The sequence below is a fragment of the Tauraco erythrolophus genome, chromosome 10 (genome assembly GCF_009769465.1).
Source record: "Tauraco erythrolophus isolate bTauEry1 chromosome 10, bTauEry1.pri, whole genome shotgun sequence".
Lineage (NCBI taxonomy): Eukaryota > Metazoa > Chordata > Aves > Musophagiformes > Musophagidae > Tauraco > Tauraco erythrolophus.
In genome coordinates this window covers 25,884,634-25,950,891 of record NC_141474.1, presented here as the reverse complement: position 1 = coordinate 25,950,891, position 66,258 = coordinate 25,884,634, and the positions used below count along the sequence as shown (strand labels likewise).

At 44.0% G+C, this 66,258-nt stretch overlaps 2 protein-coding genes across 7 annotated transcripts in view; both read left to right on the top strand.

The window, feature by feature from the left end:
* Positions 1-9,523: 9,523 nt before the first annotated feature.
* On the top strand, positions 9,524-33,956 carry MKNK1 (MAPK interacting serine/threonine kinase 1). Of its 6 annotated transcripts, none has more exons than XM_086617181.1 (14): positions 9,524-9,564; positions 10,561-10,652; positions 14,119-14,216; positions 17,662-17,760; positions 18,407-18,504; positions 19,977-20,056; positions 21,482-21,555; positions 24,963-25,067; positions 28,133-28,188; positions 28,772-28,867; positions 29,793-29,987; positions 30,397-30,561; positions 31,154-31,197; positions 32,128-33,956. In XM_086617181.1, exons 4-14 carry the CDS (start codon positions 17,664-17,666, stop codon positions 32,354-32,356), a joined length of 1,239 nt encoding a protein of 412 aa, XP_086473307.1. In that variant the 5' UTR covers positions 9,524-9,564; positions 10,561-10,652; positions 14,119-14,216; positions 17,662-17,663; the 3' UTR covers positions 32,357-33,956. The 6 variants fall into 6 exon arrangements, with proteins under 6 accessions (XP_086473307.1, XP_086473306.1, XP_086473304.1 ...); XM_086617180.1 differs by having other exon boundaries at positions 17,500-17,760; positions 31,157-31,197; XM_086617178.1 differs by having other exon boundaries at positions 17,500-17,760.
* A 24,599-nt stretch (positions 33,957-58,555) lies between these two features.
* The window catches only part of TMEM275 (transmembrane protein 275), a 12,519-nt gene continuing 4,816 nt past the window's right edge, over positions 58,556-66,258 (top strand). Inside the window, 1 exon segment of the mRNA XM_086617758.1 lies at positions 58,556-58,627. Within this exon segment, the coding sequence (XP_086473884.1) occupies positions 58,556-58,627 (72 nt within the window).

Genomic DNA, 66,258 nt, shown 5'->3' with positions numbered 1-66,258 from the left:
TTATGATCTGGGGTTTGTCCATTTTTGGGGTAGGGCGGGGATGTGGCTAGAAAATGTAAATATTTAGGCCAACATTAAAGCGCACAAGTGAATTTTTAGTGCTCAAAACACTTATTTTGTTGTAAAAATCTATTTTTGTTAGTCTTGTGTATCAGATGTATATTTTTACACAAAAATAAAACAGAGCAAACTGGACACAAAACCACCTGATACAGCATTCCAATATTTTCTTTGTAAAATAATCAGTAAAAGTCCAAACATTTTTGTTCTGTTACTAATTGAAGAAACATTAATAAGCCTGGTGTACTTCATTCTTCCCTGAATTATCTCTAGTAAGACAGGCATCATGAAAAAGCACCCAGGATAACTTGAAGAGTGTATTTCCCCTGAGAGCTGCAGCACTGCTGGATCTCAATGCCATGTTGAGACCTCAGCTTGCATGTCGGGAATTGGCTCGACATAGGCTAATGCAGCTGCTCTGCATCCTCCCCTTGCCCCTTGAAGACTTTTCACCAGCATCCCACCTGAAGGTGTTTTTCCAGCGATACATTGTGGTGAGTTTTACACACTACTTTTTGCAAAGGTATTTGGTTCCTGGGTCCTGGAATCCATGTTCCAGCCTCTTCATATAAATCGGAACTGCAGGCACAAATTGCTGTGTGGTGCAGAGGCAGGAGATGACAACAGCTCTATTGGGAACCTTCTGCCTTCCTGAGGAGTGAGGCCTGGTTGGACTCAATGCACAGGACCCTCTGGAAGCTGGTAAGGTTGGGACTTATGGAGAAGCTGTCTCAACAGTGGGGTCTAAGGGATGAACTGATAGCAGCCTACAGCTACTTCAAGTGAGGTACAAAGATGACAGAGTCAACCCCTTCTCAACAGTGCAAGACAGTGAGACAGTGGACAACAGCCACAATTTGTGGCTTGGAAGGTTCAAATTAAACAACAGAAAAAAAATATCCCAAGAGGGTGGTGCAGCCAGTGAACAGACACCTAGAGAGGAAACACTAACCATCCTCAGTTTAACAAGACTTGGTGTAAATAATGCCTTTGCACAGAAGCCTGCTTATATATTTGTCCTCCACATTGCCCTGCAGCAATGAGCTCCACCAGGTAACTATGCACTACGCAATTCAAAAGGGGAGGGTACTTTGTTTATTTTTTAAACCCATGCCTGAGGATTTCAACCCTCCTGCTTTAGTTTCCTGTTTACCTCCTCACCATGGAGCTCCTCTAGATTCCTGTGGAACAGAAAGAACTATTTCTGAAAGATCAATGAGCAATTTAAAAAAGAATTTCAAAGGTAGGCTTTTTCTTTTTCCTTTCCTTTCCTTTCCCTTTCCCTTTCTTTTTCTGGTTTGCTCAAGGAAACAAAGCTCGTGATTGTGCTGTGAAGACTGCACCTTTAGTAACTCTGGAAGCAATATAGGAAGGGGAGATGGGGAGATCATTCACTGCCAGAAAGGTCTTTTTGTTTCTCTCTGAGACACTGAGCTACTCCCCTGGTCCTCATCCAAGTGCCTCCCAACCTGATGTGTTTAATACCTGAGCACAGCAAAGATGTTTATGGAGCAGAAAGCACTAAGACAATTATCTAAGTCAAACTTCTCCCTTCAGGAGGCTGAAGTGTGCCTATGAGGCTCCAACATCCTCAGAGCCTCAACAAACATCCCTGTGCAATTTGAAAGCCGGCAGGAACCCTGAAATGCATTAAATATGCACATAGCTCTTGTTAGCCCCAGCTCCCCAAATGAGTCATCTGCTCAGCTGGCTGCCAGGTGCCTGGGACTCATTTGTCTCTTTGCAAAATCCCTGGATTCTCCTGATGAAGGCAAGATTTGCTACTGCTGGGATTTTATTTTCCTTCTCTGCAGCCACCCTGTCCTTCAGGACTGAAAAAAAGGCTGTGGTGCCGGTCATCAGCTCACACAGAGGCTGTGCTATGCAATGTGAATGTGTCCTGCCCTCTGCAGGAATTTGGAAATAGCCTTGGATATGGGGAAAGAGAGCTTTGTGGAGCCTAATGGCTCTTGTTGCAGTCCCATAGGGATGGGACATGGAAAAGGTTTGGGCTTGGCCAGTGAAGCATGCTGCCTTCAGCTGTGCAGAGGCAAAGGTCAAGGCTGACCTACCCTGGCAGCAGCCCCACTGGGGGTTTGCTGGTCTGAGTGGCACTCCTGGGTTTAAGCCTGCCCATGCTAAGGCTGGACAGTCCTGGGTAAATGGTCACAATAATCATGACACGATCTGGTCTGAGATATTCCTTCTCTCTTGGTGAAAGCTCCTAAGATGTAAGAGAAAACTTGGAAAGAGAGAAAAAGAAGTCAAAGTGAAACTGTTGGTTCCAAGGATTAAAAATCTGTCCATCCTGGGAGATGATCATGAAGACACTTGGGATCAGAAAGGGATGAGATGGGTTAATAACAGTAAATCCATTCCTTGATCACTTTTCTGGAGGTGGGGAAGATGCTGATTGCAGCAGAGAGTTCCACAACTAAAGGAAAGAGTGTCTCTCTCGTATGTGTGCAGCTTTTACTTTCTGGAGGCTGATGGCTTTGCTAGTGCAGCCTGGTCAACCAGACTCTCTCACACAGGTCAGGGAAGGACAAATGACTCAAGTGTCAAGAAAACCTCAAAGCAAGAGTGTAGCATTCAGCTCCCTGCTGAAAAGAGACCTTGAGTCAGAGCTGAAATACCAGCGGTGTGAGGGACTACTGCATGTCTGCATGGATGAAGAGCATAGCAACAGCAAATGAGGTCTCTTACACAAGAGTGTCTGTTTCTGTAGAGGTGGCTGTGGGGGAAAACAAAAGCACAGTCTACCTGCAAATATCTTGAAGATCTCAGTGCAACAAATGTCATTCAGCTCCAAGGAGGCACTTTACTTTGAGATACTGGGTAATGGCATCTGCTACGGACATCCATAGGGCAGGACTCACTGCCTGTGTAGTCACTCAATGCTGGCCACACTTTGACTGCCTCAGGCTCTCCGGTCTCTTCCAATGTCTGAGCTCACCCAATCTTTCCCCCATCCACACTGGTTCACCACCAGGGCTGGCCCACAGGTTCCTCAGCAGCAACAAGGATAAACTGGGATAGCAGTGTTCAGATGATACCCATTGGATCTGAAGTGAGTCCAGTAGCTTCACAACTGCTGCTTCTTAAAAGTATCTGGCACTTTTCTCCCAAATTGTGTGTTTTGGTCAAAAACTGAAGGAAGTCTGGGACTTTGCAGGAATCCTGCATCGTAGGGCTTCTTTTGCAGAACAGTTTGGTCCAGGTGCTGGCTGTTGGGGTACAGGATTGCTCCACACTCAGCAAGTGGTGGTATGCATTTAACATCTTCCTGCCAGGAACAATAATCATAAGCTGGAGGAAGAGGATCCATATTGTCAAGATTCTTCAACTTGTATGACTCTTCAGCCTGCACTAGAAGGAGAAGCTGGGAGCTGCCATACTGGAACAGACCTCTCCTTTGTCATTTAATTTTATATCCACTGGGCCAGCTACCAATTGTTTTGGGCTATGCCCCAGTGACAGACTGAGGTAAGCATTTTGCCATCTGTTCACGTGACTGTCAGGTGAGCATAGGTAAGAGCTGGCAATCTTGGGGCAACCTGCAGTAGGCATCCTGGGCTGGAGGCCAGGACCTGCACTGCACTTATGGTCTCCCTCTCTTGAGTCTTACTCATCTTGCAGTTTCCCCTTAGTGCCAGGGTTCTCCACGTTTATGTGTGCTGGAGGCAGTAAGATCTGAGATGCACACAAGGTCTCAGGCCCAGTCTACACTAGCAGGGTGGATGTGCTGGTTTTGGTAGCTACATACAGGTGGAGATAACGTTATGGAAGGCCTCGATTTCTAATGCTGTGGCAAATGTTCTGCTTCTTTTGGTGACGGTGCTTATTTCTGATTACTTGTTTTTGTTCAGTCCTTGGATTGCTTCTGTAACCCGCAACTGGCCTTGTTAGGAACTCAGCTAATTTCTCCTCTGTGCTGGAAGCAGCAGTCTCAGCATCTTAAGTTCTTCTTGCTTGACTTTGCAATCTGCTCGATATTAATGCTCTCCGATACAAAAATAAATACCTAAGCAGAACAGAAATGCAGTGAAATGAAACCGGGATGCTGCATTTGAAAATGTCGCTACTCAGAAGGAAAATCATCTTCCTACTTCTGTTCCTAGCAGTTACAACAAATTCCTCCCCAAGACACCCTTTTTGTGCTATGACTTCCAAATTCATTAAAACTCACAGATGTTCTTAAACGATACTGTCTTGTAACCAGACCATAGCAATAACAGGATTAAAAAAAGCCCTTCTGCACAAGCACGTACAGGAGACTCTGAGAGTCGCCCTCTTTGGTGTAGATCACTCGTACATTTCTCATGTCTAAGGAACCCAGTTGTGCAGGATGAGGATATCAACCCTCGCTTGTCAAATGGACTTCCTGAGAGCTTTGCTCATCCCTAGCCCCAAGACTTTTGTTTTATTCATATATAAATACTGTCTAAACCTCTAGACAACACAGATAGATGTAGCATGCACAGTGTCACAATACGAAACTGGGGTGTCTTGAATTTTGGCCAAAGAGGCTGTTACTCATCTGGGTAATATCCTGAGGAACCCAAGGGCATGAGACAACTCAGCCCTGTTCATTTTAATGAGAATATACCATCAAAACACGAAGTGTAACATCACCAGATCTCACTCCTCTTGTCCATGTTGTGTTGACAATGATGGCATAGGCACCACCTAAATAATCAATACCAAGTTGTAACACTTAAGGCAGATTACTTGGACACAGCCCCACGTGTCTCCAGTGGCTGTCCTGGGGCCTCGCATTCCGGATAGCACACGATGTGCATTTCCTCTTGCTCTCCATGTTACTTGGGCTTTCCATTAAATAGAAACAGTTCAGGATCTCTGTCCCAGTGGCCAGTGGGGTGGCACTGTGTGAAGATGTGGGTACTCCTCATGGGTCTGGCTACAGGAAAACCAGGTTTCACCCTGGCATTCACATTCATACAGGCACATTTCATGTCCATTTGGAGAACTTGTCCTTGTCCCTTGTTGTGAACTTTGCCAGATGCGACACTGAAACATGGTCTCTAGGGGTAGAGATATCTCACACTACCCATAACACTACACATGAATCATAAGTTGAATCATAAGGTTTCCTGAAAGAAACAGAAGAAACAGCACTTTCTCTTTCTTTTTTTAAATTGCCTTTTTTTTTTTTTTTTGGTGGAGGCAGAGAAGGGACATTCACAACAAAAGAATGACACAGAAGCTTGATCCTGGCAAATGTGATTGCATAAGCCTGTCTCTGGATTTAATCACCTAATTGAGAAGTATAATTTTCAGAGAAAGTGAGCCTGTACAGATTCCTTGAAGAGCAGAGGGAACAGTACATGCTCTGTGTCCTGCAAATCAGACTAGACTAGATTGCAGGTGCTTAAATACAGATTTAGGTGCTTGGCTGTGGGCAGATAAGAGTGGAATAATTCTAGTCGAGGCTTGAAATCATTTTAGTAGTGAGACACAGGCCAAAGTACTATGATCCAATTCTAACACTGCTAAATTAAAACTAGCTTTGGTAATTACTTCTTATTTGCCTAACAGCCGGCATAGATGGCTCCTTATCTTTGCTGTGTGCTGCATGGGTGAAAAGCAGACATGTACTTGAAAAGCTATTAAAAATAAAAGGAAAAGTCATGTGAAAGAACTACTTTTTTTTACTGTGGTTAATAAACCAATTACACTGTTTGAGAAGGTGTTTTCTTCTTCCCTTTTCATGAGACTCAGCCCTGAAATATTAGCATAACCATTTCCTAGAAATGCCAAGCCTATTCTATTCAAAACAATAAAATGAAAAACAAAATACTTTTCTTTTTCTCCTCTTTTGTAACAGACTAGATCGAAACTTCAGACTTGCTCTCTGGTGAAGTGTGTTGTGCAGCTGGGTTATCTTGCAAGTAACGAAAGGGACAGAAAACCAAGAAAGATTCAAGTATATACACCTTGCTTTGAGAACAGACGCCTACTTTCACAGACAGAAGATGCAGTGTTTTTTAAGAGCCCTTTAACCCAGTAGTGAAAGGTGTAACAAGAAGCAATGGATGGGAATTAAAAACCATGATGAATTCAACTTGAAAACAGGCTACAAGAGTTTGAGATTATCTCCCCTGAGCTGGCACAGTCCTAGATATTGAGAGTCTGAATGTGCTTGTGTGGATTTGAGCTACCCTCCCAAGCTGCCCTTTACTTCTGTTCAAGCAGAGGTATACATGGGAAGACACTCAGACATAAGTTCTGAACGCTTCAAGGATAAAAGGTTTTGAAGTGTCGTGGAAGTAGAAGGGCAGCTAATGGAAGGTGAAAACTACTAATGCTCTCCCTGAGGGGAGAGGGAAACAGGAGCATCCTCGACCTGGATGGGCGTCATGGTGGAGCGCTGGAACTGGTTGCCCAGAGAGGTGGGCAGATGCCTCATCCCTGGAAACACTGAAGGTCAGGTTGGACAGGGCTCTGAGCAATCTGATCAAGTTGAAGATGTTCCTGCTTATTGCAGGAGGTATGAACTAGATGACCTTTAAAGGTCCCTTCCAACCCAAACTATTGTATTCTATGTTGGGAAGAGCAGCCGGGAGTGGCTTCACTGTGAAGAAATCTTTGTGTGGGCTTGCACCTTGTTAGACATCAAAGCACCACACCAACACGTGCACAAGAGAGCATCTCTACGAAATCAGGTTTCAATGCTTCTGCTGTTTGTAGGACATGTTATTCCATGTCAGCTCAGTGGAAAGAACAAAGCATCCTTTCATCCTGGGAGAGAATACCACAAAGTTACCATTGATGTTCAGTGCCCCCATCCTGTCCTGGGACCTGCAGGCTTCAGCTGTCTCAGGCTGTGCTCTGCTTCTGGGCTGTTTCCTTTGAACCCAGGTGAGGAATTGGCAGCTCCCACAAACTGTGGCGCATCTTCCTGGCCCCTTTACAGAGAAGGCAGCAAGAACAGGTAGCATATGTCTTAACTTGCCTTAGATTCATTGACCTTGTGGCTTTGAGAGTTGCAGGTACCAAGTTTCATGTCCAGACCAAAACCATACAGTGCTGGGATGCTTATGGGTTAAAGCTGTAATTCACTAAGCTGAATTTGGTGCTTTTCTCGAGCTATTTTAACAATAGCCAATGCTAGTGGAATTGAACAGCTTTGACTGAAAAATGCTGTTATCAACAACAAGTTATCGACCCTATATGCAGCAGCAGAGCTGAAAGTTTTGGGCCAGTATAACTAAAAGAAGTTTCTCTCTCTTCATGGCAACTTGGAGATGGTTTCTGGTGCTCTGGGAGGTGGGAAAGGCTATATATCTTTGCCATCCACAGTCCTATAGGTTCTTTGCCATGCAGCAGTTACCATCTCCCAGTTGAAATGCGGTAACAGACTGTGTGCAAATTCCCAGATATTGGCAAATGCAAAATAAAATGCATTAGAACATCTATACAGAGACTGTTAGAGTCCTGCTAACTTGTTAACTTGCCACTTGCTCTGATTTTTTCAGGCACATTCAGGTTCCACTTCAAAGGTTCCCATTATCTATCCGTAGCCACACAGTGCAGCAAAGCTTGCAGTCTCTAGGCGTGAACATCTCCCACTTCTCAGCAAAGCTAGTATCTCACGGAGAAGACACTACATCACAAATGAGGTAGGGAGCAGTATCTCATAGAAGTTCTTGTTGGACTTGATTTCAAACTATTTTTTTTTAATATGGACTATAAATTTACCAAGTTTACATCTTTTTTTGTTTAAGTTACTACAATGAGTGGCAGACTGAGATGTCACCCAAGCTGAGATTGACCTTACAAAATGTCAATCTGAGTCAATATGGAAGAGCTATTTCTTGCCTGATTCATTTACATGATTTCTGCAAATGAATCCACCTCCCTGCCCGGCCTTATGGTGGGACATAGAGCTGATAACTATCTCTTCCCGAGCCTTTTTAACACCTGAGAAGTAAATCAGAGCTTCTCTTTGTGAAAGTAAAAGAAGGGACTCATCTGCATACTCCGAAGCAAGATTTCTGCTATTAGTGAGCCTTTTTTCTCTTGGAGCTTTTGGGCAGAGCTGGTGCCTCTACTGAGAAGAAAACCTGATTGTTTTTCCAGTCAAACGTATTTGCAGGCAATATAACCAATCTAAAAAGGGATAAAACTGGCAAAACTAAAAGCCTCATTCAACAGTAATTATTTAAAAAGACTAAAAAAAAAATTTAAGTGGCATGTTTCTCTTTGCCTTACTACTCTTACACTGCTGCCCCTCTGCTGTAGCTATCGGCCGCAAAGAAGGAGATTTACCTTTCACTGCTAGACAAAAAGGGGCAGCAGTACTGCGGAGGTAAGGGAGTAGCTGCTGGAAATAAGGCTGCTGGGTAAATTATTTAAGAGAGCATGGAAAAAATGAGAAAAGGCATCCTAATGTAGAAGGATTGAGATTTATCCCAAAGGGGGTGAGAGCAAGTGAGGCTGGGATACAGAGCCACTGCTGAAGAGAAGCAGCAAGTGTACAGCACTGCCTTCTCAGAGTCCTTTGGGCATGCCGTGCCTCCACAGGTTTATCCCTAGCTCTTGGTTATTACTGCTTCGCTTTTTCCTTCTGTTCTTAGTCTGGGCTGCTCGAAGGCATACCTGGCTTACTGAACATCCCCCCGGTCCCTCTGCTGTAGCCACACGGCTCCAAAGGCAAAGGCATGGGACGTGTTCCCTGGCCACCTGAGTGACTGCTGAGACACATCAGCACTCAGCTGATCCAGAGGCCAAACAGGAAACCTGTGAAAACCACTGGCTGATGCAAAACACTTGTGGGGAGCACAGGAACCAGAAATGAACTTCCAAAATAGCTATTATACTGCTGGCATTACCCAGACAGTACAGTTATCGACTTGTAAAGCTGAGACAAAACGAAATTTTCCTGAATAAAGAGTCTTCTAGAAAGTTATCCTTACCACCCTTGCTGTGCCCTAACACTCCTGTGAGAGACAGTGCTTGGTGCAGGTAGACGTGAAAGTCCTACTGGCTTTTTTTTGAACTCACTAGGGTCTTTTCTGCAAAGGTATCATCTTAACAGCCTTTGCTGAATTTCGTTTGTTAATTACTGTGGGTTTTCCACAAGAACTTCTTGGAAACGCTGCAGACAGATGGGGGGCAGCAACACAAGGCGGCAGCCACCTGGCTCGCTGCCTCAGGCTACAACAGAAGGTCCGCCCGCATGCACCCTGCTGCCACTGGGAAGAAGACTGCGAGCTGCCAGCCTAGCCTGGCGAGCAGCACCCCAGCGCGCACGCCGCCCGTAACACCCATTGCACAGTCACGGCAATGGGGCAACAGCAGAACTGCGCCTGCGCGCCCCCCGGACCGCCCCCGCGGAGCGGGTTGCGCCTCGCGCGCATGCGCAAGGCGTGGGCACTCGCGTGGTGCCGTGCGCGTTCCGCCCTCCCCGCGCCGACAGAAGCGGGGGGCGGGCGGGCAGCGCGCTGCGCCCGCTGCGGGACGCCGGCGGCTGCGATGGAGGTGAGGGCGGGGGGCTGCGCCGGGTCCTGAGGGCTGCGCGGTGGTGGCGGGGAGGGGGAAGATGCGGCTCGCCCGCCTTCTCGCCTCGGTCAGCTGAGGGGGAGTGGCCCGTGCCTGCAAGAGCCGCTGGGCTCCCCGGCTCCGAGCGCGAGTGTCCTCCCCGGGGCTTGTCCGGCCTCCTCGGGGGCACGGAGCGTGTGGAGCAATACGCGCTTGAACCTGGGGAGCGGTGGCAGCCCTGGCTCCCGGGGGTGGTGCCGGTGGCCAGGGGCAGCTGGAAGGCGGTAGATGCCTCCAGCCCGCCGGCCAACGGCTTGGGGTCCCGGGGCCCTCTCCGAAGGATGTGGGAGTTTCCTATGGCTTGGAGATAGTTATTCTCCGAAGCCTTAAACTACCATGTTTCATATATAGTGTGTTCTTTAATAAAGAGTAGTAAGTCTATGAACTTGCTAAGGCGACTGCTTTCTGTTAAGAATATTGCTGGAGTGGAAGAAGAGTGGGCAAAGGCGAATGAACCTGTTCCTAAATTTGATCACAAAATATCTTTTAGCTCTTATTTTATTTTTAATCTGGCATAAAATGATGAGACCTGTAACGCCTGGGAGCACTGAAAATCTTCTAGATTTTGTCTGTACTTTACCTCTGCAGTATCTGATAGCCTGACCAGGGTGACCTTCTGAGGCGGCTCAGAGGGAAGAGAAGCAAACATGAGGCAGCACCAGTAGAGCCCTGGTGACAGCTCGGCTGCTGGCTTCAGCTGTGTGTGTGATAGCCAAAAAATTAGCCTGTTCCCCTGATGCCATTGGCATTTGTTTGTGAAATGTCAGATTTGTTTAGAAATAAACCACTCTTCAGATTTTTTTTTTTCCTTTTATGAGCTTAATACTTCTAAAAACCTATCATACAAATTTATACCCTACAATTAGGTTGGAAAGATTGTCATATATTCTCATGACTTTGAAGAACTATAGCTGGCTTTTTTTTTTTTTTTTTCAGAACAGAGCTCCTCTTCATGCCTTCCAGGTGCTGGATAGAAACAAGGCAAAATACACTTGCAGAGCTGAACCTCTTCCCCTGCAGTTGTAAAGGTAATTGGTTTTGGCAGCCTTCCAGTTGAAGTGGATTTGGTTGCTGCGGACACTTGAAAGTTTCTTGACACTGAGTATTGTGTGAATTCATAGTGTGAATGCTGTATCAGTACTCTCGATGCTTTCAAAAAAGGTGTTCACAAATTTGGTAACATGTTAAAACACTGATTCAAATTTTATGGGACATCAAATGTGAAAATGCAGTGGAGTTTAATGACCGTTAATTTTAGAGCTGGAAGTACAGAGGAGGGGAAAAGGAAGAAAAATAAGTCTTGCTTCAGACTTTAAAAACACATTTTGTTAGATTAACCTCTTCAAACAAGGCTGCTTGCTAATATGGGAGTATGTTGTGTAGCTTTTTTCCCGGTGACAAATGTAATTATCTGATCATTTGTGGGGTGTGGAGTAAAAGCAGGAAATGCATATCTTGTATCTGTATGAAACTAAAAGTTGTCTTCAAAGAAGTTTTTCTTTAGTTTAGACTTGAAAACTAGCAAGGGAGTCGAGTGGGGTTAGAGGACCTAATTGGCGATGCAGAGACAGTCTCCTGAGAGTTCTTGATGCCATCAGATGCAAAAGAGAGTAAGCAGGTTACTGTTTTGTAAGCAGCCCTCAGAACTTACCCTGTATATCTCCTTAATTTAAAAGTGCTCTAGGGGTTAGAGAAGCTTTGAGTAGCTATGTCAAAGTGCTATTGGAAGGGCTTTTCTCATTTGGAATGTATGTGAGATCTGGACTTTAAAATAATTTTGCACCTAAGTTCCTATTGCACTGTGATGGAAACTCTTAAATATGAATTGTGTGCCAGTGGTCAGTAGCATTAAATATCTTGCTTGGCTGTGCTTCTGTATGTGGATGCAGGGAACATGGTCTTTAGTGCAATAACCAGTGTGTACGCTGTGGTGTACCTGGTAAGGCTTACTGTTCACATTTATTTGTTAGCCTCGTGAAATACACCCCATTATGTCCTCTCATTCATGTGGCTGCCTCAGAGGCATGTTGTCCTAGAACAAGAAGTTAAAAAGATTACTGTGTGTTTTTTAAGCTACCTTCGATCTCGTTTGTTATCTTTACTTACTAACTCATAGCAGGGTCAGCACACTTGTCTTGTTTGCCTTTGTCTTTCCAATGGGGATGATAACAATTCTTTTGCTGTCATTCTGAATGATAACGAATGCTTTTAAAGAAATACACGCGTGTCTCTAAATATAAGCAGACCTCAGCAGAAGATCTCATGTCTACAACGTGCGCTAAAATGTGTTTTCTCCCAACAGGAGAAGAAAAGAAACGTTGTGTACTCTCCTCTCCATTAAGGTTCTCCCTGCTTGCCCAGTAGTAATTATGGTGAAGTAATAAATTGGGATGGGAGAAATCTATTTGAAATAACTTTATGTGCTATCCCGCAAAGTGAGATCCACCCATTGCTGGAGGGTTTGACTCAGAACCTCAGAAACCCCATGCTTAGTTTGCAAGGGAAGTGGCAAGCTGAGAGTACAGAAAGTTAGACTCTGCAACCTGCATACACAAAAGATAAGGTGACTCTGGTCTACTAAAAGTGTGACAGAAGGGAATCACAGAGAGAAGTCTAGAGGTAAAGAAAAAGGTTGGTGTAACCTTTTCTAGAGAGTGAAGGATTTTAGAAGGATGATGTCAGCTGTTAACACTGTGTAGGTTACAGTAATGCTTGTGATAAGGCAGAACTGATAATTTTTCTCAGACTTACTCTTTCATGAAATCAAATTGCTTGGGCTTCATGTGGACTTTTGGCTGTTTTAAAATGTTAATGCTCCTGTATGTTACTGGGAAGATGCTGGAGTGTTTTTAGGTTTCTCTTCTTTCATGGATAATTCAGATTAGTGATGTAGATGATACTAAAAGTTTTCTTGTAGATGGGATGAGAAGGTAGCTCTGACAGCTAAGAGTGAATAATGGCAAACTACTGTAAAGATGAATGACCTGTAAGAATACTTACTTCTTACAGTTTGAAATTGATAGTCTTGCTTAATGCAATACAGAATGAATATGAAAATAATTTGCCTCTGGATTTGACCCACAACTGTCCTTAAGAATTGGCATCCTTCCTCTTCAAATTGTTTCTCCTGATCTGTAACATTACAAACACAATTAATCACTATGTAGTCACTTTATAAAGATAGCTTTGATTATTCTGAGCTTCCTGCAACTAGCAGGTTTTGGCAGAATCAGCAAATTCTGAGTGAGTCCTGTTTCATTATGAGCCACATCTACAGGAATTAAAGTGTTGCTAAAGAAGGGAGGGTCCAAGAATGATGTGAGCAACTGAGAGTACGAAATGTCTGTTTCCATTTTGTTTCTTTGTCCAAAACTTTGGATGTCTGAAACTTAAAAATGGCTTTTTTTTTTTTTAATTTTGAGCACACTTTTACATTTGAAGTCTGAAAGTCACAGGTATGTCATGCTTGCGGAATCAAGGTACTTACTCATGTCTAACTGTTTTATTGAATCTGTTGGTAGTTGTTTGAACAAGTAAACAATGGCTTTGAAAATAAGTAAATCAACAGAGAAGGTGAATGCTGTTCAGAAGGTGCAGACTGGTCTGCCTGTTGTTCAGTTAGTCAAAATAGTGATTTTAAATCTCAATTAGAGAAGTCTCAGCGATCTTGGTGGGCTTTTATTTGGTCTGAATAATAAGCTTTGCTCTTGTAGTATCTGTGTGGTAGTAATATTTTTGTGATTGCAGCTGTTTAGGTACCACTTCAGTGGTCTGAAAACATCCTATGCCAGCACATCAACTTTGAGTGTGTTTCATCTATTAAATTCCGGGTTGTGGCTGTCCTCTGTGAATCCGCAGAAGGCTTTATTGAGGCTCCTGATTCTTCTTTTCTTCAGAGGGTATTACCTCAACATGACTGCCTTGTTTGCCACTTGCTAGAAAAGAATTTGTTACTAGTGGTACCTGTTCTCAGGAGACTTTTGGCTGTGGAAAATGCTTTCTCATATTCCTGGTCTGCTGGAGCCTGTTTGGCTGCCTTGGAGACCAATTTGAAGAGATGTTTTAACTTGGTGCTGTTATGGTTGTAGTTGTGGTGCTCTGTCTTGGCAGAATGTTGATCTAGGTTAGGAGTGTGATAGTTCTTGTCCTTTAAGAGTAATTCTGGATCTTATATCTCAACTTGTTTAGTTCTCCAGTGGTATAACAGGAAGAACTAATGAACAGCAGAAATCCCTCCATTGTTTTTGCAAGACTGTAATGAGAGGGTCTCCTCTTCGGTTGAAATGGCTGGAGCACTGCAAGTAACACTGCATTTTACGTTCTGTACTTAGAAATTATAAAGTCTTTAATGCAGGGGTGTTCTCTTGCTGTGTGCTCACATGAAGCCTGGCACAACAGGTTCTTGCAGTCTCTTGGGACTCTAGGCACTACCTGAATGTGTGTAAGAACATTTGTGTGATTTCTGAGTGTAAATGTGGTTGTGTTCCTTTTCAGCTGCAGAACAACCTGGCTCAAGCAAGACCCAGTTTTGAAGCAGGTGGTAGTACCCAGACTCTCTGCTTTCTTCTGTTGAATTCAAACGCACAAACAAGGTATCTCCTTAATAGAAAAAGGCATCTGTACTGTGTTCTCCAAGTGCTTCCTGTACATGTTTATGCTTGTTTTCTAAATATACCCTTCCTTCCTGTGGGAAGCAGATTAGAACGAGAGGGGAGTTACATCTGGGTAGTGGATTTGGCATGTTTGTATATGGAGTTTTACATGATGAAAGGTGATTTAAGATCTGGATGAAGTGAAACTTGTGGGAATTGTTCCTTTTCTTCTTCACTTGGCATTGTTTGCAAGTCTTCTTTATGATGAGTGCTTTTGTTCATCCTTTTGAAGATAGTTGTAGAGGTCACAGTAGCAGAAGGGAAAGGCTCTGACTATGCCTTCCCACACATGCTCTGAATAATGTATGTGTGTTAGATATTACCTCAACACTGGATTACAATGAAGATAATAAAATTCAAGACTTCAACAAAACTGCAGCTAAGACAGAAATTTGCTCTCTTTTTTGCGTGCAGTATAGATTTTGCTGGGTTACGTTATCCTGTGAGCAATAATCCTAATTTGACTGGAGAAGGACAAGATGAGAATTTGAACTGCTGCTATTTCTTCATCCTTTGTCAGACTGCTAGTCAGACAGTAGTCTGTTGGAGAACAGTCTGACTCTGTTGTAGACCAGAGAGATGTAAGAAATGCTCTTTATCAAAGGTTTGGCTAGTCTGCTCTGAATACCAAGTAATGTTCTACTTCTAGCTCCTTGCACTCAGACAGAATAACTTATAAAGTAGGTGGACAAGTTGGCTTGGTGGAAGCAGGGGTTCAGCACTTCAGGCCACGTCATAAAATGACAACAGTTAAATTGTTCATCTTGGACCTGTTTTGTCCATGGACCCTTTCCCTCCGGGGCAGTTCATCCAGTCTCTGAGCTTTTGGTCTGGCAGGATAAGCTTCCACAGTGTCCTTGTCACCAGAGGTAGTCCTGGAGTATGCAAAACACCTCAGCATTGCTTGGATGGCTGAGGCACACTGACTTTCAGTATCATCAGAAGCTCTTTGGTATACGGTCACAGAAACAGAAGCATTTCTTTGAAAGCTTGAAAAACCTCTAAAGCATTTGGCTGAGCTAAAGGCATTTTCTTGTCGTATCGGCTGTTACTTAAGTACTGGTTCATTATAACGAAGTGAATAATGAGAATGAAGCTGTGATACCTTTAAAGGAAAAGCTGTGTTGACAGAAGTGGGCTACGCAATGATATGAAGTAGCAGACCAGAAGGGTAATAAGAATCTAATATAGCAAATGTTTCATGCCTGTCTGATGGCAAATCTGGTTGAGACTATAGGTTGAAAACATCAGCTTTTCAGTAATTTGGTTTATGTATACATGACTAGTGATCTTCCTGGTTTCAAGGAAGCAGTTCTCTGTAATTTAGAAATTGAATCGAACTAAAGGGAACTGAAGTAATGTAGTGAGTTTTAAACACCAGACTGTAAATATAGCCAGCTGGTGGAGTGCAGGAGAGGGTTGTGAAGGACTATGTCAGCTGTGCTAAGATGCAGGATTCATCTCCTGTCTTTTTGCTTAATTTTTAGTCTCTGTTACAAGCTCTGAAATCATGTGGTATTTCAAGCGGAATAAAACCTGTCTAGGTATGACTTGTTGACTTGCAGAAGGTCAGGTCACTAAAATGACTTGTTTGACACCTTCTGGAAATTAAGCACCTCCTTCAAGCAGACGAGCTCTGTCTCTGAGCAGCTTCCTGTGTGTCGTTTCCATCCCAGTTCTCAATAACTTCTAATGCAGGCTGGGGAAGAGCCTAATTGGGGAAAGCTGGAACTTGCTGTCAAAGGCTACCCTTCTCTTTATGTTAAAATTCAAAACTATATGAGCGTCAGTTTGAGTTAGAAAGAAGCTGTTGCTTTAGAAGTTGGTAAAATATATGCTTTTATATTATTGTATTTAAGAACTCGCATATTATCATCCATTGTGATGATTTCTTAATGCATTCTGCTTAAGACTTGAAAATGAGGATTTACTATTGTCTTGAGGCTGAGTGATACATTTTTAAGTGTTTCAGTAAGTTGTTAAAGAGAAAGGGCTCTCAAAATAGCACTTGTCAAATTTTCAGACAACTTGGGAGTTCTAAGTGATACTCATAATAGCTTTTACTGACAAGTATTGACAAGAAAAATACAGTGAAGCAAAGAAAGTATTTAATGTATTGGTAGATTGTTGTGTAATATTTTTCTGCCTTAAAGCTTCTCCTGTGTTTTAAAAGAACTATAGAAACAGTGAAAGGCAGAAAAACTGCTGTTCACAAAGAGTCTCTGTTAAAGGAGAATTGCCAGCAAACTCTTTTATCGTTGTTGTTTTTAGGGCTTCCTCTTCCTTCATTACCAGTGTTCTCATAATTATGCTATTTCTGGGGATTTAGTTTTTTCTGTAGTACAAGATCTTTATTTGTATATTTACTTAGAAATCCTCCTGGCTGTAAAATGTCTTAGCAGTGCTTTGCTACTGCCTTAAAGACTTTGAGCCGTGATTTTTTTTTCTTTAACTATTAGAGCCAACTTGGCAGGATATGACTGATGTTATGGAGAAGTGCTCGTGTGAGTAGAACGTGGAATCCTTTAACCTTTGTGGAGTTAGGTTGGCGGTATGGAATAGCCTCTGGCAGAGAAAGTGCATGGCAATGTTTTTATTTAGGCCTTCCATAAGAATATGCAGGTGTTTTTTCTTTTTCTGCCATATTATCTTTCATCAGTGAGTTATCTTTGACTAAGCTCTTGTAATATCTGCAGCTGCCAATGCAAGAAAAAAAATTCTAAATGCCATAATTGATGCTGCTTTTGGAGCCTAAGTTATCCACTGATCTGTGGTTTAGAAAGGCATATCATGGTTCTGTGAGAAATGCTGGGGTTTTTTTTGTTGCGTTTTTTTTTTCTGTCCTTTTGACAGCATAAACTGAGCTAGATTGCTCCTTTGACCTGTTAATTCCTGTGGTTGCTTTGTTTCACGGGTTGTTTGAAACTTCCCTGCACCTTCCTCCTGTTTTGGAAGGTTATTTTCTTAAGATGACTTGAAAAAATCTACTTGTAAAACAGTAGAATAGCTCAAAGAATCGCTCCCTTCTGAGGTCTGTAAATCCTGTCTTGCGTTATGTTGTGGGTAGCTCATGGTGGTTGTTGACAGGGTTATTCACATGCTTTGCCTTACTGTGTTGTGAGAGGAGGATTCAGTACAGATGCATAGTTATTTACTTCTGGTTTTACACTTATCAAGCCTCCCCAAATCTGTTAATTAGCACTCAAATTGTCTGTCTTTTTAGGTTTCCTCTGATATTTGAGGGAGAGGTGGCAGCCTGTGATGAAGACAAGCAGAGAAACTTTTGGATAGCTTAAGAACATAAACACACAAGAGCATGTTCATTTTCTCCTGAAGTAAAGTAATTGATTGTGTGTTAAAGGCACCTTTATGTTCTGCCACACAGAGATGGTCAGCAGTCAGCCTCTCCCCATAGCAGACAGTGGGAAAAGGAAAAAGAAAAAAAGAACCAGAGCCACAGATCATGTCCCTGGGAAGTTTGAAGGTTGGTGGCAACTTCTAAGCTTTTAGTTGTAATGATGTGTTTTCCCTCTGCTGTTCTCAGTTTTCTTAGCTAAACATTGCTTTTTGGCAAACATTACAAGATAACGTTTTTGTTTTCCTTTTTCCTCCATGTTTTGGTCTTCAGTCTTTTTTTCTTAAAGCCTTCTAGGTTGAAACCTTAAAGCCTTCTAGGTTGAAACCTTCAAATTTCAAGTATACTTAAAACACTATCTCTGCAATTAGATTTTGTATGGTAGGCATTTTCTAATTAAGGAGTGAAATGTTTTTCACTTGGAAAAAAAATGGTTCTGAGTTTTACCTGAAGACAGGAAAGGTGGATGTAGTCCCAGCAATTGTTCATACAAGAAATATTTTGTATCTCAGCAAACTTGTAATTTTGATGCTGGTATGAAGTGTACTTTAAATTTTCCTGGAACTTGAAGTGGGGGAGGAAATGAAAAATGAGACATAATTAAGACTGGACATCTACTACAGTACTGCATAAATCTATTTTCTGTCTTCATTAACAAGGAAATTTTTTCAGTTGCTGTCATCTGAGGGATGCTCATCAGATAAATAGCTTGTCTTGATGTTATTCACTGAAATGCTTTGGCTAATGTGTCCTATTGGCTGGATGTCTTTGGCAGACTTGTACAAGCTGACTGCTGAGCTTCTTGGTGAGGGAGCATATGCCAAAGTTCAGGGTGCTGTCAGCCTCCAAACTGGGAAAGAATATGCAGTAAAAGTAAGTACAGAATAAAAGCAGAATTGCTTCTGCCTGTAACATGTCTTCTCCCTCCTAGTATCTCAGTGAAAACCTGTAATAAAGTGGGTAATAGCTAAAGCTTTTACGATATTTTTGATACTTGGAATGAGCCTGCTTTAGAACCATTGAGATATCTGTCGTCTTAAGTACTATGCCTCCGTAGTGGACTGGTATATCCGCTGCAGACAGAATTCACAAACAGTAAATGACTGTGTGATGGTTAGATCTCAGGGCAAGCTTTCCTCTCATGCCCTGATTTGGTTGTAGTCCTACCAGTTTTTACCTCTTCTTCCAGAAGAAGAGGCTGAGTCATTATCTAGCATGGCCTACCAAATAATGCGAGCTTTTGAAAGTGCTGCTCTGAGTTCAGAGAGCATCAGTTGCTGCCATTAGTTCATGTAAAGGTGTCTCTTATTTTTTGATAGAGGTGAATCTTCTGTAATACTGTTACAGGAAGTGTTAGGGCCCATTTACAGATTTGTGGTTATCCTGAGTCCCTCATTTAATTACAAGCACAAATAATAGTAATAAGAAAGCTTTATGCTTGATTCCTTTGAAAAAACCATAGGCACAAAATTTTAAGCCCCTTTAAAAATCTAGTCCTACAGATGCTATAATTTTGTCCATACTTTGTAGAAGTGTTAAAGTTGAAAGTCTGGAATGAACAAACTGCTACATTATGAATTAGACGTGATCAGATACCAAGTCCCATATAGTACTGGTGAATGGTTGCCTGTTCTGTACTGGAGGACTCTGGCTGTAAAAATGAGAAAACAATACTGGATACAGGTGGTGGTAGCATTTGCAGTAACGTCACGAGCTGTCGGTTCACGTAGCAATCATTCAGTCTCAGCCTCTGTGGAAAGCCCTTGTCCTCCTTCTCTTTCAGTCTGAGGAGTGTGTGTGAAGGAAAGTGACTTCTGATGGTAGCACAGAAAGGCTCTGAAATTGAATGTATGTTTTCTTTAATACATTAGGTTCTATTATTGCTTCTTCATGAAGTTTGCACTATGTACCAAACTCATTTTGTGGTGAATTTAGTACTTTTTACTTAAATGCCTATAAAGACAAATCCCTTCTTTTTGACCGTACAGTGTCTGATGTGACTCAAATCTATTTTTGTTGGAATTCAAAAGGATATCCTTTTCTGCACGTAGCGGAGTTAAAATGATGCAAGAAAAAGCTTGTGGTAACTGTTCAGTGACTGTGTAACATGTGGATTTAGTTGCCTTCTCTTCCGTCCTCATTTCTCTTGTCCTTTGAATGCCTTAGAGAGCTTTGCTAACACTGTAAATAAATGACAGATGAGAAATTAAACAAAGATAGATGGAGTGTTTCTCTCTGGCAGGCATGCCTGAGATTCAAGCTTTGGATCAATTATCTAATTCCAGAGCCACATGCGCAATTCCTGCCAGTAATTTTTCAAATATGAGCTCTAACTCTTTCCACAGATCATTGAAAAAAATACTGGGCATAGTCGGAGTCGGGTTTTTCGTGAAGTAGAAACGTTGTACCAGTGTCAGGGTAACAAGTAAGTATAGTGTCTTGTGTGTGTTTGTTTATTTATTAAAAGTATCTTTAATATTTTTTTCAAATTTTAAGCCTCTTACGTGTGACTAGGTTAGGAGTTTTGCAGTAGTCTCCTTAAAACCAGTTGAAATTTGGACTTGACCTATTCAAAGTAAGAATTTCCCTTTCTCTTACCTGTGAAATCTAGGGAAATATTTACAAGTTAAAAGTCGCATAACTCAATTAGCAACCAGGTCGGTGTAGCCTGATCTTGCTTCAGTGATGCATGGTTTTTGTCTGAATGAGGAATTAACATCTTGACACTCTCCTCCGTGATTTCACCATCAGCAAAAGCTGACCTGATACCAGCTGCTGTTGAGAGGAACAGTCTTGCTGTTCCTTAATGTGTGGTTTGTCTCCCTCTGTGTCAGCCTTCCTGCTTTTGCACTGGAACTCTTAGATAAACCAAAGCTAATTTAGTTTTCATTTGGATGTGTGCTGATTTCACATAGCCACAGGATGAAGTAACTTTAAAGCTGCTATTCCTGTCTGAAAAGGAGGAAAAGCCTACACAGCCAGTGGCAGCAAGCTCTAGGATGAGTTTAAGCTGATTCTGAAAGTACTCCTTTAGATGTCTCCGTTAATCTAGAACGTATACAGCAGCTGTTACCTATACTACAGTTGTGGAGCTCATGTCAAGCCTTTTTTTACAAAATTTTAAAGGTAATTTAAAAACAAACTTGTTTATCAAACTCATGAACTTAAGTTGTGCTATAGATAAGCAGATTATATCTTTGTTCTGTATGTGGTTAAGAGCATATTGTCATGCAGTACATATCTGATGAAAAGTTCAAGCTCTCATGGCCATGTGCAGAATTTGGATTTTGTGTGTACTATAAGTATAGCAAAATCTGACCTACAGGTTCGATGTTCTCAAGGCATCATGGGGTGCTTGTGTTGCGCTGCAAAGGCTGTACGCTAGCGGAACAGGATGGTAACGAATGCACTGGATTTAATGTCATGTTGACAGATTCCTGTCTCCTCAGAGTCCTGTGTGTTCCGCCTTGTGATTTCCAGAGAGAAAGAATGCCAATTTAATTACCTTTTTTTTTTGTTCTTGCCTTCAGCACAAATGCAATGTTCTAAATTATTAAATACAACCTATTACGAGTTATCTTCCTGTCGATTGAGCAGTAGCAGAATTCTTTCACAATCCTGTCCGGTTTTGATGCTTGGCCTGTTTCCCCTGCTTAAATTTCAGTGTGAGTTGGAATCATGTTTTTAATGCCATAAACAATCAAAGCAGCTTGCTAATTTAGCACTTTTATTTTTGGTTACTTCAGGCACTTCCTAATTATCCATGTTGAAACTCTTTGTTGTTCTGTTTATACTTTATGCCTGTTTCTTCTATTTCCCCTCTTTTTTTTCTTTGTTTTTTTTTTTTAAGGAACATTTTGGAGTTAATAGAATTTTTTGAAGATGACACAAGATACTACCTTGTCTTTGAGAAGCTGCGGGGAGGTACTGTGCAATAACTTGGTCTTGTTTTTCTCAGTGTTTTAAAGTAGAAAATGACGAGCTTATTGTAAGTGCTTGAGAATTTTAAGACAAAGAAGTAGAGGAAATAATATAAAAAGCTTGAAGTATGATTATTCTTGAATATAGATGAGTCTGTTCATGCATTTGTAATCCCTTCCTGTAGTTAAGTGATGGAAATGTCAGCTCTATTAAAGTGGAAGCTTTGGAATATAGTTAGTAGGTCACAGTACCTTCAGGCAAGGGGAGACACACAGTATGTCAGGTGTAATGCATGATCTTAGTACAGCATCTATATACTCTGATAGCATCTTCCCTTGATGTAGGATTTACTTTGTTTCCTGAGCTCACAAAGCGCTGTTGGAAAAAACATCTTGCTACTGCCTCGGGTTGCTGTAATTGTGAAGCAGTCTGCTTGTGGCTGTCTGAAGGCCAATCAAGTGAGCACGTGGGATCACTTATCTCTAGGATTTAACACTCACTTGGGGAGTGAGAAGGCTACATCCAGCGCTTTGTGGACTTTCTAATGTTTGTCTGCCTTGAGCATAATTACAGTATTCATTAATTGCATGGCTGTGCAAAAACATAAGTTAAGTGTGGCCCACCCTTCAAAGGAAAACAGAGTTTCTGAAGGCGTATGCTACCATCTATAGAACATCATCTATTGTCACTGGTCAAGAAGGTTTTCAGTAGCAAGCCATACATGCAACAAATGCATATTCTTTCAGTGTAGATGCAGAACTTTTTAAAAAGAGAAGGACGTGGGTTTTTTCCTTGAGTAAAAGCTTTTGTTTACTTTCCCTTAAAATTACTGCGTCATTTCATTGTTGTTTCCTCTAATACTGTTCTTAATGCACAGACTTCTCTGACAAATTAGGTGTAATAGGACTCAATTGGGATGAATCTGCATTTGTCTATTTTCCCATCTCCACATTCTTCCATTAGTTAACCCTCTATCTTTGTGAGACTATGGTTGTCAGTGTGCCTGCGCAGCTGCTGGGAGGATAATAATGCTGCATCTTTTTCTCTCTCTTAGCTACTGTTTTTACAGTGGTCAACTAGGGCTAAGGCTAGTTTGGTCTTTGAAAAGCTTCAGTGTTTGAAGTGTTAAGTATGTGGGTTTGAAGAAAGAAATAATGGGAATTAGAGGTCAGACCAGGTTCTGATGCGTTACAGATTCTGATATAAACAGTGTGGCTGGAAGGAATGAAAATATTAATCTTCAATGCAAGCCTTGCTTTAGTAACTCCAGTCTCAGACACCAATGTTACCTACGATGTTGGGGCATAACTTGGGCTTCCTATTTGCAGCTTTGCCTTCCTGTAGCTGTGGTAACTGAAGGAGATCTGCTCCCATTCTAGCTGTGTTCAGTTCACTGTGATATGCAGAAGCCATTTAATATCCTTACCTGACATAATTTTATAATTGAAAGTGTTAAAATCCAGTTTATTATACTGAACTTGCATGATTTAAGAGTCCTTTCCTCCCTCTCTTCCTCCCCCCCGCCCCCCACCCCGGAATGCATTTTGGGACGTGCTATATGATGCCTTCTCTCTGAATAATGAAGAGGTGGTAACAACCGTGGCAGGAGTGCCCTGCTATTCTTTCTGATTGTGGGATTCCTCTATGTGGGCTGAATATACAGTCTGTAGAGTATGTTTTTGTTGATATTGATATAATTCTTATCTGAGAGAGTTCAGAACATCAGCTCTATTCAGAAGGGTAATCTGAAATAAACCTGCTGAGTGAAATGAGCACTTCAGGTGGCTCAGTATTGTTTCCTGCAAAGTCTGGGCTCTTTTCAACAGGGATGGAAACATTCAAGAGCTGTTATTACTTTCTAAAGGTGTAAAGAACAACTACCAGGAAAACCCTTTGAACTCTGTGCCCTTAAGAAATCTGTAGCAAGCTAGAAAGTGGTGTTTTCGACAAGAGAAGCCTTCTGTATTTGAAATCTGATAACTTGATGCAACGTGGCCTTCCTCCACCCATCTGACATAGCATATCTGAAGAGTCTTTTGTCGTATCAAAGTGTATCTGAAGATCTTTAGTCCATCCTTCTTTTTGAGTGTTTTCCTCTTGCCTTTCTGAATCCTCACTGTGGAGGAGTAGCAGCAACATTGATGGTATAAGACAAGGAATTACCGCAGTAGAGAATGGGAGGTTTCCTTCCACCTCTAGAACTGAAGAAGAAAAACAAAATCACCCGAGATATAAAATGTTTACTGTATTGGGGGCTAATAACAAATGGCAGTTACTTCTTGAATTTCTCTGCCCGATTGCTTTTATAAATATACCCCTTTGAGTAAGAAAATGTAAGACAGTAGAAAGGCTGTTTAGTGGGCTTGGACCTCTGTGGACTACATTTAATTGTTGGGTCTTTTAAAGACATTTTTCATCTTTTGAGAAGATTGATGGAATTCACTTAAAGGAGATATGGAATCAGACCTCCCTTTATCCTTTATTAAAGGGATACCAGTGGAGCTCTGCCTGCAAGCTACCAGTCCTTCAGTGTGTTCAAATTTGAGAGATCTTTTGTCAGATTTCATGTGCCTGGGCAAATTTTGCCCTAAGTCAGTGTATGAGCCTTAATTTGATGTCAGTGGGAATTTTAATGTATATTTAAAGGTAGACTATCTTTTTATTTTGATGATGTTGAGACAAAAACCTCTGTATGCTTGATTTTTCAGTGCAGGATTTCAATGGTGACATTACACAAAATGAGGATAGTTAGTTCAAGCATGGCCACTTGTGATCTGGGGAAGGTGGATTTTGCTGAAGCGCTATGTGTGTCCTTAGCTGATGTTTGAGTTTTACTGATACTATTAGCAAGTCTCTACTGTTCACAGTGTGTGAAAAATGGACCAGTCATGTGCTGAGGCAGTAAAAAGCAATTGCCTCTCATGCTGTGCTTAAACTAGAGGGATGCAGTGTTTGAAAATTATGTTCTATTGTGCTTAAGTATTGAAGCTGCTCAGTTGTACCTTTTTTTTTATAGTCATTCCCCTGTTCAGTCCACAGAAGTTGCCTGCTGTGAAAGGCTGTTACAAAATATGAGAAATGAGTTTATGAATTCATGATACTTGGTACTAGTTCATCATTATTTTCTTGAGGCTCTTTTCATATTTAAACATGGGATTGTGACACTTCAGTTTCTGCCATATAGAATCATAGAATGGTTTTAGAATAGAATATAAACATAAAAGGACAGAGTGTTAGTTGTGAATAACTTTTCTAAATTAGTTCTGGTCCTGTTCACACTGAGATTGGTTCTCCCTTTATGGCAGACTGGTAGTGGCTGTTTCGTTTTTATCCCTGTATTGACAAAGCCTTTTCTCTGCTCAGACGGCATTCATGCTAAGGTTTTTCCCTTTCACTTGTTGCTCTTACAGGTTCAATCCTGGCCCATATACAAAAGCGAAAGAACTTCAATGAACGAGAAGCTAGCAAAGTGGTGAGAGATATTGCCTCTGCTCTGGATTTCCTTCATACGAAAGGTAAGAGAAGGCAGTGTCCGCTTTCACCTAAGTGCACAATATGAGCTAGTAATGGAGCACATTTTATCTGTAAGTAGTCAGCCTTAACTTTGCTAACATCTCCATTTCCAGCAATGCCAGATGACTTACACTGTTTTCCTCTATAGAACTATTTTCGTAATGTGCTGGTTTAAGTACAAAGCTGTGTGAAGATGGTGTAGCCTTTTGAAGAAGGAAAGTTGAATTGGCATCTAGAGAGAATTAACTTCAAGGTTGAATCTGTTTGCATGTTTCTTGTTACCTAAACCACCACATAAAGGTTACTCAAAAGGAAGCTAATACTCTTTGATTTCCTCCTCTTCTGGGTCTACAGAGATGCTTTTGTATATTTGTCCAGAACTTCTGCTGGTTACAAGACCTCTTTGTTTGTAGTAGTGTCTCTGCATTTAGGCCCCTACTGTTGAGCTGGGAGACCTACAAGTGAACCATAGTCCTTGTTTGAAGGTGCCCTCATTTCATTAGGGATTTGCTCAGATCTAAAAGCAGTTCTGTTTGTAGAGAGTTCTTTTATGGTAAAATGTTTTCCTGCTGCTTTTTCTACTTGGGAGTACTTTTCTTCCATTTCAAAATATCTGTGTGTTATGGTCATCTCAGATTATACGTTTCTGTTGAATGTGATAGGAAAGATTTTCAAGCTATCTGTGTCATGATTATCTGGTCTTGCATAGATGAGGCAGCTTCAGTTAATGTTTGCTTTCATTTGATTACTGTGACTATCTCTGAATAGAACAGCATGTAATTGGAGACTCTGTTTATTGGGTATTTACTCAGTTTAACTTTCATCTCCATTCATTTTGCCATTATGATTAGCCAGGTTTTACAAACGCTCAGCAGATCTGTGTTTGCTGTCTAACTTGTTTACTACTGGCCCTAGTCCAATAAATGCTTAATTATAGGCTTCACATCTAAGTCACAGGACTGCTTATGTGCCTGAGTTGGAATTACAACATTGGTACCGCGATAGGTTGATCGCATTAAAAAAGAGAGGTGGAACAATGCATAAGGAATAAAGAAAGTGGTAAACCTGAGGAATATGGATCTTGTCCCATGTTATGACTATGTTACTGGAAGTTAATTTGAATGTTGAAACAAACTTAGTTTGTATTGAGAATTTTGGTAATCCTCATAGCTTCTCTATGCGACAACTCAACTTTACACCTGCAGAGAATGTTCTCTTGGAATACCTGTGTTTAGAAGATTTTTGACTTTGAGATATGGGGCAAATAAGGAACAGGAGATTTAGGCTGAACACGTGGAGAAATACTTATGCGATATATTAGGTCTATAGTAGGTTGCTTAACAGCTGAAAGTCTAGGAACACTGTTCAAGGAAGTTTAACATCGACTCAGCTAAATCTTTCTGTAGTTCTCTCAACTTTTAGTTTCAATTCCCCTTTCTCCAAACAAGATGGGAGTGATTCATTAAAATGGCTTTAGAGCAGCAACCCACTTATCATTTGCTGTGAATTGGTACAGTGGGGACATGACTTGCAGAATTGGCTACACCACCATCCCCTTTCATTTTATTGTTCTCTTTATGATTCTTCTGTGTGACATTAAAATAATTAGTAAGTAGCATACAGAACACTAAAGTAAACAGGAAATTAAAGCAGTTTTATTGCACAACTTAAAAGTGCCATAGCTAGATGCTGTAAAAAAAAAAAAAAAAATTTGAATGAGGACAACTAATTCTTTTGCCAGGAGTAGTTTAAAACTCAGCTGGATGATAATACTGCCTTACACCCACTTGAGATATGTGTGCTTTATTGCTAATAATGCACTGGAGGAGTGTTTAAAGGTAGTTGTTTTCTCAGCACTGTGTGCAACTGCAAAATAAAATGTTATATAATCAGACTTTCGAATTCAAACTATAATACCAAAAAGTGCTGTTGGGTTTCACTTTGCAAGCCAAGCCAACTGTGGGGAGTTTTGTCAGCCTTGCCATCAGTGTCAGCACGGACCATCTTCGTTTGGCATGTTTCCCATCTTCCATATATAAGCAATGTGAACTGCATCATTATGAAAGCTCTGATTCCTTTAGATCAGTGCTCTGCTGTCCTATTAATGTTATATTTAAAGTCATATCTTGTGGAGTGTGCTGAAGAAAAGACATTAGAAACTCCCTTACCTAGAATTCGGTGGGATATTTTTTTCTCATACTCTGAAGTATCAGGTGTGCTTGGAGTGTAATTTTTTTAAACAAAGCTAAACTACAGTTAAATTTCCTCATTTGATTTGATTTTTGGTTCTTATTTTCTGCCTTCCCATTAAGTTTAATCATACTAAATGGAGAACTTCCAGAAATTCTGTGTTTAGGCATTTGAAGAACTGCTTTGACAACATACAACTACCTTTGCATGTGAATTCAACAGGTAGATAACTTTGCATTTCCCTGTTGGAGTTGCCTTTTCTGATAGTACTTGAATTAATGTAGAAGCCCTTTGGTTGTTCTCCTCTAGCCTTTCATTCTACATCTCCAACCATACTCTTTAACTTTTATCTTACTTCAGGATTGAGTACGTACCTCACTTAAAGGGATGATATTTTCACCTGGGAACTCAGAGGGGTTTTTTTAGGGGAGAGTGTCTCAGGTATTGTCTGTGCTGGTAGGAGTTCAGCAAACCAACTGATCCCTCTAGAAAGAAGGACCTTACTGTAGAAGGCACAAAAATCTTTTGACTAAACCATGTACACAAGTAAACTTTCCTACAGGTCAGTCATCTTAATAAGCTAGTTTTAAGTAATGTAATTAATTTGGGCTAAACCAGAAAGTTCCTGTGTTACCAGGTTCTTATTTGCTTGACTGACTCTCATGTACATTTAAGGATGATAAAGGCATAGCAGAATGCAACAGTGACTTTTAACAAACACGCTTTGAAATTCAGTTATTTGCAGTATCATTAAGGGGGGGGGTTGTGTAGCAAACTCAGGCCTAGAATATTTCCTAGGCTACCTTCTAATAAAGAGAGGTAATGAGAAATAAACAGAAGAGTATCTTCTCTAATGAACATTTGTACTCTTGTTTAGGTATTGCTCACAGGGACCTGAAGCCTGAAAACATCTTGTGCGAATCTCCAGAAAAGGTACCTCTTGGGTCTCTTGACCTTCTGAAGTGTATTTTTTTAACTTGGTTTCCAAAGGCAGCCCTCACGTTCTGTCTTTCTCTTCTTGAAGACTTTTGAACCCACTAGTGATTATCAACTAAATTTAATAGAACTGAAGCCCAAAAGAGATTAAATTCTTCTGTGAGCTGTAAAAATGTGAGCATCTGGCTAGGAGGTAAAATGCCAGCTGTTCTTAGAGAGGACATGGCAGTTGCAACTTAGCACCTGATCTGTTCTGAGGCAGTTCCCAGATGGACAGGCAACATTTACAGGCCAGCTGGTCATGTTACTCAGTTCCCAAATTGCCCCAATATGTACTGGCGCTTGCCTAGCCAAATGAAAAATTAATGTAGTAGGGTTAGATACTGGGAATATGGGAGCAACTAGGACAGAGGAGGCAAATGCAAGGAGTGAAATATACCTGTAAGAGCCTGGGTTTCACTAGTCGTCCTGTTAGAACAACTTGTTTTTTGTCTTAGGGTTTTCCACGTGGTGCTGTGTTCATATGTATTGTGTTAGTCCCAGTCTTATGGACCTCTGGCTGTTTTGTCCTTGTTTTTAGGTATCACCAGTAAAAATATGTGATTTTGATCTTGGTAGTGGGGTGAAGCTGAACAGTGCGTGTACTCCAATAACTACTCCTGAATTGACAACACCGGTAAGAGACCTGCTGTGGCTTTGTACTTTTTCTCTTCTCCCCAGAGGAGAGAAGGGCTTGCTGCAACTACACTCGGTGGTGGATAGTTCGTTTAAAGCAGGTGTATGTGGGGTAAATACTGTGTTGGTAAACTTGCCTGGATTTCGGGTCCAAAAGCTCAGGAACTCATCGTGTTAATTCTCCTGTTGACTAGAAAGTAACACATTGATCCTATTTGTCTCTTATCCTACCAAACAAAGAAGCTTTTGTGGAGGTTTATGGACTGAATTTGAATCTTAGTTTTGTGTTCATTTTCCCCATATTTGGGTTCTGTAGCTAAACCGAGGAGCGAAGGGCAATGCGAGCTCTGTAATCGGCGTGTGGCTTTGTAATACACATTAGTTTGAAAGGCTACAGTGCTATGCTCTTGGCATTACTGTGAAAGAAAAATCTGACAGTTTTGCAGGAGTCTGTTAAAGAAATCATCTCTCGTGATACACTTGTTTACTTTCTGAATGGCCTGGTAACTAATGGATTAGATTTGAAAACCTGAAATACGTGAATTAGTATTTTGACCCTGTATAGAGGGTCATAGATTCGTATGGAACTGCTTATGATTCTGCTAGAGAGCAGTAGGAACTCTTTTGCCTTCTGTTAGGTCTCTGTAGTCCTTACACCTGAAATGTGTTAATTTTTTCCTATGCAGTACTCTCACAAAATGTTTCAAAGCTCTTGGCAATTCTATTTAACCTTTGCGGGACGCAGCAGTTGTGGTTCAGCGTAACAAAATGAGACCTGCAGTGAAAGTCAGCACTAAACTTCAGTAGTCTCTGATGCCCGATTTTTGCTTTTAGATCAAGCTGCCCACTACAGAGAGGAGAATGATAAATCTGAGTCTTTTGATTTGACCTTCCCTTTGAAAACATGCTTGAATTTGGTTTCCTAGTGTGGCTCTGCAGAATACATGGCACCCGAAGTGGTTGAAGTCTTCACGGAGGAGGCCACGTTTTATGATAAGCGGTGTGATCTTTGGAGCCTGGGAGTCATTCTGTACATCATGCTCAGTGGTTACCCCCCTTTCGTGGGCAACTGTGGCACGGACTGTGGCTGGGACAGAGGAGAAGTCTGCAGAGTTTGCCAGGTGAATGCACATGTCCTGGGCATATGTGGGAGAGCATAGTTTGCCCCATCAACTTAGGGTGCAAGATGTGCTGTAACACCAGCAGTGATAAAAGTTGAGGCCCAGGAGAGTGTCCATGCAGGGCCTGAATTTATCCTTTCTAAAAACTGAGCACATTGACTGCACTGTCACAGGGAGGGTGGGAGGGAGGGTGTTTTCAGCAGACAATATATCCTGTCCATCTTAGGATGCACTCAATTGCTCTGTGGAGCTGTCTGTCATGCTCTGCTGACTCCGTAAGGAGGCTGGATGGTATCAGTTGTCACTCACCACATTAGGTGGATAAAGTTGAGTGAGAAGAATGCCACCTGAGAAGTCTTCTGATTGCAGTCTAGTTGCTATTTAAATTAAAGAAATTTTCCTTTACTAGAACAAGCTTTTTGAGAGTATTCAGGAAGGCAAGTATGAGTTTCCTGACAAGGACTGGTCACATATATCCTCTGAGGCCAAAGATCTCATCTCAAAGCTGCTGGTTCGCGATGCCAAAGAACGACTTAGTGCTGCTCAAGTTTTGCAACATTCATGGGTTCAAGGAGTATGTATCCCCCTTTGTATTTTTTTTTTAAAGGCTTATTCTTCTTGATTATTCTTCTTCCAAAGTGACAAACAAACTGTTCCCTGTCTCTGAACTTTTAATAGAGTCATTGTGTGGTTTAGTGCTCTTATCTTGATTAATTAAACGATACACAGTGGCTTTATTCTTTCTGGAGCTCTGTGTGGTAAATATTTGGATGAATCTGTCAAGCTTTAAGTGTTTTTTTTTTCATTATTGCTTTGTGCATTTTAAATGACTTTTTTGTGAATATCAAGCACTGCAGTACACAAATTATTATGTTACTCATTAATACAGTAATGCAGAATGCTGGTAGATATGGCTATAAAAGAACAGCAGTGTCCTCTTTAGTTTTTTACTTACAAACTGTGGTATCGTCTTGTGAAGGGAGACAAATCTGAAACCTGATTTGTGAACCAACAGTGATTCGTAAACCCACTGTGAATTAGTTGATATGCAATAGCCATTAGTTGTAAAGATTTGAGGGAGTTCCCTGTTTTTTATCAAGATTTCTTGGGAGAGCTTGATTCCCAGCTGCTAATACATAACTAACTTTTCTTAAATGTTTCTCCAGCAGGCTCCTGAAAGAGGATTACCTACCCCTCAAGTTCTTCAAAGGTATTTTTTTTTAAATGTCTGTAAACTTGGCCAAGAATCATTACTGAAAGAGTGGGGAGAGATAAGAGGTGACAAATGACAGGGTAAGATCCCTGGTTGAGAGTGGAGCTTCATAAATGTGCAGCACAGATTTTGTTAAGAACGTCAGAAATATTAAAGCTCTGTTTTTCCTTTGCGATCTAATCTTGCTTGTTTGTGGGAAAGGCATTGGAGAGGATTCCTGCAGTGCAGTGCTAATCTTTAACAGGAAATAATGATGGTTTTGGCAGCTTACTGCCCAGGAGGGGGAAAAAAAAGCCATAAAGACATGCGTTATCCAAAGAGACTACGTTCTAATGGGTGAATAATCATCATATACACAGACTCAGATCTGACCTCCATTGTAGTTGGTGATAATCGCAGTATCAATTTAACTGTGAGCAGGGCAAGCCTCATTTAAAGTGGCTTGATGGCAGATTCTGTGTTCCAGAGACCCTGAGTCACACATCTCTCTTTATTTCCATGTTTGCCGCTGGCAATTCCAGGTGGTTCTTCCCATCAGAAATGCACTTCCTTAAGCCGGGTGTGCAATTATAGTGGGATTGCAGTTCTCCGAAGACAGACAACAGTATTGCCCCATGCACCTATCCTTTTTTAACATCTAGAAATTAAGCATGGCATTTTGGGTGGGTTCCTGGGTTTCCATCGGAAGACCTTGGCATAACGAGGACCAGAACTGCGGCTGTTTCCAAAATCCCAGAGTGTTTTTGATAAGCATTGCTGGTCCTTGTGGTGAGGAGAGATGCAAATACGAACTGGTCATTTTGCCTGCTGCGTCGATGTTTTGAAAAGAGAAATGAAACTGCCTGGAAATAGTTATTCTGCTGTGAGGGTAACCAGATGAAGTGACTCCGTGCGTGTTGTAACTGCTTTCTCCTTTTCTCTTGAAAGGAACAGTAGCACAAAAGACCTGACACTTTTTGCTGCTGAGGCTATAGCCCTTAACCGCCAGTTGTCTCAGCACGAGAATGAACTCAGTGCGGAGCAGGAGAACGTTGCCCATGCTGTGTGCTCCATGAAGCTTTCTCCTCCGTCCAAGTCCCGCCTCGCCAAGCGCAGAGCAATGACGCACGCCACCAAAAACAGTGACTTCCAGCCAGTTACCCAAAAAGCCTTTTAAACTTCTTTCCTGCTATGGATTGGCAAGATCAGTCTGTGTTCTTATTTGGATTTTCAGTGCTGATAAAAGCTTCTCTGCTTCTGACTCTTTGATTAGAAGCTTGCTCTTGTGATGTGACTTTGTAACTTCAAGGGGACAGCTTTTATAGGAATGTTTTTTGCCTGTCAGATTTGGTGCATTAAGATAATTTAACTGATCTTTTTAAATGGAGAAGATGGGTTTGCTACTGCATTATCTGAGGTGATAAATCACTAAGCTTTCCTTATTCTCTTCTTAGAAGAGCATACTTTTAAATGCAAACTTGAAAACATCAGGAAAAAAAAACCAAACGCTTCCTTACTTTTCCCAGCAGAACATCACATCTCTCCCTGCCTATGGCTGCTCTCCTTGATGGCACATCTTGCAAGGTACTGCTGCTAGTGTCAGCAGCAGGGACTGTTTTCAACCAAGAGTGCCCTTCCCTCTTTCTGTAGACTCAGGAAATGAAGATGGTGACTGGGTGGATCTCTGTCTCCATTACCTTCATTTGGCTTAAATTGTAGGAGGATGGTGGTGTAAAGGTGCAAGGATTGCTCAGGCTTGTAGAGATGAAGAGGATGGGGTTGCTTTTTTATCCTCTTGATAGTTTGTGTGTCAGTGTGTGAGATGAAAGCTGGGAGAATGTTATTTCTTTATCTGACATCTTTTTGTTAACTAAAATGTACTCCATATCATCTAATTTTAATTTTTTTTTTTGTTCAGAGTGTCCCTTTCTGTAGCAGATACATTCTTAAGTCTGATAATCATGGTATAACAGACTGTTTATATAACAGTTTATATTTAGTATCTGTTTTTTTCTATATTAATGCTATCCTCAGTTATACCTTCCTTTCTGTAAACTCACGTTTCGCCAAGTCCTTTTGTGTGTGTTACCTGGAGTTCTTAATGTGAATGGACAGGCTTCAGTGAATATTGGTCTGTGAATAATTTAGGATTATCAAATGCAGAGGTACGTCTGTGCAAAAACGGTGCTGCAGCTGTTGCATTCTGCCTCCTGCAGTGATCTCAGGCTGGATGTCTATAGTACTGTGGTGCACCATGGGTCAGGAGTGAATTCGAAGGGTACTGGCTGAAAAGCTGAAGATTTTGAGTGACCAAGGTGAGGTGTCCATGGAGAAGGACATGGATGTTGAGCACTTTCTGAAACGTAAGCTGTGAAAATTGCGCCACTGAGATGCCTGACATGATGCACCTTAAGCTTGCCAGCCGTTTCTGAAACCCTTTGCTCCAGGCATTGCGTGCAGGGTGGAGAGGGGGAGGAGGAGGCCCCCAGGTGCCAGCACAAACCCCTCTCAGGCAGAATGAGAAGGAATAAAGTAGCAGATCCAACAAGTGCTTGGAAATTGAAAGGTCAAAGCTGAATGTCTTTGCATGGCCTATTTGGAGTGGGTTTACATTATCTTTTAGCAGTGTGCATACAGCTATTTTTATACAACATGCAGTATTTTGTGACTAATATTAAAAGTTGTTATTTAAAAGATTTTATACATTGTGCCAGTGGACAGATGATAAAATGTATTTTGCTTTGTTTTTATTAAAATGCTTTAAGTTATGGATTTAACACATTTGGCAGTTGTGGGTTTTTTCCTCTTGATTTTTGGTGACATACAAAACCAGAGAATTACTTGCTTCCTCACTTCTCTGTGCGACATTGGATTTAAGACAATTTAAGTCTCTGAAGACTAAGCATACCTCCCTTTTCTATGGCTATATTGCTGTATCAATCTCTGGAGGCTTTTCTGTAATCTCAGCTTTCTTGAGGATATGACTGCACAGAGAGGACTGGAAGGGATCCTGTGATCCTTTTGACCTTCATAAGAGATCAGATGCCTGAGGGCCCGTGAGATCAGGACCTCACCTGCGCTATTAACATTTCACGTTCTTCCCTTTGATTTATGCATGAAGCAAAAATCCTGAAGTTTGGCCAGGAGTGGGTGGTATGATGCAAAATACTCCTCTTGGATGGAGCCCTCTCTCTCTCTTCCCAAAACCCAGCATGGAAAGTGAATCCAATGTGTGCTTCTGCTGCACGGTGAGGAAGAAGCTGGCTTGCTGCCAGGTTTGCTTTCCCTTTACAAAAGAGACCTTGGGAGGAAGGAGTGAAATGTTAAAATAAAATCTTAGTTCAGGTGTATTCATGCTGTATTGGAATTGCAGTTCAGGTGAGCAAGTACTCTGAGCTTGAAGCTTCTTCTGGTGCAAGGAGAACGCTTCAGCTGTTGGACGTGTGCAGTGCAAAGGATTTTAAGCCCTGGTGTGTGAAACATTGGGAGTGCCCAGCAGGACTGGGCTAAATGGTTAAACTTTGCCTGAAGATTATGACAAGCCCTTCAGCTGACGGCTCGGGGCCTGTCTGGCTCTTGCAGTGCTCTGGGCTGCCTTGCAGATGCTGCCAGCAGCTGCCTCCACGTGTGACCTGTGTTAGAGCATCCTTGCTCCCCACTGGTACCTACTTGCAAACTCATCTGTTCAGTTTGAAGCTACGATGTCGGGCTTCTCACTGAAGAGCTGGAATCTGGACATGCTTCTCCTGCAAGGCAGTAACTGCTGGCCAAGGGGAAGGCGAGCAGTGGGTAGTGGTAAATGCCAGAGCTGTGTAGTGCGGGGAACTGAGTAAACCTCCCCAAACGGGGAGGAGGTGTTAAGCTAATTGTTCTGCACTCCGGTGTAGTCTAGTTTTGATGGCCTCTTGCAGAGTGATTTTTAAGTTTCTTTGGAGAACTATGACTAAGAGTTTATAGTGGAGTTTGAGTGGGAAAGGTTGTTTGGCAGGGTAGGTGGGATGCAGCACTCCTCGGTGCCCTGTGACATAATCACATCAGTCCATCTCTGACAAACAACGGTGAGTTTTAGTTCCTTTTCCAGTGAAGTCTGAAGAGAGCAGGGATCCCAAACCGGGTGGCAGGTCCTTTATTTGTACTTGCCTTCCTTTCAGAGGAAATCCTCCTGCCATATTCTGATTGAGTGCTTTTGTTTGAACTGTGCGTTAAAACCACCTGCTTCTCCTTCCCCCTTCCTCCAGGGCAAGAGAGTGGCAGAGAGCACAGGAGACCTTGTAGTGGTGGTATGAGAGTGATGTTGCAGTGATACAGGTGTTAGGTCTTTCTTTGCCTCAGTGTGAGAAGTCAGATTCAGCTGATGGTCCAACAGTCTCTCATCACAGTTGTCTCTTTCTCTCTGATTTTTAGCTTTCAGTGAGAGTTCAGCTTTCTTTAAGTGTTTTATCCCCAGAAGACCTAATTTTGTAGACCTTCGTAATGCTTCATGGCTGTGAGGAAGAGGCACTTGTTTCTAGGTGGGAAGTCGCAAACCCAGAGACTCGATGATCTGTCCTTTTGAAGTAGTGCTGGGTTTGCTCTTGTCACCTGGACATCTCGTGTGCAGGCAGCCTGTAGAACACAACTCCACCTCGTCACTGAGTCCCACCCTTTGGGAAAGTCCACCCCTTTGGAAAGGACTCAATCTCTGTACCACACTTTTTCAGTTACTGTTGATAAAATAGACCAGGCAGTTTCTGTGGGCTCCCTGGCTTGTGAAAAATGAAAGGGGCTGCAGAAAACATCTTTTGGTGGGGAAATGGGTTGGGGAAGGCAAAAAATGACTTTCAAGAATTCAAAAATATGTTCTGACCAACAAGGAGAGCGGCTAAGCTGATCTTTCCTGCTGACAAAGGTGGCCTCCAGGAAAATTCTCCTTCCCCTTCCCAAGCTTTTCCTGGGAGCAAACCAAGGAAGAGGCATCGACATGATTAAGGGAGGGGGGATAATTTCAAACAAATGGCAACCAAACAGCACTAGTTTCGAAGCACTCTCCTCCTCTCCCCTTGAGCTGGTGGCACAGGATGCTCCGTAGGATTTTGCTGACCTTTATGTGCAATGTTTCATAAATTGTGTTCAGTCTTGTTCTTATCGGTGCAGTTTCTGCATTGTTGGTTGCATAAAAGGAAGCTCCTGTTTTCCATTGTGTGGTATTTTCTTCTGCTCTCTCTTCCTTCCCCACATGTTTATTGAATCCTTTATCAGCGATGGAAAGATGCCGTTGGGTTTTCTGAGGGCTGTGGGTGGGCTGGCTTTCAAGGTAGAGAGCAGCTTGGCTAATTTTCAAAACTAATAATTTTTGTTGGGCCACTCCTGTGGCAGCAACAGGCTTCAAATTTGGCTTCCATGGAAACATACTGCCATGGAAACTGAAAGGCCTGACGATCCTGAGGAAATAGTTGCTTGTACCCTTCCTTCCCTCCATCGTTCTGTTTCGCATGCGATGTGTGTGTGTTTGGCCACCTCTGCCAGATTCAATCAGTGCATTTAAACAGCTCCAAGCACGGAAATGCGCTTCTCTGGGAAGAAAGCAAAAAAACATAATTTGTGGAATCAATGGTGGTGTTTCACTGATGTTGTTTGCAGAAAATCTGTTGCAAGTCTGGAAGTAGATGTCACTGAGCCACAAATTGCCCTTCCAATGGGAAAAGAACCCTAAAAGAAATGCTTCATCTTTAGATTATTTTGTGGGGGCTGGCTGGCATGGGCTGGCTCAGGGAATCAGACCCTGCACCCAGTCCAACATCTGTAGTGTTGAGGATGGTGAGAATTGACTCATCCAGTGGTTCTGAGACAGTGCCAGTGTTTCACTGGGTCCCATCCAGCTCATTAATTTGATACTAGGTTTTCCACCGCTGCCTGCCACAGCTGCTTTCACATCAAGATTGGTTAGCGAAGCTTGGCAAGGTGACAAACAGCCCCAGTTCAGCAACTTCGCTCTGATTCAGTCTGGAGTGGGAGGGGAGAGGAACAGGGCCTCCCAAGACGTTTTGCTAAGCGAGAAGCAGGGCGAGGACAAGGACTCTGCATGGCAGAGGGTGCAGTGGAGCTTGGAGCCTGATGCTTTCTGTTTATGCTTTCTGTTTGGTACAGAACAAAGCTCATGCCCTCACCTGGCACTACACCAGGTTGGCATCCTATGGCCAGTTATTAGACAACACCGTGTGTGTGGAGGGGGCAGTGGATCTCACTTCCCTTGCTGTTTCCTAAATCATCACTCTCTGGACTTCACAGACTTTTTCTGCTTAGCTGTCTTGAGACTCATAGTGCACGTGCCCAGCTCCAGGCTGCTTGTGGGGAAAGCAGAGTTGCCTCATTTATTTCCTGCTCCTTTTTTTATTTCACCCAGTTTCACCCTGTTTTTCCTCCAGGTGTTCCCCTTGGAGCAGCTCCAGACGCCCTTTAGTTGGGGAGTGCTCCCACAGACTGCCATGGCCACTACAGACTGTCCTGGAACCAAACGGAGACACAACTCGCCGAGCTACAGTGTGACACAGGTTGATGAATTTGGGACACGAGAAGGATCGCGTCCTGTCCTGTTTAGTCAGAGAGCTGGGTTAGGGGAAAAATCCCAATATAAACTGTTCCAGCTTTGCAAGTGTTGCTGGGGGCAATTAAAGGGATACCTGTGTCACTCTGCAGTAATGTTTTGCGTGGCTCAATTGCAGCTGGCTTTACCAGTACACTAGGTGGTTCTGTGGTTGCTATGCCTGTCATTTTCTATTAGATATTAGAATTGCCTTTGGGGTACTACCTGCCAGCTTTGGGAATGCAAGAGCTGCCACATCCTTACATGAGAAGAGTTGCCATGTTCTCATATGAGAAGAAAGAGCTGTTTGCTGGAGGCCTATGTGGGTGGTCCTGCTTGTCACCAAGCTTTGCTGTGGGCTTTTGTTGGCGACACCAACAATCCAGTTGCTTCTGGTGGTGGTTCATGAAGGAGGTTGGCTTTTCTCCTCTAGCAGAGGGAAGCTGAATGAAAGTGAGAGGTTGCATCGGGCTGAGACAAGAAGCAATGCTGGAGAGGGACAGAAAGAAACGGCCGCGTTCAGCGCTGTCAGGCTGTGAGGAGGCCCCATGGGATTATCCAGGAATTGGTCTCCTTTTGATAAGTCGCAAGTGAGTATTGTGTGGCCGACAGGTCAAGGGAGGTGATTCCACCCCTCTACTCAGCTTTGCTGAGAGTCCCCCTGCAGTACTGCATCCAGCTCTGGAGCCCTCAGCATGAGAAAGACATGGACCTGTTGGAGCAGGTCCAGAGGAGGGCTACAAAAATCAGAGGGATGGAACACCTCTTCTATGAGAAAACACTGAGAGTTGGGGTTGTTCAGCCTGGAGAAGAGAAGGCTCCAGGGAGACCTTATAGTGGCCTTTCAATACTTAAAGAGGGCTTATAAGAAAGATGAGGACAAACTTTTTAGCAGGGCCTGTTGCAATAGAACAGGATATAATGGTTTTAAACTAAGAGAGGATAGATTCAGACTAGATCTAAGGAAGAAATTTTTTACCATGAGGGTGGTGAAACACTGGAACAGGTTGCCCAGTGAGGTGTTAGATGCCCCATCTCTGGAAACATTCAAGGTCAGGTTGGACGGGGCTCTGAGCAACCTGATCAAGTTGAAGAGGTCCCTGCTCATTGCAGGGAGGTTGGACTAGATGACCTTTAAGGGTCCCTTCCAATCTAAATGATTCTATGATTTTATTGATTGTGTTTTATTTCTGTGTGACATTATCCATGGGGACATGTTGTTTTCAGATAAAAATGTATATTCCTTCCATGAAAACCTTTTGTGGAGCTAATGCCTTCCATGCTCATCATAAGCACTGAGCTCTGGTGCAAAGCTTCTAGCTGACTTCAGCCAGTGTTGGTCCCACACTGGCTGTTTTCCTCTTATATCAAGCTGTGTCGTGTCCTTGCTGCTCTATGGAGTAATCCTACTCTAGTTTGGGTACTTTCAGGCTGTGTTTACAGCAGACTGCCAATGCTCTCCGAGCTAAGTGGGAAATGCCATCCAGAACATGCTGTTTGCTGTGTTTTGTGAAAGGATGGTGTCACCCCTGGCTAGGGAAAAATCCCCTTTATCCGCCATGTGTACTCCCAGCAGCAGCTGGATGCAGCTTTCCTCATGTCCTGCCTCAAACTGTCTCACAGTGCTATCATGCCCTGCAAAGCCACATTCCTGGTGTTCCATCAGCGCAGCGTGCCTTCTCTCCCATCTCTACACCTGCTCTCAGCTTCGTTGCAATGCTGGAAGGGGCAACGGTAAACCTTCCTGCTGTTCTGAACAATTTACTTCAGTTTTACTTGAAATTGGAACAGGTTCCATCTCCTGCAGAAAATACCATGAGGGCCCTCCGAGGTTTGGCCATACGACTTCTTTTCGGTTTAGGTCTAAACGCCTTGGGCAGCTTTTCAAGGCTTCATCCCACTATTCATGCTGAATGTGCTGTTGGAGCATCCAATTTCCCCGTGTTTCCCTTGCAGATAAACCAGGAGTGAGGTCTGTACTTGAAGCCGGCCCTAGGGCTTGGGATGGAAACGCAGAACGGTCCATCTGATCCTAAACCCACCACACAGTCCCAGCTTTCCCTGCCAGCCCCTGCAGCCAGCAGTAAGCGGTCTGTGTTTCCTCTCCCTCTCCCTGGAAACTCAGGCATATTCCTGTTACTGTCTGTCTCTGAATTTCAGGGCTGGCAATTGCTATGGCATCGTAAAATTAATTATTCGTTAGTGTAACAGCCTGCAACTTTTTTTCGGGGAAAAAAGATGGCATAACAAAGGAACCCTTCAGAGTGGGAGAAAAAGAGAGGAAAAGGATATGAAGTTGTTTGCAAGCATCCCGTGTCCAGAATGGGGACAGATGTCATGGAAATTCCCTTTTCTTTTTTTTTCCTTTTTTTTTCCCCTCTGTTTTTAATCACTACTGTTTTCCTCTTGCTGCTGTTGGCAGGTGTAATTTCTTAGTGTTTCCCTCCTCTCCTGCGCTGTTTTTCTTTCTCTCCTCCTGCCTCTTGCAGAACTGAGTGTTTGGGGGAGGGAAGGAGGCAGCTTTGCCAAGTGCTTTATTTTATAACCAGCTTCGCTTCTGTCCTGCTCTGTCCCGCTCTGTCCCAGACACCTGTGAGTCTTTCAGAGCTGGAAACCTCTCTGGCATATAAATGAGGTCTGCTGCAGTCACAGGCTGCGATTACGAATTTATAAAGGAAGCGATCGGATTAATTGAGCATCAGTGGGAGTGTTCAATTACATTGGCTTCTGATTAATTACCCTTTGTTGGACCATGTCAGCACGCTTCCAAAAGCATTGCCTGGGGTCTATGGAGCAGCAAGGCCTTTGCTTTAATCGATGGCAAAACTAAACGTGCCTTCGGACTCCTAGTTTCTCCCCTGCTGCCTTGATTTCGTGGAGAAATTTGCTAAAGTCTCAAACAAGTGTTTGAAGCCATTTTGGCCAATTTGCTTTTGATTCTAAAAAACTGGGGTGATGGGGGGAAGGGGGATTTTTAGGAAATCAGATGGCAACTTGGACTGGTCCTCTCAATACAGATGTATCAGCTGTCCTCAGTGTAGCACTGCAAACATGCACCCAGCACTGTCATCTGAAAGTGGTCCTGTTAGCATGTTGGTTTTGTGCTTTCCCTCCACACGCATTATCCCAAAGGATGATGAATCTAGGGGGTCTCTGGAGAAGACGCTGAGCTGGCACTGGAGCTGCTCCATCTGTTCACCCAGTCTCTCGTGGCTTCCCTGGAGCTCTTTGCAGGGCTGGAAGTGATGTAAGCCCTCTAGCTCAATTTGCCTGCTGTAAATCAGGGCTGCTTGCCTTTCTCACCTTCAAAGCCATGTACAGGTGCCATGAGAGGTCTGGGCTGTTGTGAAGGCTGGAGGAGAGCCTGAACATCTAAACAGATCTGTAGGCACTCTCTACCCCTTAGTTCATGCAATGACCTCATCTTCCAATGTAAATATCTCTACCTTTCTAAATATTATTCCCTATAATCGCATTGCTTCTCAGCCTTTGCATGTCCAGGTAAATACACTGAGCCCTTTGGATGGGAAGAGCCCCCATTCTGACTCCAGCTGCATGCACTGAGGTGTGTCATTGTCTCACACTGACACTGACACTTCCTTGCTCCCCAGAAATTTCTCACCCGATTATGTTGAGATTTCTCTAATGCCTTGGTATTTGCAGCCACTAACTTGCTTCTGCATACCCAGTCCTGTCTTCTCCTCTGGGAACAATAGACCAGAGGTCGAGTCTTCACTCTCACAGCAAAAATTCTGATTGCTCCCTAATGGCATTGCTATTGTCTGCTTTTGAATTTCAGCCCTGTTACATTATGGAGATGCTCAGCATCATGCTTGTGATATTCTGGTCGTCTTCTTAGTGGTAACTCAGTGTCATCAGCAGATCTCACTGCCTGACTTCTCTTTCTGTCTGGGTCAACTAAAATGATTTAATTGTTTGATGAATTCCATTGCTGCTGTTTTCTCCTCGTTTGTTAGATCCTGTCCCGTCTGCACAATCATGGCATAAAAATTCTGGCTTCTATGTGGATTCCTCTCATGGTCTACCATCACTGAAGTTACTTTTACACACAAGATATATGTATGATCAATCTCTTCACAAAAAAAATAGACAAAATCTACTTGTACAATGTTTCTGAGAGAAAGAAAGAACCTGCCTGGGAATGAAGGAGTGGGTGGTAGCCTGCTGCATAAGCAGCACGGCTCTTTCAAGCCCTGCAGTGGCTGAAGGACATGCTTCCCACACCTCCAGATTCAGGTTTTGTCCTCCTAACATGACATGCCAGTTAAAATAAGCAGATCCCTATTGCTTATGGAGTTTCGTAAAACTCATCACCTTTTGCTTTAGAATGTGAAATATAAAGCTGGAAGAAAAAGTAGAGATCTCATGTGCGGTATTTTTCTGTTTTCTTCCCCATTTCTGAGTATTTTTGGCATAGCCAAATAGTCCAAATTTCTTCTACTTTTGATTACCAGTTAATATTGAAATCACAGAGTCCTAGTTTCTGAACCCTTTAAATAACACCCTTCTCTCCTGTCCACACTGCTTCTGGAGTATGGACAGTTGTCCATGTTCTCCTCTGCAGTCCAGTCTGCGTACTGACTTCTCCAATGGAGGGCTTTGCTCCAGAATCTTGAGACATCTCCAAGATACCAGCTCTGTTTTACCTCTGGGGTGGATGAAATCTCTCACCAGAGGTTGTGTCCTTAGTCGCCTCCCTCAGGAGTTAAGATTGAGATCCTGGTTTTGCCCACTTGCATGCAATTCCCCAGCAATATGAGGATCCTCAAGGTCTTGACCACCCTGCTTAATTCTGTGGCTGAATCAAGCATTTTTTCTTTTCAGGTTACATGAGAACAGAAGCTGGATGATCCCGGCTTGCCCATCAGATTTTTTTGGTCCAGTTCACAGCTTTGTCAGGGCAGAAGCTGCCACACATCAGCTTCTCTTGCCATTGGTACACACAAGGCAACACACTCCTCTCTCATGGGTGGTTAAGCTCTTCTGAATTGCACTGTATTTATTACACAATAAGAACACATGCACAAACTGCTACTGTGGATCGTCATGGTGAGTTGTCTCAATGCTTAAAGCCTGTGGCTGGATATGGAAGATTTCCAACACCACCAGTTACTCACAAACTGCTCATAAACAGATCCCTTACATTATGATTGTGGAAATATTCCCCCCTTGGGCTTCTTCATTGTCAGTTCAAGACAGCAACAATACAGTCCAATATCTGAATAATGAATGTTAGCTTCTGTCTGCTTCTGTGCAGCCATTCAGCCTCACCTGAGTTCTTTAGATGGATTTAATCCCAACTGAGTTGCGAGGAATGGTGCCAAACTTTTCCAACACCACCAAAGTCAGTCAGCTCCCTTACCCTCCCGACTCTTCTTGTAGCTGTTTTGTCGTTGTTGGTTTTTTTTTATTTGTTTTGTTTTAATTCGTCATGTATTTTTTCTTCTGTTGAATAATTCAGCTAATAGGCTGGCACTTGAGCGCTTGAGAGCTGTGTTCCCTAATGAGAGAAGCAGCTTGCCAACTTTTTATCTTTCCGGTCGTTTGATTGCAAACCCAACATCGTTAACAAATCACCATGGACTAGCTGTGGAAATAAAGAACAAAATGTTGTTGTCTTAAGTGGGCAAGGAAGAAAAAAATAAATGGAATGAAAGAAACCTAAGCTCTGCATGGGAAAACAAAGTATGAAAGTGAAGTGTGCATGGAAGGGAATGATGATAATAGAAATATCTTTGCAACCTCATTTTGTCTCAATATCTGCAAGCAGGAAAGCTGTATGGGAGAAAGGATGTTAGCTCACCGAAGAGTCGTAGTTGCGCTAATTCAGACGATGGGTGTAGGTGTATCTGTTGGCAGCTTTGCTTCTTTCCATGTTTGTGTTAATAAAGGTTTGTATAAAGTGGGGTTTTTTCTTTACCAACTTTATTTTGTTTTTTTAAAGCTGAATGTTTTATGGTTGATGTGATGCAGATGGGATTTAAAAAAAAAAATATGTGATGCCTTTTTGCACATTGCTTAATCCCCTTTAAAATAGCATCAAGATCATATTGGCTCAAGTTTGTTCAGATCCAAGATTCACACTAATATGTTTCAGATGAATGTTTAGTCCTTGGTCCTCCCTGCATTTGTTCTTTCCTGGATCTCCACCTCTGCTTACCAGAGCAGGGTTCAGCAGCTCTGGGTGCCTGAGAGTCCCACTTGGCCTCCAAGCAAGTGAGAACATTTGCAAGGTCCTTTGCAGGACAATAACTGCTATAACTTGGGAATTGGGCAGAAATGCAAGCTGATGTAGCTCAGACGAGTTCTCCCGCAAGCCAGCAGCTTGCCTGAGACCAGAACTCTCATTTTGAATCTCTGCCCAGTGAAATTCTGCAGCTGAACTGAAATGACATCAAGTGCTGCATCCAAGTTCAACATCGTTATCTTAACTGTGTGATGTTTTCTGCAGTGTGGGGAAGATACTCGTCTTAGGTCTTGGGGCTAAATTCTCAGCAGTGGATGCGGGATGGGATGCTTAATGCAATAGAGACTCTTAGCTCAAATATTGACTTTTAAAATGTGCATCTAAAAAGCTTACATATGGCAAAGGTCCCTATTATGCTAGTTGCTGTACAAAAATGACTCCAAGAGATTGTCCTGATCCCAAGAAGTGTGTTCTCTATTTTCTTTCCTGTTGCGTTGCCAGCGTTTACACAAAATGCAGAACACTGAACTGAATTGCAGAGCTGGGCAAAATTTGGCACTTCTGAATTGAGTTAAACTGCCTTAATTGGAAATTAAAATCCCACTCATTTGGCCTGTAATTGCTATTAAAGGATCCTTTGAAGACGTAAGGCTGAATTAAATCAACCTTGCTATATGGACATCAAGAGAACTGCACCAAATTAGAGCGGTTAAAGAGCTGACTTGCTATGTTTGTTTGCACTCAAAGCCTGGAGAAGGGATATCGCGATGAAGAAAAATGATAATGGTAGAAAACCAAAGGAAAACAGACAAAATGAATGACTGAGATCTCATGGAGCATTGCTCAGAATGGGTCCTCGGGGAATGCAGACTCGCAATTGTTGCTTCTGGAAGTCATCTCCCCTTTTTATTTGCATGGATGTACTTCTGAGCACCCTCCTCTCTGCCTTTTGCTTTTTTATAATCTATCTTCTGTTTCATGTCAGTCTTGCTTGTTTCTTAGTCCAACCTTCAGCTATTGGTGGCAGGAGATGAAATACCCTTTTGCTTTGCGTTGCAGGGATATATATGATATGAAGCCAGATGGCTGCCAAGATGAGCAATTGAGAGTGTCTGCACACTATTAATTGCAGCTGCTGTTTTTGTGGTTGGAGGTGATGGGAGGGTCCCCAGCAGCAGCCAGGAGCAGATGGACAAAGAGGGATATGTGTTGGTGGCATGTGATTAAGATCCGGTGGGATGGGGAGTGCTCATCTCCACTCTGGGCTTAGGCCTTCTGTCGGACAGCGGGATCGTAGGAATGGATTTATTCTAGCCTGCCTGTGAAGGTGATGGCCCGAAGCTTGCTTTGATGCACCAGTGGGATCCTGTTGTATTTGGTTGAAGCTGAACTGATTTTTGTTGTTTCTTGCTCTTCCTTCTTTGTTTTCCTTTTACTGCTGCGTTACATTACTAAAAATACCTAAAACCATATCATTTACTGAGCTGCTTCCTCTGCTTGTTCTTGTTCCAGGCACAAACATCCATCTCTAAACACTATCTCATCTGCCTAAATTAAGTCACTGCTTCCAAGCAGAACTTCGTCTTAAGGGAACCTGTTATTCTGTAATCCTGGCTTGTCTCCTGCACTAATAAGAGCTCTGGCACTAAAGGTAGGGGTCTAGTTTGGTAATAGCTGAAGGGAACGGCTAATAATCTCATCATCCACTAAATTGGAGGTTGGAATATCTTGGCTTCTTGCTGAGAATTAGAAGGGCCGTTCTGGGTTAAGCTAAATCATAGAATGGTTTGGGTTGGAAAGGATCTTAAAGATCATCTAGTTCCAACCCCCCTGCCATGGGCAGGGACACCTTCCCCTAGATCAGGTTTCTCTAAGCCTCATACAACCGGGCCTTGAACACTTCCAGGGATGGGGCATCCGAAGCTTCTCTTGGGCTTCCTGATTTTGGCCAGTTTGCACTTTCTGTTTGGCTCCCTGCGCTGGGGATGGGCAGTGATGGTTGCCAGCCATGTGGTGAGTCAAGAAAGGAAGATCTCAACCATTTCTTTTCCTGAAGTGTGTGACTTTGGGATGGTGATGTTACTGTGTTGAGGGCATATTGTTGCCTTGACTATGGTTTTTGGGGTGATATCAGAGCTTTTGCATTAGGACATGGCCGAGAGGTCTCTGTGTTTCTTCTCCAGAAGAAGCCTTCATGGGAGGGAGAATAAGCTGACAGGCAGTTTGGGATGGGATAAGGTACTTCTCCAAATGCAAGGTACAGAAGTTGTATGCTGTCCTTTCCCCTAGGATGGCGATAGGCTCAGTTACACTCAACACGATGGCCGTGCATGGAACTGTCTCTGTTCTGTGAGTCTCTGAGATCGAGTCCAATTTGGTTCTGTTTCCTTAAAAAAATGTGTTATTCCCCATGTAAAATTTGTTTTTACATTTAGTTATAGCCACGTGTGCAATTACGTATGTCTTCTGCGCATGTGTTCACACATACAATTGCTCTCATTCTAAGCATGGCTATTTCCTATCTGTTGTGATCTGACTACAGCAAAAATTAAAATAAAGATTAGATTAGTTGCTGTGGTAACAGCTACCCCTGCCTCATATGACGCACAGGTTCTGTGTAGTGAAGGAGCACATATCAATTTACTCTCTTAATTTTTGGGACACTCAGGGTTCAGCTCTTCCCAGGAGGTCCTTCTGATGACAGCAAGAGATACCTCCTTGTTTCTACTCAGCAGGCTTATCCTCTTTGACTCTCCGTAATTCATAAGAGCTTCAGAGCTGCTGCCACCATCTCTTGGGAGAAACAATCTCGTCTTCATTTCAGTTTCTGTCTTAACAACAAAAAAAGAGCAGGAGGATGATGAAAAAAAGTCTGGATGGGGGGTTAGGACTTCACAGGGCATCAGTGCAAAGGCTGTGTGTGGACTGGAGTTATATGGCTAAGAAGTAATTGCTAATGAGGAGGAGAATTGTTGCATGACATCAGCATTTGTCAATTAACAAAGAAAGGCGTGAAAGAGGGTAACTCAGGTTTGCTAGGCTCTCTTGGTTCGTTTGCTGTCATGACTGTACATCAAGATTTTAAATGTTTCTGCTTTGTATTGTAGAAAAATAAACAGCCTTGAGGATGTAGTCAGACTAATGATATCTTGTGGTGTGAGATCTCACTCGTTACATCTCCCAGCTACCAGATCTTTTAAGGTGTAGGATGAGACAAATTATTGGGTCCACAGGAGCAGAGCACATGAAGAGATAATACACTTGACTGCAGTTAATGATTGCTGCTGTGTGCCTGTGCTTTATAGGAATAATAGGTCTTTTTGATTCTTGCCCATTGGGCGTGTATCCATGTTGTCTTTCACTCTGCATCCTTGTTCCCTTCCCAGAGCTACCACCAGTCCCAAAGCTGCATCTCACAGTGCAAAGGGCACAGTTGTGAGCCCCTTCACGGGTGGCAAAGGGGTGAGAAGGGAAGGTCCGAGGGATGCCTGTTCCTCCACTCTTCCCACATAATTTCTTGCCTGTTCCTCCACTCTTCCCGCATAATTTCTTGCCTGTTCTGTTCCCTGTTGCTTTTTGTCTCCCTCTCCCAAGCAAATGTATTTAAAGCCCCTGCCTCCAGAAAATCCTGTTCACCTGCGGTGCGTTAGGTATCTAGTTCAACCACAGACTGAAAAAAAAAAGACCACAGCAAAGCATGTTAAAAAGAGGGAGTGGAAAATAAGATTAATGCCACCTTTTCCCTCTGATTCTAACTTGCTTGTAAAAATCAGTCTTTCTCCTTCAGCTATGACAGACATCTCTCCCAGCTGTCTAGCAATTCATGAACCTGCCTGACAGCTCACCTCAGTCTTCCCAGCTGGAAGGGTTTCTTGCCACCTTCTCCAGGGACACAGACTACAGTGTGTGCTTGTTCACTTCAGGGGTCTGGAACCGGCTTGGGGCTCCTCTGCAGCATGATCAGGACTGGATCTAACTAGACCATTTCTAAAGCTGGGATGGGGAACTATAGGCTCTTGTGAAACACCGAATCATCCGTCATCCTAAGTTTCCTATGGAAAACCTGTTAGAAAGAACTTTCTTTGTGGCGGTGGGTTAACACACTGAAAGAGGACAAAATGTCCCAGCTCACGCTGGAGAGGCACCACTGTAGTTCAAGGCGTCTGTGTTGTCACAGCTGTAAGAACAGAAATATATTATGAGTGCTAATTATATTAATTAAAGTTGTGCTGCTCTTTGAGTGAACGTTTCCAGAAAGGAATACAGATTTTCCCCATTGTTTTGTTTCTGGACAGAAGCTGGAGCCCTGACAGGGGCCAAGTCTGTAAGGCACAAGAACATACGTGCTGTGATTCCCGAAATATGATAAAATATCCAATGTATTTTAAAAATGCAGTCACTGAAAGTGATATTCGTCATCTTCAGACTGATTCCTTAGAGATTTGGAGGCATGAAATGCATGTTTGCTTTCTCTAGCATCCTTGACTTGAGCCGTGCCTATCCTGGAAACTGCTCTGTGCCTCAGTTTACCTCCAGTTTCAAGAAACGAAATAGGATTAACTAATTTGCCTCTGTCTCCTTGTTTTGTGTGGGACACCCAGTATCCAAGACCTTAGCCTGTGTCTTTGTGTAGCCTAATGCTACAGGACTGTCGCTTTTTTACTCTGATTGTAACAAAGCCACGTCAATACTAAAGATGGGCTCTTCTATATGGTCTGGGAGGAGTCTTGGACTGTGGAGAGCTCCACTGGCTTCAGGTATGTGCTGGACTGTTTACTGAGCTTGCTGTTTCTCCTCCTTCCAGCCCCACCGCTCGGCTCAAACCCCAAGAACGTTTCCTGGGGAGCATTGCTGTAGGTTTCCTGGCGCTTTGCTTTCTGGTACCTTCATAAAGCTCTCACTGGTGTTTTGTTCTCTTTTCCTCCTTTCCAGTCACCAGAGTCTCACCGCTAATAGCTAAAATAAGGCACCAGCTCTGAAGGCACAAGGTCCTTTATTCTGCAGTGCTCTTGCCATGGCTCGGAGAGGGCAGCGGCTGGCGGCGTAAGTGGGAGGAACGGGCTGTCTCTTGACACAAGTGCTCTATTTATGGGCTGTTAAGGATGCCTGCAATAATGCAGAGTTCTGGATGTCTCCTCGTGCAGAAAGCACTGTCTCTTCTGCTTATGGCTTATTACCAAAGCAAGCTATAGTGGGACAGAGACTGTAAGAAATGCAGAGGTACCTGTGCCAGCTTGTGTCTGGTATTGATGCAACTGCCTTGGCGATCTTAGCACTGAGCATTTGCAGAGCAGCTTCAGTCTGCCCTGGCCTAGACCCTCTCACTTTCTATTTAGATTCACTTGACAGTAGCTAACCGTTGCCCTTCTTTCAGCAAGAGCATTTGTCCCTCTCTGCCTAGCAGCCTACTTTCTTAAAACCTTGTGTGAACACAATCTCCCTCCCAAACTGTCTCGGAGGCTTGTAAGCCATTACAGAAACACATCATCTTCTCCTCTGAGCATCATGATACTTAATGCAAAAGGTGAACAAGAGGAGGGGCCAATTCTAGTAAAACCTGAAATAATATCTCCCTTGAGTAAAATGTCATTTGTGAAATTAGCAAAAGCTGATGCAAGAGGGAAGATGCGTATGCTGTGTGCAGGTCAGCAACACTCGTGTTTGCCTGCTGTCTTCAGTGCCTGATTTTGGTATTGGTGTTGCGTCTTTGTCTCACTAGATGAAGAAAACCTGTCCAGCTACATCCCACCTTGTGCATTAAGGCAGAAGAATGGAAATCATAGATTTTTGGGACTGGAGAAGGCTTTGAGAAGACTTTCCTGCTGCTTCCAGGCTCACTTTCCGAGTTTGGTACATTGGTAGCATCAGTACGTGTATTTTCATACGGTATTAGATGCAATAACTGTTATGTGTCTTTACAAGCTGCAGATTCAGATAAATCTGTGCTCAGTTGGCATGTGGTTTACTACAGAGAGAGAAAATGAGGACAAACACTTTATCAGCATGATATGGATGAGGGAAAAGAGTTGGAAAAAGAGCAGTTTTAATCCTCAGCCCTACTAAAGCCTTGTGGTAAGATCTAACACAAGCCACTTCATCTCAACATGTAAAAAAGGGCCAGAAAGATTTATTTTGTGGCACATCAGAGTTGCCTATCAGCATTTTTTGTATGAGCTCGATCCAACTCAAAGAGCAGACGCAGTTGCACTGACCACAGTAGTCATGGCCACCCCAGTGGGCTTGCAAGACCTGAACGTGGGACACAGACGCTGGCTTTGCTCATCAGAAGCAAGGGAGCCGGTAGCAAGATATTTTTGTTATCCCACATGTTATCCCTCACTGCTGCAGCCCCTTGCTTCACCTCCTGCAGCAGCACGGCTTTAGCAGTGTCTAAAAGACTGTCTTAGTCCAGCCATGCTCCCTATCTCTCTGCCTAATCTTCCCCATTTCGAATGACATTCAGCTTTCTCTTTGTTTTGCTGCTTTTTGGTGACCCAAAGATTTGAGGCTTTCCATCTTTCAGCCTGATACTTTTCCGAGCAAATGTAATCTAATGCTTAGAGCGGGCTTTCTCGGGCACGATGTGTTGTGCTTCCCAGTACAAGCTGTCTCTGTTGGCTCTAAACTGCAATAACAACTATCTTTAATCATCTTTCTTGTTCAGATTGTAATAGGCAGCTTAACCACAGAGGATGAACTTGAGAATTTTCCTAGCCAGTGTCTGGTACGATCCCCGGCTGGCTTCTATTTCCTACCCCTCTGGAATAATTAGTTGGTGGTGAAACCTGAGTGGAAGTTGTCTGGCTGCAGAGAGCTGATGTTCGCTTCCTCTGACGGATGAAAACAGGAGGAGAGTGGGTGAAAAACACTGGGTCACACTGCTCTTACAAGACTTACAGAGAGAAACAGCAGCTCGTCTTCATCCCGAAATAATCGCTTGCAAAGTCAGAGCTTTCCGGGTGGGATGTGTCAGCTGCAATCTTGGGAAGAGTTCCTGCCTTCTGAATCAGTGACCAAACCGTCCAGCACAGCAGGTGATGAATATCCATTTCCATTTCCTTCTGCTTTCTAGTGCCAAATCTTCTAAAATCTTCTAAAAACAGTCACAAAGTCTTCCCCACTCTAATGGCACGTTTCCCCAGGCAGCTTTGCTCTGCTCCGGCAGCCTCGGAGGCCCAGGATGGTGGTCACTACATGTGAAGCAGAGGAAGGACACCTGTGCTGGGTTAAAGGAGGCTGTAGGTGGGGAAGAAAGGAGGAGATCATGCTAGGACAAAAGGGTGATGAGCCTCTGAGACTGCTCAGGTCTGGCAGGATGGGGTGGGATGCTCTTCTGGGATGAATGGTCTTGTTTAATGTCAGAACTGTCCTCCCCCATCCCTGCACCTACAACCAAAGGGGTTGCTCTGGCTGGAGCCAATGGAAACTGCTGGCCACAAAATTGTCTTGTGTCATTGAAAATCAGGGAGGAGGTGTAGACAAACAGCATTTCTCACACATCTGCAGGGTGCCAGGCTCCGGGGGTTGCACCTGACAGTACCTGGGCTATGGGAACATTACAGGGAGCTGATTTGGGCAAAAGGCTTGCAGAAGGACCATGTGTTGCCTTTAATCCTTTGTTTTAGTGGGTTCACCTGTGGGTGAGCTGAACAGCATGTTGTGTGACAGAAATTGCTTCTGACGTACTGAAATCAGTATTTGTCCTCGGCTGGACCTAGAAGCCCTGTGTAAGTGCCTCATGCAGCACAACCAGGGACATCAACCCAGTGGGAGGTCGGAGCCTGCAGTGCTGGAGCTACGGGGTTCCACTCCAAAAAGTATCAAAAATAGCTAGAAAGAATATTTTGAGAAAGCTCTAAAATACAGCTGGCAGTGGTGCTGGCAGTGGTGCTGCCTACCCAAGGGAATTTTACAGAAAGCAAAAGAAGACAGGGGAAAGGTGGAGCTGGGGGTCGTTTTGCAAACTGGCCTGAAGTAGATCTGTGCCCTTCACACCAGAATAAATCGCCCTCAGGCACCGAGGATCTAACCTGTAGTGTTTGCTGGGTGTCCATGGCACTTGGCAGGGCAAATCAGGCTTTAGCCCTCTTGGTACCTTATTGTGGATTACTTTTCCAAACGAACTGAAGGCTCTTCTGGTCTAAGTCATGCCGCTTTCCTCCCATCATAAAACATCTGAGCAGCCAAATAGCTTTTGTTATTTATGTTTGGGGATTGTAGCTGTCCTTGAATGTTTAAAGCAGGCTGAAAACCCCAATTTTTCTGCAGGATAGAAGGCTTTAGTTTAGAGTTATGATTTTGTGTGAGCTAGATGCTCCTGGTAGGCCTGGTAGCTGCTCAAGGATGTTGGTGGGTTTTGCACTGACTCTGGTTTCTTTTTAGTAGCTGGAGAAGGCTTTGGGGATTGCTGGCTCTGGCCCAGCACACTGCTGTGGGCCTCAGGCTCTGTGGGATCTCTGTAGCCACCTCAAGGCTCCAAGGTCTCTGTTGCAAAGCCGGGATCACAGCCCTGCTTAGTCCGTATGTCAGTGGGTTGTGGGACCCGGTGCTAGTCCTTGTTTGCTCTAGGAGGAAAGAAGGCACCTGATCTTTGCAAGAAAATCAGCTTAGATCACAGAACCTGAGATGTTTTGGGTGAAACCTTGTATGGTTTTCTTGGTGAAACAAGGGTTTGAAAGACTTCTGATCATCTCTGCCTATTTCTGCTGCTCATCTCTCCCCTAAAGGAACCGTGGTATCTGGTGCTGAACTGCAAATGTGGAGACTGCTCTCTCTGCTTTTCAAGGCAGCTCCCTGCCTTGGAAAATTGGGACACTCTGATGTGAGTTGGTCCTTCTGAGTTCCTAAGTGGGTCCTCCATGTGACCTATGTCCCTGCATTGTTCCTGTGGTGTTTCATCTGTGGTCTGTGTAATGCCCTGATTGCATAGTGATTTTTAATGCCACTGTTCCAAGGAGCTCCAAGTGTTGCAGGACAGAAGCAGGACACAATTTATGTTTAGTATTTTCTCAGTGAAATCAGCAGCTTTCCTGGCTATATCCCCAGTCTTGATGTTGATATGTTTCTCTCTGCTCCAGGCTAAAAGCAGCACCTGCATAATATTCAGCTCTCAGATGATACCTTCTGGGTAGCCTGTTTAACAAATTACAGGTTGAGCAGATTAAAAGCAAACGGAAAAGGAAGGATAACAAGTGGAAGAGGTGGTTGCTGGCACTTTCTCTGCGGGATCAGGGTATTTAATTCTTGGCTGACTCCGTAAGAGGCTACTATTCTCCTCCATCCTTCACATTTACTCCCTCCGTTACCTCCACCTCGCTGCAGCGATCTCAGCCGGACGCCTGGCGGGGCTGGATGCAGCCGTGGTGTGGGCAGACACCTGCGTGCCCACTGCTCTCCACACAGCGAGGCGGAAGCTGGGACCATCACCCGTCCCACGTCCCATCCCCAGTACGGTGAATCTGACCCTGGCTGTCAGTTGCTACAGACCCGTAGTTGCCGTGCCGTAGAAACAGTGCTCCGAAATGGCTGGGCAGATGCACGTGCCTCTTGCTGGGTCCACCTGACCGGCATCCAAATTGTTTTCATCTTAATTATTTTTTGGCCAGGTTTCCTTCAGAAGTGAGGCTGCCATGGTGCTGTTCATGTGTGTGTCTTTGTGCATCTCCCTGCTCTGCTCTTGTTCCTCTATCTGCTCATCTCCGCTCTGTGCCAAGATGTGTCCCGCTCTCGTCCTTCCTCTGTCCTGCCTCCTGCTCTCACAGGGACTGGAGGTACAGTTGGGAGGGCTAAAATCAAACATCTGTTGGGCTTCTGCCCTGGCAAATGGAAAGGCTGGGTCAAAACCTGAACTGACGGCCACATAGTCTCTGCAGCAACGTGTGGGGCAATTCCTTCTGCCTTGGAGGGACCAACAGCCAATTCAGATGCTCTGATACCTTATTGGCATAATGATAAGTCCCACAGAGATTCCTGCCACCCTGAAAGGTGCTTCTCTCCCCCCAGTTTTCCCCTCCTGCCTGTTTTGGAGAGTGGGGAGAACTTCCAGCCCACCCCATAGTTCCAGCTCCTGGAACAGAGCCTCAGCAATGAGAGCATGAAACTTTGCAGCAAAGCCATAAATTCCTCTGTAATGCTTCCCATGAATCCTCCTGGATGATACTGAAGATTTTATTAATGCTTTCTAACAAACATGCCACTTGTGATATAACTAGCCAGTCAAGCGCTATCTGGGGAAATTTTTTTGCATTAAGTATTTTTATTTTTATTTCTTCTGCCACTCCCTTCCCACACAAACACTTTTGCCACTCAAGTATTGGAGTCAACTTTATGTTATGTTATCTATAAAACTGAGTCATTGTCATCTCAGTCCCTCTGCTGCTATTTCTCTTTTTCTGGTCATTCAGATGGCTGGACACTTGGAGCAAGGTGCAGAGCAGGGGAGTTTATGGCTGAGATGCTCAAAATATAATTAACCACGTTTTGCAGAAGGGGTGAGCGAGGTGCAGAGAGACTGTCATACTGAGGGTGCCGCGTGGGAGTTGGGGCAGAGGTAGGAAGGAAAGGGCACATCTCCTCGTTTCCTAAGTCACAACAACCTTTTGTCAGTGCTTGTCTGGTGCAGGAATCCCTGTCCCTGTGTCGTGGGTGGGGTGGGGTGGTAGTCACCAGGAACTGAGCAAAATCTCCTGGTCAGGAAAACACAACCAAAACTCTGTTGCATGATAAACACAGGGAAGGCTTAAGTTTGCAAACTGCCTGTTGTCCTCTGGGCTGCTACAGGAGCCTCTCGATTGTTTCCCTGCGGCGAGCTGTGGGTCTGGAGGCCATTGGTCCTTGGCTCCCTGACAAAAGTGGGCTAAGGCTGTGCAGGGGCAGCTACTGAGCAACCACAGGGATGAGTTAGATGGGAAAAACATCTCTCTGTATACTGCCCTTGTGCATCCCCAGATCTGCTAGATGATCCCTGGAGGGAGCAAATGAGTAAACTGGACCCAAAACACCAGAAAATGGCACTGTGGCTGAGCCAAGGGGTGAACTGTTTCCTTAGCAGCAAGGATGTTGCTGTGCTATGAGGGATAAATAGTTACACCTGAAATAATACTCATAGACTTCCAGGCATTGATCCAGTGCAGCTTGCAGGTCTCAGGCCTGGGAAATATGCTTGAATGGTTAAAAGGTATAAATTACTTTAAATTAATCATTGATTTTATCCGTCTCTCCAGAAGCCGGGATCACCATGTTATTGAATCAAGAATAACCTGCAGTTGCGCACAGAACTGTATGAGAAACGCGCATACTCAGTACTTCAGCTTCTTGCTCTTTCTGTGAAGCATATACTGTTTCCCACTGAGATGAGTAGGTGTTGTACGGGCCCCAGCAGCGAGCAGAAAATCTCACAGGGAAGTAGAAGTGCACTTTCAATCCGCCCAGCATCAAATTGCACCCGTTCGAACACGCGGAGGAGCCAACAGAAGATTTCTCCAGGATGAAATAGGGGTGGGGGAAACATTTGCCTCCCATCTTCACAAAATGGAGTTAAACGTGACAAACACCCAGCTGAGCTGCTGAACCTCCTGTGCCCAGCGATGCTGTGTGCAGAGGGATGATGCTGGTATGGCCACCGGTTTCAGTGGCAGTCCTGTGATACAGTGATACAGTCCCTCTTTGAGGGCAATTCCATGCCATGGCATAGGTAAGGGAACAGCTTCCTCATGGGTGAGCTGATGGTAAAAGCCTGGAGGTAGAGAAGATGTGATGCTCTTAATAAAGTGGGCCTTGTAAGGATGGAGGCCCTGGAGAAGACGCTGGAGACTGGCTGATGAGCTGCTTCCCTGCCAAAGTGGTTCTGGCTCCTCTTGTAGGCAGCCTGAGAGCTGGGGTAGCAGAAGGGAAAGGCTGGGGGCACTTACAAGAAGTACCCCCCATAATTTAATTGGAGGAAAGATGACAGCAAGGTGATGGTGAGAAAACTTGCTAAGGGAGCAGCAAGAAGCAATAAGGGACATGCTTAATTATCTAGAGACCTTCAGATACAGCAAGTCATTGAGTTACTGCACTTAATGAATTAGCAGTTGTGATCGGTCTCCTTTCGGAGTTTGGTGTGAATGCTCCAGACCTATCTTGAGTGCAAAGGAAAACACATTAACGGAAAGCTCTCCCTAAGGTACTTAATGAGATGCCCCTCGTTAGCGGAATCTCTAGAGCTGGCTCTGTGTATGCTCCCAGCCTGCTCCCGTCGTGTGGTGAGATTGCCGTGCGGTGCTGCTAACACAGTTTGGTTCGTAACTGGAAGGGGATGGGAGTGCTCGTAGTCAGCAGCTGCAGCTGAGCTGGTGGCTGGTGAGAGGTTACGCCATGAGCTTGTCGCTTGTGAACGTCTTTCCCAGATCCTGAGAAGAGCTGAGAAAACCAATCTGCAGGGAGTCCAGCGGCGGTCATTAAGAAGTGGATTTCTCCCATGGGGTCAGACTCTGCGCTGGTTGGGCAGGGACTGCATGGCCAGGGAGTGCAATTAGCAGCAGGTCAGAATTGCAAATGAACGCTAAGCTCTGATCCCAATCCCTTTTTCTGAGGAAGTGGAGAAAGTTCAGTCCTCCTCTGGCCAGAAAGCAGGGGGAATGCCTCCATACCCCCTGGTAACTGCCTGTTATTTTCCAGAGAAATTAATGATCAATTAAAGAGCATATGTGAGAGAAGAGGGAGAACCTTGTGTTCAGAGACCGTTTACTCCTTTTAAACAGTCACAGAAACACTTATCCAAGGTCTTTCCAGTTGTTGGGTTTATTTATTTTTCCTTCTCTTCTTTAATCATGTTCGCAGCACCTCAGGCTTTTCAGAAAACAGCCGATGAGTTCATCCTATATCCGAACACATTGCGGTATTTTTAGGGCAGTCTCTCACTTGCTGGGCATGAGAAAAATGGTTGCAAATCAGCTCTGGCTTCATTAGGTCCTGCAGATCTTTCCCAGCAGTTTGCTGGAGCACAAACCACCTCCCCCAGTCAAATCAGCACCGGCCAGGCTTTCTCTCCCAGCCTCTGTTTCTTACCTTCAGCCTGAGCTACTGCTTTGTTTATTGCACGGTTTGATCTTCAGGATGCTGGATGCACACACTGTTTTTCTCCTATTTGCTTAAAATAGTGGTGAATAATGCTAGGCACCATTTCTGTTGCCTAAGGAATAGGCAAACACAACTCAGGCAGGTCAAGTGTCCTTACTCTCTTTTTTACAAATGATGTGGAGAGAAAAACTGTGAAGCTCTTATCTTCTGCAGACCTTGGGGGGGCTGAGTGCTCAGCTGATTGCTGCAGGTCCCCTGGCAGTGGGGTGCTCACAGCATCTTTGCAGTTGTGCTGTGTCTCTGGGTACCTGGAAAACCTCTCTCCATTGCCTCCCAGACTGACGGAGGCAGGTCTTGACCACAGTCCTGTGATGGGCCTCACCTTGACATAGACTCCGTGCCTCAGTTTCCCACTCTGCCAAATGTGTGTATTACCATTCTCCTGTGCTTTTTGAGACACAAATCCCTTGCATCCGTGTGTTTATGTAGCACCTGGCACCTTTGGTCCACGATCTCTGTGGAAGGGATGAAATGTGAGTGAGTCTTTCAAAAAGTATATTGAAAGACGATGAGGGAAGGGGTGTCCAGCTTTGACCACATCTGTGGTACTGGACAAGTGCTCCTGTAAACCAACATCTGCTTCTAATGACACTTTATGATTTCTCAGCTCTATGAGTCTTGCTAAAGGGGATGTGAGATTTAATCAGTGTTTCACATTATCCTTGTAGTTATGGTAGCTGAGAGCCTGGCCTTAATCAGTCTCCTGGGTAGAGGAGTTAGCAGGGTCTCACTGATGGTCCAGGCAGCTTTTCCCTGTACCTCCGCTGTCTGCATGCACGATGGGGAAAGGGAAGTGGTGCAATTTCAGTGAATTCTAATATTGAACAGCACTAAGACCTGTCTACGGAAAAGTGCATCTCTGTAGCTCCTGTCCTGCCCCATCAGTTGTCCACCCAACTGCAGTAGATGAGTAATGTTTTCTCTTACCTGCCGGCAGAGTTCCAGGCTGGTGGTGCTCATCTAGTACCTACTGCTCTGAACCACCTACACCAACACCTGCTGGCATCTCTGAAGTGGTGTGTGCTGCAGAAGAAAGGCACGTTTCCTAATTCACTGGTTCGTGGATTGCATCAGTCTGTGAACGGCACAGTGAAGCAGGAGCCTCTGTTGCGTGCCAGTCGCTTAAAAGAAAAGGTACGGTTGTCCTGAGGGCAAACACTGATGCCTGCTTTTGGCAGGAGGTGAAACTTGTTCGACTCAGGCTTCTTCTCCTCTCTCTTCAACTACAGTAAATAAAACTCTGCAGATGTTATACAACCACACTACTGCTTTCTGCTGAGGATCTTATTCCAAAGCCTGCTGAACTAATCATGTATGAGCTGCCATAGTTTTCATGGCATATAATTATCATGGTATTTTTTTCCTCCTCTGGATCCTCCTATTGAAGGCAGACATGTTTGTCACATCAGCTAATCTCAAACTTGCGAGAAGCAGTTGCTCTGTGTTGACCAGTGGGTAGTTACGGGGTCTGGTGTAGGGGTACGGGCATGTCGCTGTCTGCTATAGACAAGTGCAGCACCTCTGGTCTGTGGTGCCTGAGAGCTGAATTCATCCTGAGAGCAAGTACTTTGAGGGACAGTAGAACCTGTTCACTGTGTTTGGTGATGACACTGGGCAGGTGGTGTAGGAACTGAGAGACAGAAAGATTAAGCGTATTAGGAGAGAGGCTTTGCAGCAGAGCTAGTGAGTTGGAGTCAAGTCAAGTGCAGGCACAATGATGCTGGGCAATGTTTGACGTGATGACCTTAGAATCACTTCATTTAAGGATGTGATTAATGATCTGTGCTTTGCCATGTTATAACTTGATATCCCATATGGAGGCCGCAGACATCTGCTCTCTACCAGAGGGTAAATGCTCACAAGGCAGCATCCTACAGACCTTGTTGACAGCTCGTTGAAGTCACTGCAACAACTTTCATGAAGTCATGTGGGATGTAGCTAAGCCACAGAAGGATCCAAATAGTCTGTTTTTTAATGCACCCAGAAGTCGAGGAGACAGGATAATTACTGAAAAGATTTCCAGACCTTCACATAAGGACAAATAAGGATTCTCAATTCTGATCTTTAATTTCACTTGGGCCTTGCTTATTTTGCTGCTCTGAAGAGTTAAGGAGGTGTGAGGTACCTTGTGAATATCTTGTGAGATATTCTACTATTGTGCTGCAGATTGAGTTTTTGCAAGCCACAAAAACTTTCAAGAGATCTGATCTGTGTCCAAAGTGTTAGACATTTTAAAGGGACAATTTTCAAGGGACAAGAAACGCATCACCTTGACCTTGCCTTTCAGCACTAGCTGCATTTCCAGGTCTTAATCATGGCTGTAGACTGTGTGTTGCCATATACAGCCTCAGCCCTTGGGTGAAGAATGTTGGATAAGAAACAAGAGCATCAGCACCCTAAGCAGTGACAGTCTGATCAAGGATGTGTCTCCTCTTCAGACAGAAACCCCATCTGTTCAAAATATTGAGTCTGACATCAAAGCTAGTTTTTCCAGGAATCTAGATTGGCTAGAGTAATGTGATTTATGCTGGTGGCAATTAGTTTCTCTTGTAATCTGACATGCTACAAATTGGCCATCAGGTGAATATAACAGGCACAAATTAGGTCTCTTCATGCTGGCTCACAAAGCAACATCAGATCTGTTCCAAAGGGGTTTTGGTCTTCATGTCCAGGGACAGGTTGAATGGGGACACCATTGAAAATGGTGAAATTGTCAAGATATGGAAAACTGTAATCCATCATTTTACCCATAGTAGCTAGCTTAGTCTGCTTTCACTGGAAAATAAATTTTGATGGTCTCAGTCACCATGTGGGTGTTTTTCCCCACGAGGATGAGAAAAACAAACATATTTGCACCTGAGGCATCTGAGAGCATGCTTGCGGTCAGCCTCTGATATTGCCCATGGCTCAAGTGGGCAGCAGGACCTTGCTCAGAAGGTGACACTTGAGTGGCTCGATGCACAGGAAGGCACTGTGGGCCAGCGGACCACTTGGTGGACTTGGTTCCCAAAGCTGAACTGATGTGGTAGATTGCATGGTGTCAGAAGGTGGTGCAGATGGCTGTCTTCTTTCTTATGCTTTGGGCTCAGCCACCAGAATTGAGTTCAGAGAGGATGTGACATTGGTTATTGTTTCCTTTCATATTCCATCATTCTGGTTTTCTTCATGATCAAAGCCCAGGTTCCCACTGCTGGTTTGTGACGCCACCTAAATCCCATCCTCAGAAATGTCCTTAAATTCACCTAAGACATAATCCCAACAGAAGAGCATAAATGCTTTCAGAAGGGCAGTTCCTTGTTCATGTGATGGTTCATATGTGGGGCCTGACTCTGCTCCCATGCACATCATTGGTTCTTGTGGTGTTACCTCTGCTTTATCTGACCACAGAAAGTACTTGCTTATCTTAAGGCTTGTGAGTAGTTCTACTGAAGTCAATAGGCCGATACCCAGAAAAAGCACGAATTTAAGTGCTCTACTGGATCAGGACCTCACTATCCCGACTCCTACCCCTTCAAGTCTGTTAATTACCCTGGCAGCTCAAATGCACATCAGATGTATTTGTGTATTCTCCCTGGAGAAGAAGGGGAAGATAAGAAAAAATATTATAATAGGTAATATGTAACCTATAGTGTATAAAGTATAATATATAGTGGACACTCTGATTTCAGTTTATGAGGAGCCAACAGCCCTTTAACTAAAATCTCTACCAGCACTTTTTTTGAAGAAGATGATATAACACTGAAGTCTCTGATGAACTATATTTGAAATCATGAGATAGAGTGGGTGATGGGCACACTATGTGTTTCTGTCTCTTCCAGATCAACTATCCTTGGTCTGATCTGGCTGGCAGAGAGGATCAGGATGTGACAGAGGAGAGTGAACTGGGTGTTTGCCTCCTGGGTGATTAAAGACACATAACTTCAGGCCTACTCTTCCAGCGAAGCTGCTTGCTAATTAGTTTGCCAGTGGGAACCTTTGAGAATTAAACACAGGAGGCATAATCCTCCCTGCAAGGTAATTAAAAATATTTGCCCCTTGCTGATAACCGACCCGTTAATTTCCTGCTGTTTGAGAAAACTTCATAAAAAATTACTGTACTGTTTGTGTAACAGGACAGCCACTTGTTCAGATGTTTCCCATCTGCCAGCTTCTTCAGCTTAGTATTTTCAGAGGGTATCATAGGAAGGAGAAACTTGTTTGAATATCTGGAAGCCTGGCTTTTCTTTTGTGTGAAGGTGAAAAATGATCTCTAGATTATTTAAAATAACCAAAACCAACAAATCACAAAAGTGCTATGGAAGTAGATCATCTAACCAGAGGGTAGAGGCTAAGCTCTAATGTCAGCTCTAAAAGTCAGGCTGATAGTACTCGTTGATTGTCTAGCTGAGATCCCCATTCTGTCCAGGGTCCAATTCCCAAGCAGTGTGACATGAAGACAATTCTTTATACCCTTCCCAGTCTATCTCCCAGCAGTGTCCTGTTTGGATTTCAGCTTCCTCAAGACTGCGTGCAGGAGTCCTGGCATGGGTGGATCATGCAGGAGAGGTGGGGTCCATGTCAGGTCACAGCTATTTGAACGGAGGGGCTCGGTGGGTTCAGCTGGGCTGAGTCCTCTACAGGTACATGGTGAGAAGCTGTCAGCATCCTGAGGAGATGCAGCCTGATGAGGAAATACAGGTATTCTGCCTAAAATCTTCAGCTTAAATGATTATTTGGGGATTAATTGACCCCTGCTCTGAGGGGGTCATGAGCAGGCATGGGGGTGGGAGCATCGGCTAACGAATCCAGGAATAGCTGGCCCAGATGCTTTAGATCATGAAGACAATGCTATGCATAACGAGAAATCTCCCAGGAAGAGCAGAGTAAAAGTAGGAACTATTCCTGCTGAGATGCAGTGTGTACGTTGGATATTTAGTGTCCTGAGGGAGACCAGGCATGAAGTGTGGCTGCCAGGTCTCTCTGGTCACAAAAGCCAGTTTACATTCAGAAACAATAAAAATTTCGTCCCTGACCTGAGAACAGTCATATGGGACCAGGTAGAAAAATCTACCTTACCTATTGTTCTGCCTCGGAAGCTGTCAATAGCAGCGGCTTAGATTATGCGGACTGTAGCAAACCTAGAGCAAGCTTTCCCCCTCAGGCCATTCCCAGTGATCAGAAATGTAGGAACATTGTGAGCCAGAAGCTGCAGCTGGTCTGTTGTGTTTGACAGGTCCAGTTGTGTCTGTGTTCTGAGTCTGAGCACATTAATAGTTGTTCTCCGCGGCAGAGTCCTGCGATTTTAATTACACACTGTACAAGGAGGTGTCTCCTTCACGGGTTTAAATCTCCTGCACAGTAATTTCACAGCTGCCTCTAGGAATGACGAATACTGATTTCTTTTTTACCTCCTCCTTTCTGTACTTGTTATTATAGACAGGTAAACATTGCTGCAGAAAATGGCCTTGCCCTCTTCTGAATTGCCAGAGACAGCACAGAGCACGGAGCCATGAGACAAAGCCAGATCCTGCTCTAGTGCAAACTTTCAGACAGACGCGGTGGCATTTAGAATTGATTTGGAGCAACAGCAGAATCAGTCTGGCGTTTCCGTCCCTTAAGAGGCAATTAAAATGTAAACGCATAGAGAGGTGCCAGTTCTGGAGACCTCGTGGAAATCTGCAGGGGGATGTTTCTGCGGTGACCTTTGTCTAACGATCTTATCGGACCATAAACTTCCAGACGTTCTCCGTCTCCCACACGCTCCTTGCGTGATGGGTATGGTTCAGTGGGCAGCATCACGGGCTGCTGCTTTTTGGTCTTGTGCTGAGGAATTGAGCTGTTGGCATGCTGCTGCTCTCGTAAGCACGGATGCTGCTCATGCACTTTCACTCTAGTGTTAGTCCCAACCAAATCCTTTGAAATCTCTATGAAAGCATGGATCATCCTTACTCTTCCCACCTTTTTTCAGTTACTCTTGCAGAGAGAAACCCACAAAACCAGCATGATATCTAAAGGCTTCATATGTGATAGTCACTATCCTGACCTGCTTCAGACCAGGGGTGGTGACACTGAAGACCAGCCTTTAGGGATGCAAGAGTGCTTGAGCTAGACTTCGCAGTAATGTAAACCAGAGTCAGGAGCTGACAATGGGAAAAGGCAGGCAGGCAATTTTACCTCTCATTCAGAAATTCCTGACTTAAGCTAAGTTCTGAATTCAGCAGAAGCTGGGAACAAACAGCTTCTCCCAGAAGAACAGAATTTCTAGTTAGCTGAGGATTGGGATCTTGCCTCTGAAGAAGGCAGGGCTTCCCAGTTCCTGGCAAGTTTGAAATTAGGAGCCATCAGTCTGGCAAAACCCCCTTGGCAAATCATGAATGCATGTGAGCTATCAAAGCTCTGCAAGGAAATGAATCTGCTCTGATTTATACCAGTGGGAAATCTAGCCTTTAATTTTAGTTCTTGAATTAGCAGTTGTTTTAATCATGTGAATGCAGTCTGCCAGGTTGTCAGGGCCACATATGTGAAACTCAGAATTACTGCTTCAGTAAAGCCCTAGATATGTAACGTTTCAGTAAAGCCTTTTATTGGGTTTATGGACCATTAAGCAGAAAGGGATGGAGAGTCATGCAACAGCGAACCTGAAGTGGGCACAGACTTCCTCATCACTGCCTTGTGCAATTAGGGAACACTCACAGGTCATTCGGTATTAATTGGCCCCCTTTGGAGCTTGAGCACTTTATGAATGCTATTATACAATGTGATAGCAGAGGACTTGCATCAATGACCCTGGCGGTCTCTCTCCCTCTGACAGCCTCTGTTCCTAAATAAATATGGCTTATAGAGAGCTCTGTAGAGCCCTATGGAGCCAACACCAAGAATGAGTTCAGCCACTCCAGTTTCTACCCAGCAACAGTCAGCAAACACTAAGCACCAGTTCTGCCACATGTGGAACTGTCTCTCTCGTGTGTGCCGCGTGGAGATTCCTCCAGAAAATCTTCCATCCTGCGCTCTCCCATCACTTTTCTGGTAGGGGTGAGTGTGCTGAGCCATTGTGAACCTCATGTTACAGGGCAGAGGAATCCATAGAGGAGGTGCTGCGTTTCTGGAAAGGTCTGAAATGAGAGTTCATGGTTATCTCTTTCTAGAAGCTCAGGCAGTCAACATGTCCAAGCAGCACTGCTTTTCTGATACCCTCCTGCCCTCTTGCTCAAGTCATGCAGTTTGCCGTAAGCATTAACTGAGCTAAGGAGAAAACAGAGTGGTCTTCCTCAGCAGGGGCTGAACCTCTTTCTGCAAAGCTTGTTTCTGCCTGAATTTCTAGGATAACCTGTAAGATGAAATGCAATATGATGCAGTAGAGGATGCTGCTGTATTAAGAGTACTCAGGCTGGAGTAGTGCCTGGAGAATATAGAGGAGGTGTAAGGGTTCATTCCTCTTCAGAGACTTCTCCTTTGACCTCTGTTTTTCACCATCTCTGTGTTACCTTTTCCCTTCTTTCTCTCTAGAGATCATGAAAAAAAAACAGAGGAGCATGATTCATGTTCAATCAGCTCCAGCCCGATTCATATTGGATTCTTCTGCAACAAGCTGGAGAAGAGCTTCTGTTCAGTTGTTGCTGGCAGCATCCAGGCTGGTTACGGCGATGTGGCCATGGAGAGCGGATGAGGGCATGTAAGTGTCAGCACCGCTCCAGCCGTGGAAGGATTACCTATACTCCGTTTGGTGCATAACTTGCAGTTTGCCTTGTTTCCTGTGGTCACCAACTCTGCAATATTTGGCTTCTGAATATGGGAGCTAAGACCTTGGCTGTGCTTACAACAGGTTCTAGCATCAGGTGTGTTTCTATAACAAGTACCTTTACGCGTACCTGAGATCCCATTGCCACGTCAAAACATTAGTTTTGCATCTGAGGACATTTAGGTTGGTTGTGGTTTGTTTTGTTTTTTTTTTTTTTCCTTTCCACGGATTTGCCAGCTCCCCGACCGTTTCCACCCCTGGGGGTTCCTGTCTCCGCACCCCCCCGCTGCCGACCGCCGGGCGAGGAGTCACTTCTGCATCCCTCCGGGATCCAAAGGCGCCCGCGCACCGGTTAGATATTGTTTTCCATTCGCAACGTGCGTTTCAAACCTCTTGCGTTTAAGAGATCCCTGCCTCTCTGCAGCAAGCGGAGTGCCCTCGTCTTATTCTTGGAATTTGGCGGTGGTTGCCCCCTCCTCTCCCCGTGTGCCGGCGGCCGCTTTGTTCCCCGCCCCGGGGGTGGCGGGGGCTGGGGCTGCCCCTCGGTGGAGACGCGCTCCGGCGTTTTTCCTCTCCCGGGGGGGCGGAAAAAAGGGGCTGTTCTGCTCCAAGCACCTCTGTCAGCTGAAGGGGCGGGAGCTGCAGCCTTGAAGTAGAAAAGGAAGAAGAAAAAGAAGGCGCGGGGAGAGGGTGAGAGGCTGCCGGACAGCGGGGGAGGGCGGCGGGCTGAGCCTTGCTGGGGACCGCGGGCTGAAGGAGGAGGAGGAGGAGGGAGAGGATGCGGCGGGACAGCGATCCTGCACCTGAACCCCCTTCTACCTAAGGAAAAGGACCTCATCCTCCGAGGGGAAGAAGGAAAGTGGTGAGAAGGCGGCCAAGCTCCCACCGAGCCTGCTGAGCTCTCTCGGAGACTGCCCGGGGCTCGCCCGGCCCCCGAGCAAAGTTTCCCGAGCTCGGTGAAGAGAAGGAGGGAGGCATGTGAGAGCGTTCTCCTCCTACCGCACAGCTGGGCTTCCAGCCCCGGCTCTGCTGGAACTAGCCATGGCTTTGTCCTCCCCGACCGAAGGGTGAAGGGAAGACCCGGGGCACCTGCTCTCTCCATCGCCTTTCCCGGCTCCATGCCCCAGCCCAGGTAAGCGTCATCCCCTCCCAGGCACCGAGGCGCTCTCTGGCCCTGCTGGAGAGTTTCCAGCACTTTGCCCAGGGAAAAAAGTCTTACGCTTTTCCTGGTAGCTAAAGGATGCGGGCGTATGTGTGTTTGTGAGTCTGGCTGTGTGCGGGGGGTGGTTGTAGCTGCCTGGCTGCAATTTCTGTTTCCTGATCACCGTCATTATTTTGCTGTGCCATCACACCTCTAGAAAGGAGACTCATCTGGGCTCTGTCAAATATTTTGGTTGTGCTGCTGCGGTGGAACGATGTGGAAGGATGACAGCTTCATCCCTTCCCCTACAACTAGGAGAGAAGCATGCTTAG

Excerpts from the sequence above, each read along its gene's own strand:
- MKNK1 (XM_086617178.1), top strand. The coding sequence starts at position 17,646 with ATGTTCTGCCACACAGAGATGGTCAGCAGTCAGCCTCTCCCCATAGCA. Across the intron at positions 20,057-21,481 it reads TACCAGTGTCAGGGTAACAA|GAACATTTTGGAGTTAATAG; the intron begins GTAAGTATAGTG and ends TTTTTTTTTAAG. Across the intron at positions 29,988-30,396 it reads AAGTCTGCAGAGTTTGCCAG|AACAAGCTTTTTGAGAGTAT; the intron begins GTGAATGCACAT and ends TTCCTTTACTAG.